We start from the raw sequence: 71,604 nt of genomic DNA, 5'->3' as shown, positions 1-71,604 counted from the left end.
TTTAATGTAAAGAATATGATATCTGAAAACCATAGAGGTTTTTTTCTACTTTCTTTATCATTAGCTGGTATGTTATGGGACCAAGAGAAAAAAAAATGGCTTTTTGTATGAACCCATAACATTTACATTAGTTTCAGTGAAAAACACCAAACAGTCCCTGTTTTGCCCCCCAGAAATATATGTGGGTTTTAGTTATTAATCTTTAAGAGAACACAGAGCTTCCATTTCTAAAGTCATAACTTCAAAGGTGCTAAAGCAGTCATAGGTCAGCGGAGCCGCCAGTCTCAGCAGCCCAGTCTTCTAATAACTACTGAGCAATAATCTCCAATAACAAGGTAAGCAACAACTATCCTACAAAGCAGCAGAGAACTTCAGTGAAGAAATCACTCATCCTCCAGACTTATTTAGGCGATAGTATCAACAAATTGTTGGTCATTTAACATCTACTAGTTTTAAACTTGATAATTCAAGATTTTGGTATGTCCTACCACTATTTGTATGTTATATTTGAATAACATTCACATGAATTTAACAGGTAAATTAAAAAAAATCCTTATTTTCCCTTTATGGATCACAGAAGACTGTTCTGCACAGACACTGCACAGGAAAAAAAATGATAAGCTTTTTCAGGTTTTCTACACAAGTCTAAGGATTTGGTGTAAAGTATAGGAACACAAGTCACCTATCGGACATGAATAAAGAGGCCAAAATCAGCCCTTTGAGAGAAAGGCTGGCTTGCTTACTATAAAAAGCCAAACAAGAAACAGAAGTTAAGTACATTTAAATTAGAAATAAGATGCATGTTTTCCGTAATGAGTATTAACACCCATTGGAAAAAATGTGAAGCGTTGAGTGCTTTCTGCACAGATTTCTTCAAGGTAAGACGAAAGAACATCTGTGGCCTGGGAATAGGCTGCATTTGGAGTTAGAAGTACCTGGCTGATACAACAGTGAGATCCTGAAAGAACATCTCAGAAGGAGGGTTAGGACAAAAAAAATCTCCTAAAAAATTCCAAGACGGAATTTGATTGGTTTAAACTAGTTACCTTAAGAGCAGTAATGTATGTCTGTCCAACTGAGACTATTTGGAAGAATTTTGGTAGCAAGATCAAAAAAGCAGAATTTTGCAAAGCTGTGGAGATCCGCTCTCCTACCAAGCCAAACAGAACAGAGTCCTAGACTCATAGACCAGTGGTATAGTCATGAGACCCACCTTCCTGTACTTAATTATTCTTATTGAAGCTAAATTTGCTAAAGAGCTGAGGTGGTTTCTTATAGAAGGACAGATATAGAAAACTGACTTACTGTGTTCATTACTTCATCTTGTCCTTAAGTAGCATCTCTGTGCCTGCTTTCAGCTATTCCAGCCTGTTTTTTCAGACTGAACCTTAAATGATTTGGTTTGGATGAATGCCTGTGAAAGATATACAAAGTCAACCTTTGTTTACTGGTTCTAGCACTGTTTCTAGTTGCTGCTAGTATCTTCTACCCCACAAAAATAAAAAGTTTTTGACTTCTTGACGGTGGAAAAGCATGATCCCTTGTATGGAAATGCTATTAGTACCCCATGACATACTGACAACCCCCTGTAAATATTGACATTTGTGAGTTAGGTGAGATAGCAAGGAAGCAGTCACTATTTGTAAACAAGCTGAACGTCAAGTATTTCCCTATAGTTTATTTGACATTTATCGAGTGCATAGAGCAAAATCATACTTAGCAACAGTAAAAAGAACATAACTGGAAGATAGTTCAGAAAGATAGTTCAAAAAATGGTGCAAACCCTGTGAACAGGTGAGCAGAGAGGGTGAAGGTGCGAGAGCCACTCGGTCTGTGGGCAGCGAGCTCACTCTTGGCACAGCGGATAACAGCGGAGTACTCATGGCCAGCTGCTGCTTGCGAACCACTGAGCCCTGCGCTGACCCGAACACGTGACCCACACAGCCCAGTGCAAGACGACCAACTCATAAGAAAATTCTACAATAGTTTAATCAATGCAAACATTTCTTATCTCCAACCATGTACAGAATTTATAAAAATTATCTTTTCATGCAAATCAAAGTGTCCTTGGAGTAGTATGTAATTTGCCACCTGACCAACTGCAGTTACTATTATTTGCAGCAGTCTATTCTCACATAGTGTTTATCATGTTTTGATAGCTACTAGAGGATTGGTAGCACAATCCCTCAAGTCAGCGCTCTCATCTAGAAATCTTACATTTCCTCATTGAATGTATCATATAGGATCAACTACTAGTTTTATAATACTTTTACCCCATCCTGTGAAAATCTGATTAAAAACAAATTTTAAAAGTACTCCACAGTCACATAGCATCATTCTCTCTACTCTCCAAATTGAAAGGAATGAGAGATTATTTCATGTTATTGAAGCAGAAGGTGGAAGCACAGTGGGGCAAAGATATTCTGCTGCCAAGCAGGGGATAAATCAACAAACCCAAGCTTTTTAAGAGAGCCTGGTTCTTGAAAGGGTGATAAAAAGTGAGAGTTTTATTTCAGCCTTCTGAGTTTGGGTAAAGCATTTGAGGCAATCTGAATGCAATCTCTGTGGATACAAAGTTCACAGACATTACTGTCTGCAGAAATGTATTACAAGGTCAGTTATATTCGCTTTTGTACACAAATGGAAATGATTCCTGTATGTACTTACTGGGCTCTTTTACAATGTTGTGGAATAGATTTATTCAGTCAGAAGACCATTCAGTGTGGTTCAGTGTATCTTACGCTTTCCTCAGATCCAAATAGATAGATGTTTCTGGATGAAATATCTGAAGATGCAGTGAATTTCTTCAAAGAACCTTACTCAATCACTTCCCGCAGCCCTTGGTGATCCCGTCCTTACTGCAGCTCTGATCACTTCTTGGGCCTGTCAGATAGGCATGGAAGATAAAACTGTGTCAAACCATGGAGTGTGGTTTATTATTTCAGCTGTTGTTCAGACAAAATGAACAGAACTGCCACCAACCTTTGAGCTAAGGAAGACGTGGTTAAACATCCAGATGCATCCACTGAACTTCACATGCTTTGATGCTTAACACAGGACAGCAAAATATCCCTGCAGTTATATTCGCTTTTGTACACAAATGGAAATGATTCCTGTATGTACTTACTGGGCTCTTTTACAATGTTGTGGAATAGATTTATTCAGTCAGAAGACCATTCAGTGTGGTTCAGTGTATCTTACGCTTTCCTCAGATCCAAATAGATAGATGTTTCTGGATGAAATATCTGAAGATGCAGTGAATTTCTTCAAAGAACCTTACTCAATCACTTCCCGCAGCCCTTGGTGATCCCGTCCTTACTGCAGCTCTGATCACTTCTTGGGCCTGTCAGATAGGCATGGAAGATAAAACTGTGTCAAACCATGGAGTGTGGTTTATTATTTCAGCTGTTGTTCAGACAAAATGAACAGAACTGCCACCAACCTTTGAGCTAAGGAAGACGTGGTTAAACATCCAGATGCATCCACTGAACTTCACATGCTTTGATGCTTAACACAGGATAGCAAAATATCCCTGCAGCACTGGAAGGATCAAGTGCTGTTTCAGGTTACTCAGAAAGGTACTTATTTGAAAAAGATATTTACATAGGCAAGGAATTGCACAGCTGGAAAAGCACTGTCTTTTAAGGTTTTGTTTTTGTCATTTTACAAAAAATATGGTCTAATTGGAATTTCCACATTCAGTAATTCTCATGCAAGAGCAACATTAAAAAAATCTTTGACCAAAATTGTATAGAGATAGCTTATCTTGCAATTTGGCTCAAAGTTTCAAATTATAATAATGAGGGTCAAATTGTTCTCTTTGTTGCCATGCACTTTAACAGGATCAGAGAAGTGTAACAGAACAGGATTTGTGCCACTTGCAATAAATTATGGCCAAGTGTCACTTCTTTTAAGCAGGCTTCATTTCAAGTAAGTAATTTGGAAAAAACCCCCAAGCACCCCCAGAAAATCCTGGAGGTTACGCATTGAAGCATTCAGTAAACACATTACCTCCAACACACCAACTGATGACACCAAGCAAACCCAAGAAATTTCTGGATGAAGATTTATCTTCATTTGACCCTTAAAGAGACTTTGTATATAGTTCCCTTCCTCTGCTCAGATCTGATAGCGACTTAGTTACCAAGGTGTTTCTTGAAGTAGGTTCAGCTATTCATGTCAAAGTATTTTAAGAATCTGTCTTTGATTTATTGTTGGAAGAGGCAAGACTGTTGAACGTTAAGGCTTTTGCACATTGTGGGAACACATCAGGCCTTGAAAGCTTTGTCCACAGACCTCACAATAAGTATGACTCATGAAATGCTATTCTTTTCTCAGTATGCAATAAAAAAAAAAATATTTATAGCATCATACAAACTATTACGAAACTGTTTTGCTTTGAAGTTTAGGCACAGTAAGGGAACAATGATTTGGGTAAATTGTAGTATTTACAATTTCTTTGAACTTGGGCCACACATCGTATCTTGGCAAAATATGTGGTTATAATGAAGGATCCCAATTCCCCCAAATAACTTCAACATTCAGAAGTTTGCTGAGGTCTAATATCTGATTGGTTTTGGCTCAGAAGTGACTTGAGCACCAAAGTCATTTTAAGAATATGAATAGTGGAACAGTTTCCTTGCCTTAGGGCTCTCACTCCCAAGCCTCGTGCAGGGTCTTTACATACATCCTTGAATAGGCCCTACAGTTCTCAAAAAATGCTCTGGGTAGGATGTGTTAAGAGCTTTCAGCACAGACTCATCTGTTCCCACTAAAGTTCATGGCAAGAGCTTGGTAAAACTCTTCGCAGCAGAGAGTTGTAACAAGCTGTACATTACATGACTGTTACTGCGGTTATCAGTTGTGCTCCAAGAACTTCAATCGCGCAAGAAATAGCTCATCAGTGCTCATTTTGGCCCAGACTATAGAGATAAAAAAAGTCTTCCCAAAGATGACATTTAAGGCACAATCAGTTGTAACAAAATGTTCTAGAATAGCACTAGGTTTACGACAGATAGTTCTTCTCCGTACAAAATACCCTTTTTCGGAAGCTGATGCAAGGAAGACCAGGAATCATCAACTTACTGAAAATGAGAAGGAATTGGTTGTATCACATGTAGCAATCAGGGGAGAAATGTATGTACAGCTCCAGATAACGTGGCACCTTGCAACTTGGGTGATAATATGGAGCCAAAAATTTATGAGTGTTTAAAGCCAGGCTCAAACTGCTTAGTTTCGAACTCGCTCTATTTAGGCTAAAGTCTGTTTCTCATACCTGCAGCCCAGTAATATTTGCAAGTCTAGTAGGAGTTATGTAACACTCAAATAAGACAAAATCCTCCATATGTGCAAAAAACCCCACCCTGTGTGAACGGGAACATGGTAAAGATCTATTCAGGAGCAGACACCACAAAATAGATGAGAGACATGACAGAATACAAGTGAAGAAGATTGTACACCTGCTTCTTAGCATTGTCTTCATCTCACAGCATCACAGAATGGTAGGGGCTGAAAGGGATCTCTGTGGATCATCTAGTCCAACCCCCCTGCTGAAACAGGGTCACCTACAGCAGGCTGCACAGGACTGTGTCCAGGTGGGTCTTGAATACCTCCAGAAAAAGGAATCCACAAAATCTCTAGGCAACCTGTTCCAGGGCTGTGTCACCCTCAGAATGAAGAAGTTCTTCCTTAGTTCAGACAGAATTGCTATGCTTCAGTTTGTGCCCGTTGTCCCTTGTCCTATCGCTGGGCACCACTGAAAAGAGTCTGGCCCCATCCTCTTGACACCCACCCTTAAGATATCTATAGGCATTTACAAGGTCCCCTCTCATCCTTCTCTTTTTCAGGCTGAACAAGCCCAGCTCACTCAGCCTTTCCTCAAAGGACGGATGCTCCAGTCCTCCTCTGGATTCTCTCCAGTAGCTCCTTGTCTTTCCTGAACTGGGGAGCCCAGAAATGGACACAGTACTCCAGATGGGGCCTCACCAGGGCAGAGTAGAGGGGAAGGGGAACCTCTCTCGACCTACTGGCCACACTCCTCTTAATGCACCCCAGGATCCCATTGGCCTTATTGGCAACCAGGGCACACTGCTGGCTCATTGTCAACTTGTCATCCACCAGCACTCCCAGGTCCCTCTCCACAGAGCTGCTCTCCAGCAGGTCAGCGCCTGGCCTGTACTGGTGCATGGGGTTGTTCCTCCCCAAGCACAGGACCCTGCACTTGCCCTTGTTGAACTTCTTCAGGTTCGTCTCTGCCCAACTCTCCAGCCTGTCCAGGTCTCGCTGAATGGCAGCACAGCCTGCTAGTGTATCCACCACTCCTCCCAGTTTGGTGTCATCAGCAAACTTGCTGAAGGTACATTCTAACTCTTCATCCAGGTCATTGATGAAGAAGTTGAACAAGACTGGGCCAAGTACTGACCCCTGGGGGACACCACTAGTTACAGGCCTCCGGCTCAACTCTGCACCACTGATGACAACCCTCTGAGTTCTGCCATTCAGCCAGTTCTCAATCCACCTCACCGACCACTCATCCAGCCCACACTTCCTGAGCTTCCCTAGGAGGATGTTATGGGAGACTGTGTCAAAAGCCTTGCTGAAGTCGAGGTAGACAACATCCACTGCTCTCCCCTCATCTACCCATCCAGTCATGCCATCGTAGAAAGCTATCAGATTGGTCAGGCATGATTTCCCCTTGGTGAATCCATGTTGACTACTCCTGATAACCTTCTTTTCCTTCACTTGCTTAGACATGACATCCAGAATGAGTTGCTCCATCATCTTTATCAGGATGGAGGTGAGGCTGACCGACCTGTAGTTCCCTGGGTTCTCCTTCTTGCCCTTTTTGAAGACTGGAGTGACATTGGCTTTCCTCCAGTCCTCGGGCACCTCTCCTGTACTCCAGGACCTTTCAGAAATGATGGAGAGTGGCTCAGCAATGACATCTGCCAGCTCCCTCAGTACTTGTGGGTGCTCTTGCAGAGAGCCTAAGAAAAGACGAACCTTCAACAGTAGTCCTGCTATGGAAATAACACTAGCTGTACTCATGGTACAAAAGCAAGAGAACAGTATTCTTCTGCAGCTGTTCATTCTGCAACATAACTTAAAAAAACAGACAGTAAATGAATTTAGATGAAAGATTTTAAAATACAAGGGTCAGTTCATTTTTGTCTTCTCTGCCTTCCTGGCACAGCATCAATCCATACAATATTCATAAACCCTGACAACAGATTACCTTTCCCCTTATAAACAGAACATTGCTGTAAGATTTTGCATTTCCTGTGTTTTTATTCAGAGCAACAATATAGGAATCAAATGCAATAAAAACTTGTTGCTAAAACATACACTGAAACATGACCTGGGCTGAAGGAACAACTGTCGCACTTTGCACACAATTCAAAAGGGCATTTGGGTTCCTGCTGTCACCAGAAGTTGTATTTTAATCACTACAGAACGTGATATGCCCGAGATAAGCATTCAAGAGCTGCACAACAGCCAGTATTTTTCCTTAGGTCATGTCAGTCAAGAAGTACCATAGTTTCTTCTCTCTCTAACTGATTTTATGCCACCATGTACTTGGAAAGCTGTCGTCTGGCCTTTCTGGCCCTGTGATGTATTGCATCAATCTCGCAGTTCCCACAAGTTCATTTTTAAAGAGCTTCTGTTCATATCTGTCTGCCTCGTAAAAGTTCTCCTGTGTTGTTTTTCTCCCCACCCCCTCCAAGATTAATAAGAATTCTGCTAAGAAAAAGCTTTAGCATCAATCAGATTTCGTAACTGATTAGACGGGAGATACTCTGGCTGCATTTGCAATGGGCCTCTTTCAACTGTTTTTGTTTCTAAAATTAGCTTAGCTATTTCCTGAGAGACGTCTCGGGATAGAAGCAGAGACGGCCACAGCGCAGTACGTCCGAGCTGTGTCAGAAAGCACACCGAAAAGCTGGCCAGGCTGCCCAAGAAAGCAGAGAAACTGCTCACCTCCCGGCTGTCAGCAGGGGCCACAGTAGCCCCACGCTGCGAAATCCAACCTGGCGGTCTGTATCGGAAAGTCTGCACCGCTGATGCAACAAGGGAGAGCCAGAAACTGATGTCAAGGACAAACCACTGCTCATTAACTTCATCCCCTATAAAATGAGAGCCCCCTTTAGAATTTGCACCAGGACCCGTTCTCACTCGGCTTGCTGCCGAGCAGCCAGCACAGCACCTCTGCCGACAGCAAGGTCTGCATTTCCCGGCGGTGCCCAATGCGAAACCGCAGCCACCTGAGAGGCAAAGGTAGCCATTCATAAAAGAGTTTTCTGCCCTCATGCATAAAAAGATGCTGTACCAAATTTTTCAGGAATTGTAGAATTCAGCCAATTCACTCAGTTCTGTGAAATTCAGTAGAGTAAATTTTGGAGCAAGGGACAAATGTTCCAATACCCACATTGTAAGTAATGTCTCTAAGTCAGAATCTGTGCAGGCCCTGTTTATACAGGTTTACATCTTTCTGACAGTAGGAAAAAGATTGGCGCCTGATAAAAATAGGTTACAGTTACTTTTGCAAGACATTTACATCTTCTCCCTTTGCTCAGGTTTGCTTTCTCCCACCCGCCAGCCCGTGTTATGAAACACTAGACAAACATTTGTTTCAGGTCACGGTGGGGTGAGTCTCATGCAAGAGATTTAACACAAGACATTCCTTTCAAAACGAGGAACTGACCAAACCATGTCCTGTTACGGACAGCTCTGACAGGGCAGGCCTCTGAGGGCGGAGATTTTTGAGTTAGATGGAGTTTCCAACAATGGCTCATTGGAAGAACAAGACACTGAGTGCATTTAAAATTCTATTCTAGCAGTGCTTAAAAAAAAGTTGTAACAGAATGAGAAGCATGTCTACTGTTAGCATATAGTTTATTTATCGAACATGTACTGTACAAATACAAAAGACCCTCAGTAACTGAACAAAGCCAGCATTTTAAAAAAAAAAACAGACACAGCCTAGGTTTCTAGGGAACCAATACTATAAATCCTGAGCATCCCTCCGAAGTAGGATAACTTGGCAACAATGTGAGCAGCACCTTCAGGTCTTTGGAGAAGGTTTGGGATGAAAGGAAGAGGCACAAGGAGATCTCTTGTTCTTTTGTTTGTTTCTTCTCTCTGACATCTCTATACCATAATTAAATGATTGAGTTTCAAGGTCCAGGATTTTTTTTAAATTGAAAACTAAGAATCGAAGAAGACAAGGGACCATCTCTTCGCAGTTCTGCCACTGTCTCCATGCACCTGAGGTTCAATTCATGCAAACTAACATCAACGTGCAAGCACACGTAACAGTCAAAACTGGTTAAAAAAGAAGCACTCACACCTACATACACACGTAGGAATACGCAATACTCACATTCATGTTACAACTGCTTCTGCTCTTCTTCTGTCTGCGCTTGTTAACCCAAAACAGCAGAGGAGGAAACAAAAACCAACAACAAACACTAAAACATTTTGCCTTCAGGAGCTTCATTAGATTTTATTCCCTCAACTACATAAATCTACGGGAACTTGTGCTGCTGCAAGCTCATTTTGCATCACCAATTGCAGAAGCGATAAGCTAGCCAGTGCCATCCGAGATTCTTGTACCCTATTGCTAACTTTGTTTTGCTTTGTACTGTATCATTTTCACCGTATTATAGAATAACTGGAGCCATTCAGGGGCTCCAGTGCACCATCAACTAGAGTCTAAGGATTCCTTTTGAATGTACCTTTTAAAATAAAGCTTTAAAAAGTATTTGTTTTTTCCAGAGTCTTCTTTTCAGAAAGGGGCTAAGTACTACTTCCAAATTCAAATGTCGTATATATGCATGACTCTGACAAAATTTTTCTGCTCAAATTAAATGAAAAAAAACCCAAACAGAAGTTCTCATAACAGTGTTTTGGTACTGAGGGTTCAGTGAGCAAGAACCTCCACTTCAGCCATGACATCCGTACCTCAGGCTCTCATGGCTAAACTTGGTTTCCTCTCAGCTGACAGCTCTAGGGTACAGGTTAGAGTGATGTCCAGGAATGGCCCATCTCTCCGTCTCCACAGCCAAACTTTGCAAAAGGAACAGTATTTTGCACAAGAAACTATAACAAAATACCCTGGGCACTATGTGTGCCAATACAGGTAGGGTATTGCGCTTGAAATTCCCCTAAACAAAGGCATTACTCTGATCAAAAGAGCTATGAAATAAAGCAACTTCTTCATGTTTGTTGGGCAGACAAGTGCCCCAAACCAGGAGGGAAACTGAGAAACTTAATGCAGTGACTGACAAAGGAGATTGCTAGGAGACTACACACAACTCATTTATTGTTCTTGTTGGGGTTTTTTTGGTCGGGAAAAGAACATTTCATAAGGGATAACATAACAAAATCATGTCATTATGCATGTAGAATTTTGAACTCGAATAGAAGGTTGTTGAGAAAAAAAAAATATTTCATCAAAAAGCTTAGAGATACAGATATTGACAATTTTAGACCAACGTCCTCCTGTCTATGTAAAGACACTAATGTGATTACTTAAGAACACAGAATGCAACATGCCTGCTCATGAAGGTCATAACCAACCCTCCAAATAATTAAAACACAACTATACAAAGAAAATTGCATTAAAAACCCCAAACAAAACCAGAAAGTCACTAGGTGCAAGTCTTGAGGCAAAACGGGATGCTGCTACAGGGGTTTTTTCAGTCCTGTTGACAGTTTACACAGTGTTTTAGCTGTAGGCAAGACCACTTTCTTTAACAATTAGCAACCGCCAAGGACTTCAGGAAAGATAAAGATGCAAACAGAATGGATCTTAAGAGAATCAATGCAACTAAACATAAGCACAAACTTCCTTATTTAATACATTTCCAAAATATAGTGTAACAGTGATTTCAGTGTAATTGAGTTAATATTAACTTCTAAGAGCTTGTGATGAATTTAATGTACACTCCTAGTCAGTTAAGATAAGACATAAGACTTCTCTACCCCAGAAGGACTATTGCCAGCAACTCAGTTATTATGATTTGCTTGAACTGCATTAAAAAGCTAATATTTCTTTGCATGCTTAAAGCCAAATCGTGTTAGACTTGGTAAATTATAACCCAATTATAAACACTGTTCAGCCTCATCTAGCCTACTGAGTCAGACCTGCTGTTAAAGGAGTTGGCATGGAACAGGCAAATCCAGCATGCTACAGCAGTGCTTTATAGTGACTGTGTGTGAAAACACCAAGCCGAGAAGGCAGCAGAGACCGAGCAGCAATTGTCACAGAAACACCTGGGATCCAATTCCATTAAAGAATCTGAGGATTTAAGTTTGTATCTTCTAGTTAGAGGGTCTCTGAATGCCAGAGAAGCGCTGTTCACAACCACAGCACCGAGGGGGAACTTTGACAGTGTCCACCACAGCCAGGAAGATGGAGACTCCTACAAGTGGCCTACAGCAAACACCCAATGCAACGCTGTTGTGAATCCTCGCCCCCCAGCCCCTCCCCTCCCCAGCACGGGACACTAACCCGTGATGAACGCGCCTGATGAACACATCCCCACAGCTCACCTTTCCAAGCAACAGCGTTCACACTTTTCTATTAAAGATGGGCAGAGGAAAAGAGCTATGAGAGTGCTTAGCTGCTCCGTAACCCCCTGGTCGTTAAGGCATTCCCCAAGGAAGGAAGCAGAAATCCTCCCCGCTTCCCACCGCAAGGCCGCTGGCTGTAGCGTAACAGGGGGGGGGCAGACGTACCTCAAGCTAGATCAAGTCAGAAAAGAAGAATACAAACAAAAACTGAGAAACACTGCCCACTCTGTAAGTAGCAGAGAGCTTTCTACAGCAGTCTCTGCTGGCTGCATGGTCTGCATTTTTACTCCAGTTAACCATAATAATTTACAGTCATACTGTAGCCAACTTCAGCTATGTAGGCACAGCCGGAAAACATGAGGACAGCTAGCGAGGATCCCATGCTATCAGCTCCGTTTTCTCAGACTTTAGGACAAAATCTTCCTTGAGGACGGGGTGTTCTGAAAGCCCTTGCAAGCCCTGTGGCCCCACTGCAGAGGGCTGTCCAGACCTGGTGCTCCCCCTGCCTGGCTTGGGCAGAAAGGGGGCTCATCTCTGCAGCCAGCTCGGCCTCCCAAGCTCCCGGCCTATGTTATCTTTGGAAAAAAATATTCCAGCTGACTAGTTCCTCTCCCACCAGTGTCACAAGCCTTTCTGGACCTGTCAGACATCATTAAGCCTGTGATGTAGTCTAAAAGACAAAAAGGATCAGTCAGTAAATCTAGCTGGCATCAATCAACGCTAATTGTAGCTCCCAAAGAAGGGCACGTCCAACCTTGACTTGGTTTTACACATTGTATCCTTGAGACAGGAGAAGAGTTGGACTATTTGGCAAATCCTGCGGTAGTTTTAACAGTAAAGTGCATACAAGTATGAACCTAACTAGTGTTCATGCTTTATTAAGTCAGTATGTACCAACCATGTAGTACACTACACACTTAAAAAAAAATGTGCCTTAATACTTTCAACATTTCCAAAGCCCATTGAGGAAGCTGGACAAAGAGATCAAACCATCAATGAAAAAAGTGACCTTTGTCTCCCACTTCTACGTAGTTGTCAAAGAAATGGGGTTTTCAAGCTTAAAAATCCATTACTGTATGCTTTATCCTCGAGATAAAAATACAAAAGCATACATTAGGACTGGATTCATTAGTACTTCGTGCAAAGCAGACAAGTTCAATATTTTGTAATTTAGAAGTAGCCTTCACATCTATAAATATTACTCAACTTTCTGTTTTTCTTCAACCTCCTTCTATCACAAACTTGTGAAATTGATATATTTTGCTTGACTGTGCTGCAGAAGAAAAAAGGTCAGCAAGGGAATTACCAGAGTAACAAAGAAAAAAGATAAGTTTTGGTAAAAATGAAGAACAGGAACAGCAGGTAGAAGATTTTTTACTTTAATTATTTAATACATGGTTTAACAGAAAGAAATCGTGACCTCAAACACAAAGCATTTACTAAGTTTGTAAATACACGAGAAGAGTAAAGCATAAAACCTCTTCTAAATAATGGACTAAGAACAATATGGACTAAAGCCCAGTCTAAACTAAACATCTCATTTTTAATTCATCGCTCTCTCTGAGCTGTTCTGAACTTAGCTTTACTTGCAATGTGAAGGAAAGTATTGGAGGTATTTCTTATCTGCTGCAGTTAGATACTAGGATCTCATATTTGAAAACTGTTTAGAAATACAGCAAGTAGTTACTCAAAGACAGTGAACTAATCAAGTACATAAATTACATATGCAGGCATGAATCTTCCTATGTGTCTACATATTTTTATTTATGTAAGAAAATCTGACTTTAGTAGGACTCTTCATATGCACATAAATATTTGCAAAGTGGGAATCAGTCAAATGCTGGGAAAAAAAAATTCTTCTTACACTAAGTTTCAAATAGGTTGTGACAACATCTAAAAAAGTTGCGAAGCTCTTAAGCTGCACAGCTGATTATGATATTATCACAAGAAAGAGAAGGATAATTAAAAACTTCCTTATGTGTGCATGAGACCTAAGTCCAAAACGAAGTGAAACGTATAAACCATGACCAACTAACATTGCTCCTCTTTAAAAACCATTAGTCCACATCAGTCTTTCTCACCAGTGGATTGGCTGATGCATCTGGCATACTGTCTGATTTTTCTATTAAATGTTTTTATTTTGGAGGGGGGAAGCAGTAGATGAGTATATGATTTCAGAATGAAGGCTCTTATATGGACAAAGTAAGCATTTATACCAGAATAAAGATCTGGACTTTGGCTTCATCACAGTGAAGACTACATCTTGAGCGCTAGCCTTTGGTCATATAGCAAGGGATTATATTTACCAAGATATTACGACTGTAAATTCAGGCTAAAACAGAACTTGAAGCATACAATGTACACACTGTCTGCTATGAGCTCAGTCATTAAGATTTTACAGCTGTTGAGAGCGATAAACTTTATTTCCTGTACATTGTGTTTGTGTATGCAATAAACCATGTGGTAGACAGAAGTCACTGCATTTAGCTCTGCAGAGAAAGAGAAGCCATCGTCAACAGAAAGGATGCAAGAACAGCTTGGCACACCCGCGTGTATCTCCAGCTGCCAACTACAGTAATGTACGGATACAGACAGAAGAGAAAGTTCAATGACTGTATTGCATAGCAGGAAAGAAGCCACCCAGACCTGCTCCATGAAAAATCATCTTTTCTGAGACATTAGTGGCAGTGAAAATTGGTGTGAGAGTTATAAGAACAATGAACAGTTCTTGTTTCCTTACAACACAAAGAAACAGGGCTCTCCTCTTGCTCTCCCATCACACAATCAAAGCAGGTTTTCAAGTGTTTCTTTCACCTACATGACAAACTTTCCAATCTCTGCCCCAGATTTCTGAGAACAAAAGTCTCAGGACATTTTCTTTGATGGTACCATCCAACTTGCTTATCTTTTGTACCCCTAGTTGTACTCCTTTGTTTCGGAAAGAACTGTGGCAGAAAAAATGATGCAAATACTGCATGAGAATCATACAATACAGGTCCATCTAACATGAAAAACAAGTAGCTCTAGCACTGTAGAAGTTCTTGCCCTTCTCATATTTCTTTTTAAGACCCTTCCACTTCTGCAGAAGCTGCCGAGCAGCTGTCTGTCTGACAGAAAAGGCCACTTTTTTTTCCCGTCTGAGTACTCTTTGTTGGTATTGAGCTCCATTTTTCAACTCTTTGTTTTCAGTTTCCCATGAACTCTCCAAGTAGCTTCAGTTCCAGCGTCATCTCACATATGAGCATTGCCAACTTTTCGTCAAGGACGGAGAGCGTCTGATTCCTGCAGCGCAAAGCCCTGTCAGCTACACCTGGCTTCCTCTTGGGTGCTCGCGACTTTTACCATTTTTGGTATCCTGAGTCTATGTCAAGCTCTCGGCACGCTTAGTCAGGCTCTTGTGCAGTAATCCAGACAATACTCCTAATGGGATTTTGGTGGCTTCAAACCGTTAGCAGATGGCACAGCATGCAGCTCGGAGTGACTCATGAAACACAGAATGGATAACAATCTACTGGAAGCGTCTCATCCCACTTCAAAGCACTGAACCAAAATCCCAGCTGCACAGAATTTGGATACTGCTGCATCATTTCCAGAGAAAATAACAATTTCGCCCCCCCCCCCGCCCCTTCCCTCACACAAACGCTGTTAGGGGCCAAGCCTCCAAAGCCAACCATAGATTATAGTGTCTTATAGTGAATAAATCAAAAAAATATGTCTGAAATGGTCAGTCAAACATTCTCTTCTAGCTTTGACTTTTGTATTTCTATTTTACTGTAAAATTACATGTTTATAAAATATTTTATAAACATCATACAAAACATCATTGGCAGTTCATATGCCATCTGGTAACTGACAAATAAAGAAAAACGTGGAATTAGACCTTCCCACATACTGAAGGGGTTTGAGCAAGTAAAGGAGATACACAAGGAAGGGACATCCATGTAACATACTACTACCATGAAATCATTAGAAATTTGACTTGACTGTTTTGTCATCGGGACAGTTCCTTTCTGAACAATGTTACGAGGATTGCTTTCACATTAAGGGTGTGTTGCTACATCTTGGAGTTGCTAGCTAGGAAGCAGGCAGAACCTAGAAAAAGCAACATCTGCCGTCCAGCGTGAGCACTGACCAGTCTGTCCAGAGTCACCAAATCTGACTGAAGCATGAGAAGTATGGCCCCAAGAGAAGGAAGAGGAGAAAAATCATAATCTAGAGGTACATTAAGCTCCAGAGAGCCGGAATGACTTTTTGATTGCTACAAAAAACAGCTAACAGAAGCAGGAATCAAAAATATTAAGCTCAGAATCAGAAGACAGTGCTGTCAGAAAGCAATCCTAATACAATTATGCATATAAACCCCATAAACACCTGAGGATTCTTTGAGACATTATTTGATAAGCACAGGTTTAGTATTTTTTTTTTTTTTAGAGTTGATGTAAAAACCACCAAGTCCTGGACATAGGTGTGATGCTGATGGCATTTGGCATGTTTTAGTTTGACCCAGGTCAATGCAGCTGGCTGTCGCAGTCCGATCAGCGCTCGGCACAGCGGCAGTCAGGGAGCAGTGAGGGCAGGCTGCTCTGCCAGGGAGGATGAGCTGGGAGCTGGGCTAACAGGGAGACAGGGCAGCGCAGGGCGGGGCAGTGTCCTCATCGACAGCAGCCTTGTTCCACCATACCTGGCCAAGGCGAGAAGAACAGATCCCATGATGTGGGCCAGGCTCAGGCACAGTCCAGCTCTTCAGATGGGACATGAGGAAGGTCCAAGGTCAAGCCAAGAAGCTGAAGCAGCTGGTAAGGGTCAGGGTCACATCTGCAAGCAGGAGCCAGGGTCAGGCACAAGCAGCAATTGCCAGGGAAGTCCACAGCGCTGAGGTAGGTCTGAAGTCAAGCCAGAAAGTCAGGTCTGTGGGTCAGAGCCAGTGTCTGGATCAAGGGGACACACAGCCAGGCACAGGCACGGCTGCAATACAGGGACCCAAAACGTAGCAATAGGATGGGGGAGGAAGGGAGAGGATGCACTCAGGGCTCTGGCAAGGTGTTTCTTCAAGCCCAGTCAGGGGCTTTATTCTGGATCATGCATTAAGGGCAGGAGGTTCAGGAGTCTTCAAAACTTCAAGCATATCATTGAGCAGAAATATGTGGCCGGGGTGGAAAGGTCTTCTTTAGGCATGGAACATAGACACAATATTTTCCCTGGTCATTTCTCACCTTATTTTCCATCTTTGTTGTACAACAACGGCAAGTCAAACGCATTCATTTAATCTATGCAGTGAAATGGTCTCAAAAGCAAAAATATATAACATCCTTCTTAGGTTGAAGTGTCAAGCAAAGACCAAAATTCTACAGCCAAACTTTGTTCCTTTGACTTTTTTTCTTCTCAGTTGTAAGATTCTTTTTTTAAATAGCTTCTGTTACAAAGTTTGCACGTGCATAACATTGCGTATTCAGACTGCTTCCTACAACCATAAAAGATGTGAGAGGGAAAAGGAAGAATTTACCACACTACAAATAAATTGAAATTGTTACACTCCTTATGTCTTTTCTTTTAAACTGCCCTCAGTTATTTGTTTCAGTACTTTTCCTTACTTAATTCATCAGACTTGTAGATGACATTTCTGATATCTTAAGTATTAAATGTTCATTCCGACCAGGAAATTGTAATGGGATTCTTATGGGAATTTTCATGAACACCTTCAGTTAAGCAACTACTGAACAGATTCCCCAGACAGCACCAAATCTCCTGCTTATTTTTATTGGACATCTCTATGCTTTTTGCAATGGGAGGAAGATCATTTTACATTTAATCAATGAGTTATTACGAGTCACAAGACGTGAATCAGGTTTAGTGGAACATGAATCACGTACTACAACATTATCTATTGCTACTTCCTCAGTCTAAATTTCTTGTTGCTTATGGAATTCACTGAAGTTTTTATTGTTGTGTCTGACTCTCACATGTTTCAAACACACTAAGAGGTTTAGATTCTTCATCACCTGACATCATGAACTTTACAGAAAAAATTGCAGCAAATGCCAGCAGAATTGGCTTCCTCAAAAAACCTGCAAGTCATTCACATAACAGCATACTTCAGACAGGGAACTGTTCGATGTAAAACTAAAGAATATATTTTTAAGAGTCAAAGCTAAAGGCCAGGTTCAATGTTCCCTAGACTTGAACCCATGTTATAAGATGCTCAATATTGCGCAAAAATGCAAAATAAAGTACTAAGATGAGGCTGCATATATTGAAAAGCTACTCCAAGAAACAGCGTAGTGGAATGTGTATAGGTCTAACTGCACCCAAAAGACACACTCAGGATTCCTCTACTTTATAAGAAAAAGTGGCATAGCGTCACAGGGATTACCATTTGTAAATATTGTTACAAATAATTTAAATTTATTACACAGATATTCTGTTTACTATGAACAAAAAGATTGTCTAAGCCAAATATTTGCCTCAAAAATATTTCAGGAAATTCAGACACTAGATCTCATATAAGTGAATACGTGTTGAAAGCCTCCATGGTTATTCCAAAGTGCCATGTATTGAACTGAGGGGTCACCTTGGCAGCTCGGAAGAGCAGCAATTCTCCTTCACCCCACAACACCCTACACACAAAAACTTCACTTGCAGCTTTACACTTAGCTGGCCACCTAATTGCTAATCATCTCCTGATCACTGAAGTTGTTTTGGTTTAGCCTGGATAAATGCCAAGTGCCCATCAAAACCTTTCATCCAACTTTTTTCCCTTCTTCTGGGGAAAGAAAACAAAACAAAAAAGAATCAACTACTGATTTCTCTATTCTTTCTTACGCTTTCCCATTATTATTCCCAATTTTTACCACCTTACTCCAAATCTCCCTCCCTCTCCTTTGCCAAAGCCAAGAAATGCTATACAACTTTTTGATGTTTCTTCCTTTTTTTTCAAGGCAAACCCTGAGGCAGAGAGAGAGAGACTTCTCAAGATTCTTTGGCCAAGACACTAAGATACGAAGCTGGAGATAAGATCTATAGGAAGACTACTCCACAGCCTAAGTACGTGTTGGAAGTCTGCCGTACCGGCATTTGGTGTACCAGCTGTTTCCACAAAGGCAAGATAGTTTGAGTGAGAATAATTCAACCTCCAAGAAAGAAGAATTTCTCTGTCTTTATATTGGGGCATCAAAGTCCCATACTCGTCATTGCATGCACACATTCTCATGTATTTTCTCTTAGAACTAATAAGCAACTTCATGTTTCAAGATATGACTATTGAACTTCAAAAAGCCCTTATCACCGAACAGAATCCAAATTGTCTTAAAGGAGACCAAAGTCAGTCCTGTCGTTATTGTAAAATGAGTTCTTACAACGTATGCATATTATAAGCACACAGACAGTTTCAAGATCTTAACAGCAAATACTTGACCCTTCTAGGTGCGCAGATAGTGGGAGAGACCTTTTTTTTAGAATGTAATGAAAACTTGCAAGTGTTTCACAACGTCCTTAGGTAACTGCTCCCTGTCACCTGGAGAACAGCACTACAGAGTTTTAACCCCCTGTCAGCAAGGCCACCCCAGCAAAAGCTGCTGTCTCCTGACCTGTGAACACACAGAGAAGAATTCAGAGAAGTGAAGTCAGTGCATTCAAGTTGTTAGGTTTGTTTGCTTCTATAGGCTTCCTAAACTGGACGACGCATCAGAGAAGAAGTCGCACAGACCTCCTTTCCCCCAGTGTTTTTTTCCACAGCACATGTAATACTGCACAGAGGCGTACGGATGAGGTCTGGATAATGTCTCCGATATCTGGGACAGCATAATCCTATTGTCCTCTCTCCACTTCTCAGCATAGTGTGAAAACTCCCCTAAGACAAGTTCTCTCTTTATCATCTGTCAGGCAGGCAAGAAGTTTTCTCGCCAGTATTTAGACAATGTTAAGTAACAGTCTCTACCAGTTCCTGTTGAGTGGGATGGCAACGTTTGCCTCACTTCCACGTATCAACGTTTGACTCTAATGATGTTTCCTTCCTGTAACCAAGCAGGTAAGGCAGCGAGACCTATAGAAAACTCAGTCCATCCCTCACTCTCCTTTTACTTTTTACCAGAGAGTTGAAAATGAGTTTAATGAGAGGTGGGGGGCAAAGGCAAAGAGAAAACTGATACGTCATCCTAGGCTGGTAACTTCTGACAGCCTAAATGTTCTCCAAACTGAGAAAACAATGGTTTGGAGGAAGACAGCAGTCACTGCAAAGATACCACTTCTTCCCACACCACAGCTTGAAGTTAAAAAGTTTGATCTATGAACACAAATATTTCCATCATCCCAGGGCTACTGTAACAGCCTACATTTCTCTTTCCCCTCCGTTACTAGAGCATTTCCAGGAATAAGGTCACCGCCTGTTTGGCTAGTTACGCCTCCTTGATAAAATAAATATCGCTCATGGACTTACATAATTCCTGAAAACACATACCCCATGCTTCACCAGTCCAGACAGCAAGCCCCTGCTCTCATTATATGAGTGGAGATATGGAGCTGGAGGTCAGGATGACATATAAAAGATGGAACAGCGGAAAAGTAAATGAATGCAGCTGAAGATGCTTCACTTTTAAATCTCTTCTTTTTCCCCTTAAAACCAAACTGCATTTTCAATAGTAGCCTAGGAATCTGTAGTCATGTTTAGATCACCTCTTAGCACTACCACGTTTAGACTTCAAAGTAAACATTGAGCACAAAACTTCCTGAGATGCTCTGTAGATTTCTAAGTGATTGAGAAATAACCAAAGCATTACTGGAAAAATGAAAAAATGGAATGAGAAAGACGCGGTACAAGTAAAAAAGCTCATAATATTTTCTTCCACTCTTGGAAAACAATTTTTCTATTAACAAATAGAATTTGTAAGCCATGATGCTGTTTTAGATTTTGAGGCACACCACATAGTAACCACCATGAGTCAAGCCAAATGCGTCTGGACTGTTCAGGTTACTTTAAATACCACCAGCAGAATTCTGTATGTCTTTCATTTCCTCAAGACTCACTCTCTGCTTTTCCATCAACTGTGAAAGCACAATAGCTTAGTAATTTTTTAATAGACTTAACAGGGAACACTGAACCACAAACTCTTTGGTCTTATATAGTATAACATTGTCCATCAAGGACTAGGAAACCTGACTTGCTACTATAAAAAACATTTTTTTGGCATTTGCTGTGAAGGAATGGTAATTCACATACACCCTTCTGTGCACACGTGCAGAAAGTGTTTCAAATAAGAGACGTTACTGGATGTTCAAGTCAGAAATTATTTTTAGGAGAAATATCTTATAGTTATTTCAGGTTTTCTTATTTAAATAGGGATACAGCAACTATCCTGGTACCACACTGCCATCAATAACATTAGCAGAAATTCATAAAAATATTTGCTTAAAAGCACACTTCATTTTTCATTCACTGAAACGTAAATATCGGCTACTGATAAAAGTTGCAGATGATTGCTTAGCTACTGTCTGAGACATAATCCTAGCAATTAGCAACGTGTAGAGTTAAAAAAAAGAAGTCAAATATTACCATAATCTCTAATTGATGTAACTAAAGCAAAAGCAAACTGTACAAAATATGGAAAATACTTATCATAATCATACCAAAACTTTTAACTAGACTTGCAAAGTGCCTTCAACATAACAAACTCTGTTAGATCTGTTTGCAGAGGGAAGCGAGATTATCCCAATCAGACGGAAAGGCTCCATGGCTACACTGGTTCTGGCAACACTTGCAGCTACTACACGCAACAAGAGAAACCTACCTCAGTATCACTTCACCTTGTAACCGTAACTCTGTGGGAACAACTCTGCATAATCATCACTGCCACTAAACACAAAAGATTTTCTTGAACACAAAAGATTGAGAATGCTAGCAGAACTTCCTATGGGCTATTTTTGATAAAAAACCATTAAGTTAAAAAACCCCAATACTACATATAGATGACTGATTTAAATATCCCTATCAGGTGTTCACCCTAAACAACAACAACAACAAATGACTATAACATAAACATAACTATTTCCTCCATAGTGTTTCCCTAAGGATGCATATTTTTTTTGTATTTTATTCCACAAGAATGCTCAGGGAACTGAGAAAATCCATATTTTATACTCCCGCACAGTTGCCACTTAGAAATGCATAACTTTAAGAGAAAGAAGTTTCACTAGCAAGGCACAAAGTGATCAAGCCCATGCATCCTTAAGAACCTAATTTTGACTGACTTTTCTTAATATAAATAACTTTTTTGCTCCTCCTTACAAAAACTGTCATATTTCCACTATTAATAAAGCTTTTGTTGTTATAGTTATCCAAGGTTTTCCGAGCACTCTGAAAGGATTTACATTGGACAAAGGCTCTTAGAGTAAGAAATCACATTAAAATGCTTTTGCGTTAAAACCAGCAAAAATGTTTACAAAGATGTTTAGCGAACACAGGCTACAAACTTGCCACTTCTTCACTGAACCCCTTTCCTGGTACCTTTTGCGGGTGAGAACAAAGAAGTTGATCAAGGTTCCTACAAGTATTCTTTGGTGGGCACATTTGTTTTAAGGAGTAACCGCACTAGCAGTTTGATGCAGCTTAGTCATCCTACTTACACCCACTAATTTTGAAGGGAGTTCTTCATATATGAGATTCAAAGTCTGACAGCATAGACTTCAGCGTCAACTCTAATTCTTCCAGAGATCTCCTTGCCTTCAAGCTACTCAGGCTGATTAAGCAAGACCTGTTGTCACAGGGTAATGGAATGATGAGTTTCAGCTTTCTCAAGAAGTACTTCCAGCTCTGAAGATGACCAAAACATTCTGTGTTTAAAGTTCATCAGAAGCCAGAATGTTCCATGTGGCTGCCTTACAAATTCAGTAAGGTTGGTTGCTACCACTGCCATACCAAAACATGCTTCAACTTACGGAGAGGTTAATCAGCCACTTATCAGAAATATACAACATGACTGCGTTTAAGATGAAACGTTGCTACAGGAAAGGTTTAGCACCTACCTGGTTAGGTAAGTACTATGTAAGGCTTTGGAAATGTCTAGAACATAGAATTGTTTCCCTTCAAAACCAGTAGGCAAGCCAACTTTTAAAGAAGCCACAGGATAATAGCTGAAAATATGTCAGCCATCACAGTAGTTTGAGGGATGGGTACAAATTATTTCATTTCTTTACATTCATCAGGTCTAATCACAGAAACCACATAAGAGTTAACATCAAACTTTGATATACTGATATGGTGTTGGGATCAAGGACATAAAGAACTCAGCCCACGCTGTAAGCTTGCACCTGATGTCTGACAAACGTGACATGCACACTAATACACGCCCCGTCTTGTTATACTGTTATTCACCACACCAGAAAGTCCTACATCACTGGCGAAAGAGACAGGATTTTTGTTTTCTGGCAAGTGAGCATAGCCTGAAGCGACAGGTGATTGGGTATTTTGAAGTTTTTGTGCCCATTTTATTACGTGGTCAGGGAACAAGAGAGGGTATCTCAAAGTTCACAACCAGTGCTGCTGAGAACTGCTGTTCCTCAGCCACTCATCTAGCAGTAAATACTGGCCTGCAGTTTCTCTGAATGCGCTACACAAACCATGGCAAATGCTTTTAAAGCTCAGGTTCATAGTCATAACTATTATGAATAATGTGAGCTAATATTTATTTATGTGTATATTCCTCAGCCTGTACCAAATGCAAGGTAACACAATTTTACATCTTTTCTTAACCATGACAAATGCAATTTGCTTGAAGATGTCATTACTGGCTGCAGGTAAAACACCGACTTGAATGTCTCGTCACATTGTCAGTTGTACAAGACTTCTGACAAGGTAAGGCTATAATTTCAAACAGCTCCTTCACTCGCTGATCATCATCCATTTTATATAGTGCTATGACAAGACTACCAAAGCCAACGGCAGATATGATGAGGAAAATACTTTTACCAATCTTAGGGATAAAAAAATCACTTGGCTTAGTCCCACATGGTTGAAATAAATACACATTATCTGTTCACTCTTTCTTCAGTATTCCTCTGCTTTTAGTCTCCATTTACGTAGCCTTCATAACCTCACCGCCAAAATATTTGAAATATACACCACTACTGCAACCAAAATACATTAAAAACTTGTCTGCTGCTCATTCCCTCTTAAGAGTACACCAACACTGCAGATTTAACTAAGTCACTAGGACCAAAAGTCTTGCAAAGCTAAGGGCTACCAGCACTCCAATCCTGGAAACCTCAAGATTAAACCCACTGTTAACTCGTCAACGGCCTTCAATATTACCCTGCGAGGTTGTAAGGTAACACGCACACAGCATAACTCATGGGAGGGAAAGGAGGACAGCTTCCTACAGGAACAGCTTGGAGGAAGAATAGAGAGGATTTACGATTGTTATCTTAAAACGTAGCTTAAAAATCAGAATTTGTCAGTGAAACTATATATTCAAATATCATTAAAAATTTGTTGAAATTTTCCAAGTTAAATTCAATTTCAGAAAGCACTCTAGAAAAGACATTCCATTAAAATAAGTCAACACGATATATAATGCCTTTTCCATCTCCAAGTGATTTTTTTTTTTTTTTACAGTTCTTTCTGTATTTGTATATGTCAGGGAGGGCGGGGGGAATCATTCTCCTCTATCTTTTCACAGATAAATAAAAACCTCTCTGTTATAACAGTTGACTTCAATCGTGTTTCTCTTTCATCTCTAAGAGATGGAAGTCATTAAGCACTCACTTTCTGGGGTGACCCTGTTTTTATTGATTACATTCAGATAAAATGTACAAAAGTACCCACAGACTTCATATCCTACATTTTCTGCTTTTATAGGATCATGAGAATAAACAGATCTATTTGATCTGACATTTGAGAAGCTGATATGCATATGTACAGATAGCACGACCATTTTCCCCACAATAACCATTTATTAAAAGGGATGTCATGAACTTCAAAGAAAACCCAGATAAGCTCATTCGCACTACTAAATGAAGCAGTTAGTAAAGAATTCTTGCTGTAGAAGTTTTGGATGTTGGAATTCAGATGAAGAACTGCCAGTATCTGGTCATTTTCATGAATGGATATAAACACTAAAAACACTAGCCTTGTAGATGCCCGCTGATTTTTATTTTTCGAAGTCTCCCTGCCTGCTTTCACAGAGCAAGAGACTGTGTCATCAGTACCACAACCATTTGGACCCAGTCTTTCCTCTAATACTTTGCTCTGCTCAGGGGTAACAAGCTTTTCTGGTGCAAGTTCATTCTATTGGACTTTTCTGTGAACAAAATAAGTTTTGTTTAGAGTAATACATTGAGGGGGGAAGCAGTATTTTTCTCTGAAGCACTGTGTGAGTCTAGTGCTATGTCTTACTTCTTTCTTGCTGCCCTCTTAGTCAAAAAACAGACTACTGCATCTTCACGTGTCTTTGGGCAGCTATTCACTCATAGATCAAAACTCTGCTGAACGTGCAAATTTGTACTCTAAGTTTGTATCTGTATACCAAATCTGTATTATAAAGTAACTCATGTACAAAATATAAAATGTTACCCCGTGAAGGAAGAAGTCAGGCTACAGCATGATTCTTGATTTTTTATGTACTATGGTAAGACTGGCAGCCAGAGAGCAACACTGAGCTCACACTGAAACTTTACAGTGGGATTTTACGTTAAACTCTTCGCAAGTGGGAGACACACTGATCTCTTTCAGGCAACAGGAAACAGCACCTGTATGGCAGAGTTCTTCACAGAAACTGAATTTGTTTTTTATTCTCATCATAGCCAAATTCCAGTTCTGACTGCTACACCACACCATATATTTATACCAAGAGAAAGCTGTAGCCCTTCAAATAAATCAGAACGCAAACCTTTCACCACCCTATATACAGCAAAACACAGTACCTTAAAACTGTAAGATAGATTAAGGCCCAAATCTCTTATTTTGCTTTTTTTGGCACCTTTAATTTGGTAATTTATCAGCTTCAAATACAGATATACATTCATGTGACACTGTCCTAAAAGTAGGCAAAATACAAACAATTGCCTTTTAAAACAAGATACACGTTATGAAAAATGGTTTTACAAACTTGGTGAAAATTCTCAAAAATTAGCATATAGGTTTTGATCAGGAAAAAAAAAAATCTATAATATAACAAAGTACACTAGTTTTGAGTTGTCCTACTTCTGCATTACATACCTTTTAAAAAAAAAAATTTCACTCACACTGGACTAATAAATTTTGTTCAAATTTGGTATTTACATCCATTCTCTTTTTTTCATTCCACAAATCCAGAAAGCTTGTTGCAATATACTTTATTCTAAATTCTAAAAAAAAAAAAAACCCCACTATTAAAATTTGTTGACAACTGCAAAAATAATTTGCTGCTTTAGCAAAATTCCTTTTCCTCTTGTACATGCTCCAGTATTCAAATAAAAGGAGAATGGAATGATTTCAATAGAATTTAAGTTTACATCTCTGATGGAATAGCAAAATTTTATTGTAGACACTATCAACATTCTCCAAGAATATCAGAGGGCAGCAGGAATTATCAGGCTACCACTTCAAAAGATCGACAAATCTTTTCAACAGGTTGAAATGGAGTTTATACTATAATTTTAAGATCAGAAATGCCTCAGAAAGAAACAGTGTTTCTCTTCTCCTAAACTGTATCACTGCAATTAATTACTAGTTTATGCTCTCATCAATCTGATCACTTTTGTACAAAACACAGACATGGATCTCCTGTTCTTTTCTGAAACAGACCTTACCCTTCGAGCCACAGCAATGACTCAAGTGGATCCTTTCAGCAGCAGGAGGGCACAGCAGATGTTCCGCTTCTGCCCAAATTTTATCATGTCGACATATATGAAGCACCAACAGATGACGGAATTTGTTTCATATTGGGGTGTCAAAAATTCTCTAAAACCAGTACATTCTCACCATAGAAACCTGTAAGACCAAAGGACCTCACAGTTTAACTAAGCACGCCTATAAGCAAAGTAAGTGAAACAAACATCTTTTACTGGTTTTAAATGTCTTCCAAACAATCCAAGTTCTTTAGCTTGTTTTTCTTTATGATTTTTGTCTGAGTCTTTTAGGAAGAAACTGGAAGTGTTCTAAATGAATTTCTATGCACTATACACTAACAGTGTTGCAGTAATTCAAATATTATGTATTGTTACAATGGCCTGTTACTATCCGTACCAAAGCAATTTGCCTATTCATAGTTCACATATGAGCAGCACTAAGAAGGAAGGAGACCATGAGAGCTTCCAGACGTTCCCTTTGGTCCACAGAAGACAGTTCAAGCATCTTGAATTACAACGCTGTCAGCAACAAGAATCTTCCATACATGTTTTTTATTATACTAAATTACCTCCCAAGGTCAATTAAAAAGTGCTGTTTTAAAGACTTGCATTTAACATACTCTAGAACAGTACTACCTTATATCCAAGAATATAACTCCCCAAAAGAATAGCATGCCTTCTATCTAACCCAAATTTAGAATGCAAATACTCGACGTCACAAGGCTGATGACCTCCAATACATATCCTAAGGATCTTATCCAATAATAAAATACCACAGAAGAAAGTTTGCCAAAATAAAAATGGGAATATTTATTATCTTTTCTACTAAAGCAATGCAGATCTTCTGAGATTATACATTGGTCTTTGCAAAGGTTTCTACAGCTAAATTCATACTTTTGAATTTTGTAAAAAAATTAGACACATACTTCATAAAAACAAAGACACAGGGTATGTCACTGAACAACTGGATAGTATTATAATTGTTAGTAGGGATGAGCAAAGAAAGCTCATGCTTATACTTCAACTCTGGCATTGGTATCGTTATCACATATTCAAGTGGGACAAAATGGGTACATTCTCCTCGTGCATTTTTAGGTACACTTCCCAAGCTCTCAGAAGTCAGACTTAAATACTGAATTGACCAAGAGAACCTAAATATTGCTTAGCAGTACTACATGCACAAGATGCAGAGGAAGGAAGAAAATTAGACCCGTGCATACAGTACAAGACAAACTAATACAATTGTCAAACGTGCGCTGGACAAAATTAAAAGTTTATGAAAAGTTTTATTTGTTGTCATGAAAATAGTTTCAGAAGCACATAATTGGATGTATTTTGCAAAGTCATCTTCACTTGGCCTCCTGAACTTTCTTGGCATTCTGTTTTTCTTTTGCCTAGAAAACAAAGGGAGATGATAATAAGCTCTCACAAGACAAAGACCTTCTTTTTGGAGCTGTGAATGACTACTCATTACATTTTTGAACATTCAGCAACATATGCCGTAGAAAGAGACATTTTAAACGTAAATTTAGACCCTTCAGAAGTATCCCATTGCTATTTTACTAGGTTCATATATAAAGCCTCTTAAGAATACGTACAGGTTTAAATACATAATATGATAGAAACTATAAGATTAGGTAACCTCCATAGGGGAAAAAGAAAAGTGAAAAAAGCACTACTTTTAAAACATAATTTAACCTTCATTTTTCACACCTCCACGCTGATTTCATTTAACATAAAATATTTTCTTTATGAAAAGTTATTTCTATGTCACAAGAAAATGCTGCATTCGGATATACTGATTACCACAAATTAAACTCTGAAGCTACCAAGACCTTTGTTTTTTAGATCTTTCAAAAGAGCAGAGTGGAAAAAATTCCACAACAGTTCCTACCAAAATATCTTCAAACAGATCCTCTTACAACTTGTATCGATTGTCAGATTGTTCAAATTGACAGGGAACTAGCATTTTCTTCCTTATGAATTCAGTGAAAAAGGTTAGGCAAGAAGAGGGGACAGTTCAGATGCAATACTAGCCACCTTTCTGTCAAAACATTTGTTCATTCTGAATCAGACACCTGCTTGTTACCACTCATTATTGAGCAGAACTGCATCTACATTCAGTGATTTAGAATTAAGATCTGTTATCACCTGCTGCTCAGGTCCACTGGAAATTTACTTGTAAAAGAAGCTTGATGGTGTTATAAATAACTTCTAAATATGAAACTGGATTAAAACTCCACAAGTTACCCAAAGAAGGAAAAGATTAAGAACTGAATCCAAAAGCTACTGTCTTGCAAACTATTGGCCTGCAAACATACTCTCCTAAGTAAATTCAGCTAAAGAATGTACTCATTAAGTAATATTTAGCTCTTATGAAACTGGATGAAAACTCCACAAGTTAGCCAAAGTAGGAAAAGATTAAAAATTGAATCCAAAAGTTACTGTCCAACAAACTATTGACTTGCAAACATACTTTCCTAAGTAAATACAGCTAAAGAATGTACTCATTAAATAATATTTAGCTCTTTCTTTATTATAATAATATAGAGATCCTTTTTCAGTGAGAGTTCAGAATTAGGGATCATGTCTATGGCACATGAGTAGATATGCAAGCCAGCACTGATCGTATTACAATTCAAGTACTTGGACCTTATTACAATTCAATTACTTGACTAGCCATACAGTTTAAATAACCTTGCCAAAGTGACAGACATGCTTTAATAAACAAGCCTTAATATAAGCCTTAATAGTAAATCAAAGTTAATAGCTAGACACCTTAAAAAGGGGAAAACAATGAGCCAGTAAATCACTGTAAGAACTGAGAGAGTGAAGAGAACAAATTTCAAGCTACCTAAATTACCAGAACCTCTGTGCAAAGGTTGCCATCTAGTGTTGACAGAATAAATCAACAAAATTGAGTTAATATTAAGAGTCCAGGTTGGCAAAAGGGATCAATCTTGTACATACACATCTGTGTATGTATACATTTAAATAATCTTCAGTTCAAAAAGGGATATCAAGATAGCACGGGGAACTCTACCACATACTAACTGGAGCTACACATCACAATTTTAATAGGACTTTTAATTTCCTGTGTAGCAAAGCCCAAATCCTGTGACTCTTGTATTATAGCATCTTATGCCCTGTAATGTGTTCGTTTTGTTGATACTGAATTACCTTCTCTTATATCAACATTAGAAAAATTTGTTTAGATTATCAAAGGGGAGATACAGTTTGCCTTTGCATAACAGTGCAAAGCTGGTTGGTTCCACAATCTCCAGTCTCTGCTGGACCTGTGCCTCTTGAGAGCTGCAAGGGACTATCAGGTAAACTCACAATCTAGCTGAATGTGGCGGCTTAAATAAACTGACCCATGCCATTTATGCTTCCAAGACATTTGACTGCATTTTTAATTTTAATTTGAAAGTATGAAGATGCAATTAATTAGAAAGTATGAAGATGCAATACTAGCATCTTGTATGAAGAATTATAGTAATATACTGTTTCTTAAAAGTCAGCTAGGAAATACTCACTTTTTCTACTAACGGTATTAACTGTTGGTGCTCTGCTAGAGTCTTTAACAGTTCCATGATGAAAGGCAGGTAGTTATGTTTTCTTCTAATATTTTCAATCTAAAAATAAATTAAAAGCATTAACAGAATTACTATATAGCTAAATGGGGATTTTTCCACATCCTCAGGGTTGCCCTTCCCCTCCACCCCCCAAGAGCTGGAGTTCTCTTTTAAATTTCAGCCAGCTAAAAATAGTCGAAGCAATAAAATTCTGAGCACGTGGTGAGAAAGTACATGCCAGATGAATTAAGGCATAAATTTTCCTTACAGTCTTTTGTCACAACAGCTGAAAACCCCTCAATGATTAAGTAGGTTATATGGTTTAGACACTGTTAACACGTCAACAAGTACTGTTACCTCAACTATTCACTTCCCCCCTCCCCCCCCCCAACTTAAATTGCAGTTTGACCTTACATAGTTGTGGCCTCAGCCTAGACTGAAGACTTAAACATTCTTGTAATGCAAAAGCCTAACTGTTTGTTATACTGAACACTTCACAGTTTCTACAATGGATCAGTCCTTCAGAAAGGTAGGAGACTGTTTGGTTTCCTAACTGAGCGCAATGACCTCCATAGACCCAAAGTAGGTACCCTAACATAAAACAAAAATGTGGACCTTTAAGCGTTTTCCACAATATTTCAACATACAGTTATGAATTTTAAGGTGTTTTGCCCCCCCAACTTCATTTGTTTGCTTACTCTCACACTTGGTAATGCACATGCTTTGTTTTGTATTATTTTGGGTATAGTTTCTTGAACTGCATCCTGATGCTGTGGAACAGAATGTAGTGACATTGTTTTAGGGACAGATAACTAACACTTTGCAACTTAACTCATGTACTGTAGAAATATATTTGAATTTATCATTAGAATTATTGAAGTCTTGGTCTGTAGCTTCTAGAAACTAGTGAAAAAATCTCTTTCATTTTCAGTGAAAAAACACAAAATCTAATGAAAATATTTCTTTTATTTCTTTATCCCTTGATATATACAACTTCTATTTTAAAACTTATTTTTAATCTAATCACTTTCTGTACCTCCGAAAAAGTAGGTTGAGTGATTAAAAAAACAAAAAATAAAACAACCAACCATTTGGTTACCCTGCTTGTTTCCCCTCAAAACATTCCTTTAAGAGTATTAGGGAATTACCAAAAAAAAGTTGCAAGTGATGGTCTCAGAGAAACTTTCCCATACTGCATTTTCATAAACACCACATGTCATAAAGAATGGTATGCTTCCAGGGCACAGACATGAAGTACTTATTTAGGAAAATGCAGAACATGCCTGCTTCCCACACAGGAAAAGACAGCAGGTAAACTATAACAAAGGAACAATTCAAGTCCCCTAAGCGTTTCTTTACTAAAAGCTATGCAAGTACCTATGAGTCAAATTAGAAGATGTATGTGCAAACACAGAATAAATCTATACATGAAGTTCACAGAATCTCCTGATTAGTCTTCATTATCAACTGATGCATAAACATTCTTCGTAACTGATAATAAGAGCTGGAAGAGCTTATATGAATACTTGGTAGAAAAAGTTATGACTAACACATCAAAGTCCTTCTAGTAAAAACAAACAAAAAAATCCTAGTCAGTAAGAGGCCACTGTTACATATAGTAGCGTAATGAGCAACTCCAGCAAGAAAATGCTGATCAGCCTCCTGGGGCACACAGCGCAATTTCTTTGCAGGAGTTCTAGAATTCACTGTGCTTAAAAAAAATATTTTGAAGTGAGAAAAATACAAAGTGGCAAAACCAATGGAGCTACAGATACCATTACAAACTGATGTGTAAGCCTTGTGCTAAAAGGAAGCAAACCGATAATTAACCTGTCATTTGGGAATAGAACATGAATTTACATAGCACTGGGCTTCTAGTACCCATCCAATTCCTTCTCATTAATTGCAACTGCCTCCCATATACATGTAAAAGCTGGCTTTTTCTTTCATTTTTTTCAGTCTCATCAGAAAAGCAAAGGTTACGTACCTTGTATCTTTTTAATTTTTGGTTCTCCTCTTCAATTAACATCTGGTATTTTGCAACTTCTGACTGTATAGAGCTTAACATATTACTACTTTGATCTGTATCCATAGGCTCCTCCTTCCATAAAACAGAAAATGTTAAATGGATGACATTACTGCACTTCACTTCTTAATATTTTTTTCAAATTAAAGTAAGTCTTGTCTTCCTATCACAGTAAGATTCAGTTTTGCTTACAGTTAAGGAACATTCAAGGAATTTCTGCAGTTAGTTCTAAGCAGATTAGATCAGGAACTAGGAAAAGAACAGCTCCATTACCACAGCAAATTAGTCCAGACAGAGTCGTAACGTACAAAGCGCTCGAATTGGTAACATACAAAGTGCTCAAAATAGCTCACTCGGAACTAATCAGAGCTGCATGAGTGCACCCACACAGCACTGTGCTGGACATATGCAATAATCCTTCCCTGTTCTTTGTAGTGAAACTCCATTTGGAGCAAAGGAAGGAAGAGGTGAATAACAAGGCAAAGACACAACTATTATCAGAGAACTACTCCACTAACTTAAAAACCATGGCCTACCTCTGCAAGTTGCTGCTGTAATTCTGCAATCCTCTGCTCATATATCATCTTTCTGTCAGATACAATAGCCATCAAGTTAAACCTTATCTCACCTTCACTGTATCTAAATGAGGAAAAATAACAACAAAAAAACCTTTAAAAATTGGTATTTAACATGACAACTGACAATCTTCCTCCACGGTTTCCTTCATTATAAGGGAATACATTTTATGAGGGGGGAAAAAAACCCTAAACAGATCTACTAAACTCAGTTGTGCTACAGATCCAATACTGCCATGAAATAAAATCAGACCTCAGATAAGCACTATCCAACATGTAACTCTTAATAACATGGTCTCCCAAGATATTCCTGTCTATGGTCACAAGCAATAGGTATTTGAAACTGTCCAAAAAAGAAAACAAAACATGATATAGATGACAGAACTTGCACAAGACTGTTGCACGCACTAGTTTTTACTTTCTCATTACTGTTACTCCTTAAAAAGTATTGGAGACTTCCTCACATACTGTGAAAAGTACATTCAGCAATTAGACTTGCAGATCTTTCAGAGTTTAAATTCTCCAAATGGAATTTGGCAGTAATGCTTCACTTATCAAAAAAAGTCTTCAAGTAAAACATTTTGAAAATTATTTTCTAAAAATGGCAGAAAATCAACTTTGCTTCCAACGCATTTGGGGTTGCAGCTTGGGGTCAGAGCTGAGAAGCAGAAAAACTTCTATACTACATTTTTCTAGCTTAAATTTCTAAAACAAGCCACATCTTAGGAAAACTTGTTTTCTGTAAACACCAGCTGTATGGATATAGTTATTATCTGGTCTTTTTAATGATAAGTACACACCCAAACATATCCATGGTAATGGCACTCAGTTTTCACTCGTAAAGACCCACAGTTGTCTTAACAGAGTTAATCTTGGTCTTCCTTTTTCAGAGTACTAGCAGGATCTCTCTTCACTGCACAGATATCTACTTTGATTAATCATACAGGAACACAGCGTATTTGATACTTATCTATCATCACATTTGGCTCATGTTTGGCAATTTGTTCTGAAGTCACACGCAATATGCACATAAAAACTATGCATAAGGGTCATTCCTCAGAAATTCAGTTTAAAGCCTTTAATTGAAGGAAATTAAGAATAAGGAATTTTTTACACATATATAAGGTGTTATATTTTAAAAGCATCATGGCCATTTACTTTTGTATACGTTTCTCTATGACAGGCCGTACAGCACTTATCCAGTCATCTTGACTGCATGCACCTAGAAAAAACACAAAGAAGGAAATAAAATGAATCATCTTTGCAAAATTTATTGCAAATTCAAGACTTGCATAATTCAGGCTTATGAACCAACTTCAGAGTAGGTAACAAGTAGGTTTTCCTTGGCAACTGCAGTCTCAGATTACTCAGGAGGTGGAAGACTTCTTTTCAATAACAATATTTAAATAATGTACTGGCCAAAGCAATGGACCAAACACAGATTCTAAGGGCATAAACATCTAACATTTATTTTGTTGATAACAAAGAAATGGGGGGGGGGGGGGGGAAGTATGTTATGTAAGATTTTCATTACACAAGGAATTAGTTGGTATGACAACATAAAAGTAGACAGCAAAAGAAAAAAGTATGGATAGCTACAGCTGCTCCATTTAGACAAAATAAAGAGTTAACACTATGTAGATGCAATACAATATAAGAAGTCAGACACAGGAAAGAATATAAAATGATATATGATAGATAACTTGATTTTAAATAAACAAGAGAATAACTAAAGGTAATTTCGTAAGTTGATAATGCCTCTTCAACAATTTCAAGACCTTAAAGCAAATGAAAAGACTCATGATCTTGTGACCATAAAAGTTATGTTACTGGTAGGTCTGCAGACTGTAAAGTCTCTCTAGGTAGATTAAAGATGAGATTTAGCAACAAGCCATTACTCAGCCTAAAAATAAATACAACTATCAAGAAAACTGGGAAAACACTTTGGAACGGAAGCATGCAACATTCTGAGATTATACCAGACTCAAAAGACAGTGCAGACACATGGAAAGCACTATAGAGCTTTTCAATACACAAGCTGGTACATGCACTGCAAGTTAAAGATTAGAAGACACAAAGCAGGAACCAGTCTTACAGAGACTAAAAGTGTGCTTAAAGTAGCTACTCCTTTTGAAACCATTGGGAAAATATTTGCTATTTTAGAAAAAGGGCACTGTCTAAATGTCAGCCACATAATGTATCAAAAGTGTATAGAGCCAGCTGTAAACATGCTCCCACAGAAGAAACAAACAACAAAATAACGGGATAGTTTATAATCAACTCAGAAAAAATAGATTTGAAAGCACGACATGGGAATCATCTTGGCTGACAATACCACAAAGGAAAACTTGGGGGAAAATATTAGCAAAAGGAATTGCACGCATTTGGTAAGGAAAGTCAAAAAGATTACATAGGTTTACCAGGTTTCTTTAGAGACAGCTCAGAACAACAACATATTCCACAAAGGAAAGAGCACAAACATCCACAAGAAGTGGGTGATGTAAATGTCTCTCTTGTAACAAAACTATTAAGGTATTACAAGCCCACTGGACTGGATGGCCTGGTCATTTGATTACTGAATGAAAGGAGAGATCATGAGAAAACTGTAGAAGCAGGAAGAAAACAGCATTTTTAAGACCAACAAAAACATAACACTATAAATAACTGCAAAGAAGTATTAACCTGTATAGCATATTAAGAAAACCTTAAAGATATACTTTATTAAAATAAGTAACTGATTCTATAACACACAACCAATCCATTGCAATAAGCTATTGTTAAAATGAAGTACATTAATAAAAAATACAAAATACTACCTAAATCAATTGGTCCTTCCCTTAAGCCATCTAGTTCATATAGCCGTCCATTAACAGGAACATAGCTTACAAAGTGAAATGCATCTTCCTCTTTTGCTGAAGACTTTGCATCAAATTCAAACATCTGTTGTCTGCAAAGAAAGTTTTAAACAAAATCTGAGATGAAAGAGAATTTGCCTAAATTTTGCCTGGATTTAAAACACGCATTACCTGGCAAAACTGTTGTGAACTTGCCGAATCACTTCCGAGTTGCTTAGTGCCAAACCTTTCATCTGAAAGTAAATAACAAAATTAAACTGCAAGCCAGTGGAGATACAACACTAGAATACTTAAAATACCGAAAATAGTAGGCACTTACCGCAGCATCAAAACTTTGTGAAAAATCTTTAAATTCTGACAATGTCTCTCCTAGATGGATATCTTGATGAGCACAATTTAATAGCACACTTACTATGGCTTGAGTAGCACAAGCATTATTTATTACCTAGAAAAAAATGCAAGTGTTGAGAATTTGCTCAGTACTGCCTCACCACCTCCCTAAAGCAATTAATAAAGGACATAAAAGAAATACAGGAACTCTGTAATCTTAGTGGAAAGACAAATAAAGTACTGTTCAAAGCAAGCTACCTAAATTACATTATTATATCTCTCTTTCTAAAAAAAGAAAAAAAAAAAAAAGAAAGAAGTCAACTCTCGTAAAGAGTATGTCCTTCAAATAACCAGAATTCCTACCACGAGCAGGTGCTAAAACAATAATTTGATGAAATAAAGCACATTATGGAACCTAGAATTTTTATTTAAAGGTTGTGCTGGACAAAGCATTTCAAGTATCCTAGGGATAAACTAATAAAACTCGTAAGTGTTCCAAGATGTAAAGATTTTTTAAAAACAGTTTGCTGAATAATAAGCCATATAAAATCTTAAAATTTTCACTTGTTTCTTAATTTACAGTATACTTATCCTTTTCAGCCTAACATTTAAGTTATTAGCTTGTGTGACACCATTCCTTAGACTTAAGTGTTAAATAGTCCATCTGTAGAAAATATAAACACAACCCTTCACATTACAGCCATGTCTTTAATGTTGCTTAGTAATATCTAAAATACAGTATTTAAAGAGAGAAAGACACTACAAAGATTATTACACATAATCTGAGATTGAATTAAAAGCACAGTAATCAAATGGTATAAGGCCGTAATACAAGAAAGACTTCATATTAGCATTTTTTTCTCAATGAACTTTAGGCAACAAAAAATAATGTATCTTCAGTCCATGAGACTATTTTGCAATTGAAAATACTACTTAAACCTTAGAATGGGAGAGAGGATGTTGATCTCGTATTAAAATGAAAATTAGTTCATGGCTGTGAACGCGAAACCACTTCCAACAAGGGGGGGGGGGGGGGGGGGGGGGGGGGGAACAAAAAAAACAACCAACCTGTTCTACAACCAAAGCTAGTCCCTAACAAAGGAAATCCTACTACGTTAATACCACATGCCACATCAGATACTCATTTTCTATACTTCTGGGTGTTCTCAGTTCAGATTATGTCTGCATAGTGCAAATGATAAAGGAGTAACAATCTAGTTGACTTCAATGGCAATCAAGGGAGTCACCTACACACACAGAACAGATTACAGCAATCGAAACTCAAACAAACTGCAGGTATGCAAGCTAAAGGCTAGAGTTTACACAATTACAAAATAAAGGACATGGAAGGAAAATCCTTCAAAGGTAGTGAAGTAATGAACAGCAGCAGAAAAATTAAAACCCACAGACTACTACAATGACATAATTCGAGAGAATTAATACTGTAACATAGATGAAAGGAACCAAGAACTAAAGATTCTCTGAGATGTGACTAGGGAATGGTATTAGAGACAGTTGTAAAAGTAGTACTAGGATGAAAGCAGGAAGATCCTCAGTGGATTACAGCATGCTAACCTGAAGCAGTGGTTGCAAACACTGTAATTAAGGTGATAGAGAAAGGAGAAAGAAGGTAGAGATCCTTGCAGTGAAGAACTACTAGAAAGGTGCTACTAAAGTGAAGATAGGGATGCTATAGCAAACTGCACTTGTTGAATGATAACTAATACAGGACATCATAGGGAAAGACAGCACTAAGTGGTAACTATTCTTACTGAAAAATCAAGATGGAAAAATCAGTTGCTCTGGCAGACTGCTAACCTGATAGTGGCTTCAAAAAAGGGAAGGTAAATTAAAATAGAGAGGGTTTGAACCTAGAGGCAAGATCAACACAGAAACTGTGTTGCACCAGCTAGATAACAGCAAAAATAGAAGGAAAAATTAAACTTGGGAGAGAATTTGTGGTCTCATCAAATATTTGCCTTTCAGCATGAATATATTTTTGTATTCCAACTACAACACAAGACGAGTCTGTTTAAGGACATAAGTATCAAGCTAAACTATCTTCTCTTACTGCTAGAAAACAATATGCAACAGAAGCAAATCTTGGGCCAGTGGCCCCCAGCTGTTGAAATGGAAATACATTATAGAACTATAAAAACTCTTCAGAAAGTGAAAGGCAGTAGGTAAGGAAAAGGCAGTAAGAATAGCCCTGTAGCAGAGGAACAGAAGGAAGTGCTGGTGATAGGCATAGAAACAGTGTGTTCCTGCATCCAGATGATGTGAGAGAAGTATGAAGATGGAAGAAGGAGGTACATAGCTAGTGGCAGTTCATGGGCTGGGTGAAAGGCACAGAGTGAGGAGGTGGTGACTGCAGCACCAAATGTAGACAAGTGCAAGGTTTATTTATCACACGGGCACAGCGTTCTATCAATGCACACAGCCAGTCCAGCACTGCTATACACACAAGCTAATGAGCCATTCTAGAAAGAAACTGGTCAGGATACCCATCTGTCCTAATTTCCAATGCATCTCTGTTACTTAAGGTGTCTTAGCCTTGGAAGAAAACATTTTCTGCATTTAGACAGCATGACAATATATGCAGGTGTCTTAGAGTAATTTTTTTTTTAGATTTATGTTTTAACTTGAGGAAACGCAAGAGGGTTTTCTGTATTTGTCCAGAAATCCCAACATTTGCTTCTATATTTCTGTCCAGGAGGCCCTGGTAAGATATTTCACTGATCAATATTCAGGACTCCAACTTAAAGTAGATACACATACTTCAAAGCTTTTGCTAGCGAATCTACAAGGTGCATTTAATAATATTTGAAAGCAAGCAATAGCACATTAGTGAGATGATCTGAAACAAAAGAGAAAATTGCCCTATCACCAAGTGAAGCTTAGCTTAAAACAAAAGAACCATGTGAATAGGCTACTCTGTCCTACTCTTCAATTAAGATGCATAACTTCATCAGCATACACCTTTCCCTAAGGATCCAATCCAAGTTTCCAGATCACCTTAGGGCTGAAGCATTTTAAGTCCTTGACTCACATGCTCCATCTAATGGATTATGTATTTTGTTTTTCAGAAAGCTGTGGACAACCCTGAGTGTAACTGGTAGTATAACCAGCAAATCTCTGGGGTTCACTTGCTAAGCATCCCGATGTCACAAAACAATTGGCATTACAAAGCTCAATGTGAAAAATTCAGCATTAGAACAAAGTTCTGAAACTTCCTGTTTCAAAATCCTATAGAAATCATTTATTTTTATGTCTTTGGAATAAAGATATAATCTTCCCATAGTTTCAGGAAAAGTTCTTTCTAACTTTGATTAGTTGTGTTGCAAGTTCATGTTACTTTCATGGAGTTATCATCCTAAGTTTAGCTTTAACATGGATATCTGGTCTACCCTAACGTTACCAAACCTGAAAATGTCAAAAGTTTCGAGTTTGAAATCAACTGAAGTATCGGAAATCTTAAAAAAAACCCCTATATAATATGTTCTCATTAGTGGCATACACAACTAAAGACCAATGTTTTGTTATTAACAGCTTCATTTAAAAGATCCTCCTTCTGAAGGTATATAGATTTTATTCCCAGTTAATGAAGTTAATGTTTTATTATCACAACTGTAATGTTCTATCATCACAATGCAACATAAAATAAATACATGGCACAAAACAAAGGCAATGATACCAATACTGCAGTAATAAAATCTGAAGAGGTTATTAAACTAAAAACTTTCAGTACATAAGTCTGCAACAATGGCATTCTTTTTTGTCAAGAGACACTTCCACTTCTGTAGTGATCAGCACAGAATACAGCTATTCAAAACAGTGCTGAAGATAGCCGAATACATTGAGTGGTACAATTGTGTAGCCACTGTGTCTAAAAAATAAGAACAAGGGCCTACTTAAGCAACACAGAAATCAGGAAATTCAGAGTTAAGGCTGAAATTGTATCCTTAACTCACCTCATTGTGCCTAGGTATCCTAGCTCAAAGGGTATGTAAGATCATCCAGAGTTGTGTGGCCTCAAATAGAGGACCAAATCATACCTAGGCATAACAGGGAGGCCAAATATAACATGAGTGCACATAGAAGTGACCATTAAAAAAAAAAATTCCTTTAAAATGCATGCATAGTAGACAGAATTTAAAATTCAACCCCCCCACCGTACTCGTGATTTACCTTTCAACAAGACCTACATGTCATTTGGAATTCAACTATAACATTGTTATGAAAGTGGGTATAAGCAAAATGTGAGCACACACAAGTTTCTTACCAAAATCATGTGTTTCCTAATGCAATTTTAAAGATGTTTTGCTAGACACAGTTTGAGAGCTGTAGCCTTTTACATCTAACTAAAGGTCCCCCCCAAAATGAAACAATTTTTAAGATGGAACATTTAATTAAATTCCAACAGAAACTGAGAGACGTTGTAATAACATTTATTTTCCATGCTAAATTGTTACACATTAATGGTTAGTCTTGCTCATACAGGATTCAAAATGACATTTTTAAAACTTCTCTGTAGTAAAAAGGATTGTATCATATCTCTTTAGATGGTAACATTTAAAAGAAGAAAATGTATGGGAAGGGAAAGAGTCAAGACTTCTTGAGATGTTTAGGGCTCCAGTGTCATGTCAGTTTTGAAGATACAGATCAACAGACCAATAATCTTGAATGTCATAAAAATTTTCCTAACCCGGAAAACAAATCTATTTGTTCTGGGGTTCCAGCCTGCAAATGAACACATGGTTGGTTACCTTACTCATCACCTTGTAATTAAAAAAAAAAAGTCTTGATAGCTGAAAAAATTATTGAAAGATAACAAAACTGCATCCTCAAAGTCACCATAAAAATGGACTTCAAACATGCACAGAACTAAACAAAAAAAGGCACGAGCCCAGCTGCACGATAGCTGGGAGGAGTTGGTATTTTACAAAAGAAATATTTAGTATTAATGCTTGTCTTCCCTTGTGCTCCTGGGTGACTCAGGATTCACAGACTGTGGTTTCAAAAAATGCAGTAACATCAGTATAACAAAACTCCTGTTCTCTCTCACTTACCTTTTAACAGCTTTGGCCCACACAGACTCACTGGACAAATACATATCATAATGTGGCAGGAGACCAGCCCAGAAAACATGCACAGAGAATCTATAGAAAACTGCTGGCTGATGAGCTGCACTGGCTCATGGAAGTTCAGCGAGCAGCTGAGCCATTGCAAGAGAGATACAGAACCATGAAGTCAAAACAAGACAGGTTGGGAGGACCAAGACATCTGGCTTTCATCATCAGCATTTGCTTGAAAAAACACTAGCAGTCCTCAAAATGTAGCTTGTCAAGTTGGATCTCTATGGCTAACTTCCTCCAGTGTGAAAGTCACAATAGCTAAACTGGTATTACAAATTCCCCCAAACTACCAAAACTAATTCCCTTCATCTTTCTGTTGACTTTTAATTTTAATTTCTTTGTGACTATTTTACTAGTTGTTCAGTCACAATACCTCAGTCCAGGAAAAACTGAACTGACATGAAACACAAGCACACATGTGTCTACACGCCATCAAGTGGTGTAACTAGGTACTGCTATCTTAAAACGGTGAACATTTCTAGAAACTGCTCTCCATGCTAAAATCAATTCATTCTCAGAGTCACCCCAGCACACCCTCCTTAAAGGTAGCAGGTGAAGGAGGGGGAAGATTAGAAAGTTCCTACACCTGCACAAAGAGGTTTTAGGCTCAAGAAAATTGTAAAACATGAATGCTTCAAAGAAAGCTACAAAAAAGAAGACTATTCGTTGTTAGCTTTTAATTTTCTGATGGTTTTGTTAGTAGGTGGAACATTATCCAAATTTTCTGAGGTACATTCTGCAATCCCAACAAACCTCAACAAAGCTCCTCTTAGCTACTTTATTTTAAACAGTATCATGCTTCAAAAAGGGAAGTGGAGGGGGGTGGAGGAGGAAGCAAAAGTGGAGCAAGCAGACAAATGCTTTGAAACTTTCCAGCGTCCACAAGAGCAGCAGTTCTGGGAGAATCTCAACTACTGACAGAAAACAAGAAAGATTAAATCCCTTGAATGAGGGAAAATCTGTCTTCATCTTAAAAAAAATCTCTCTAGATTCACATCAGAGTAATTTCCTCCTTCCAAGTAACTACCTTTTGAGAGTTATGTCAAGGATTTTCCATGAGGTTGTTTGCATCAAGGCTACTCTGTAGCCACAGCCTACTGATCACTAACAGTGTGTTTAGTTAGGTAGAAATTACACCCTAAGCCAGTACATATCGGACCTATCAACCTATAAAGGCATTTGGCAAACTACTGCCGCTCTCTACAACTACCTGAAAGGAGGCTGTAGCGAGGTAGGTGTCAGTCTCTTCTCCCAAGTAACAGGGAATAGGACAAGGGGAAATGGCCCAAAGTTGCACCAGTAAAGCACTGGAACAGGCTGCCCAGGGAACCGGCTGAGGCACCATCCCTGGAGGTATTTAAAAGACGTATAGATGAGAAGCTTAGGGACATGTTTTAGTGGTGGAACTTACAGTGTTAGGTTAATGATTGGACTCGATCTTGAAGGTTTCCTCCAACCTATTCTATGACTCTATGATAAGAATGGTGGACACTGTTTGGCAGGACTCAAGAGCTGCAGCATGAAGAATGAAGAAACAGTAATAAAGATGAATGAATAAAATCATCCATGATAGCATGAAACAGTAAGGTGATTATAAAAGAAACAAATCAAAGACTACTATCTGCACAACAGAAGCACACATATGGAATAGCCAGTAGAGCTATAGATACACCTTATGTTTCCATTATTTTTCATATTTCTATACTTTCAGCTAGAAGTCTGTAGAGACTTCTTTATATCCTGAAATTTACATACAAAACACTTCTGTGTTTGTGGGGAAAACCTCCCCCCCCAGACCCTCTCACACCATGAAACAAAAAAACCCAAAACAACCACCAGAGTCTTCATAGAAAGCCTAATATTTGCCCTTTGATATGAATGCTTTGAAATTAGTATATGTAGGGTTACACTTCTTGTTTGGACTGTTACATTTATCACTGTTTGAGAAGCAGGTCTTTAAAAAGAGTTAAAAACATGTATTAAATATTCCTACTTTCATTCTGGTTACTTTCTGTTGCTTTTCTTGCTTGTGAACAATACACAAGGCAGCCTGTCAAAGCTAACACAGAATTTCAGTGCTACTCAGTATTTAACAAGACACGATGGATTACACTAGAAATCACAGGAAAAAGCCATTTTGCTAATTTAAACTCATCTTTCTGATTTAAATACTTAAAACTTCCATGCCAAAATGGTCTGCAAACTCTTAAAGTATTATCCTAGAGTTACACTCTGCCCTGGCTGCAGAGCACTTGAGAAACACAAGAAATAAAAACTGCACCAAAATAAACGTTTCTTCCCAGAATTTGTTGAAAGTGGTTTCAAAAAAATAATTTGCTCATTCTGCTAAGAACATTTATCAAGTAATTCTTTATTGCACAGAAGAGTTACTTACTCTTCTAGGAGAGGGCTGACAAATAAATAAGAGCTTTACTCTTCCATACCTGATGATATTTTTGACTGACTTAACAGATTAATCTGATTTGCTTTGTTAACCATCTTTTAATACACAGTTCCTATTCTCACAGAATTTGTTAAAATTATTTCACCTTGGAAAAGTTTATTTTTTGTGTACATATTAACAAAAAGCCAGTTCATCTTTCAGTGTTAAAAGCTATGTTTCATGACATATCAAAGAAAAATACTGAACTTGCCTTACCTGTTTAGCAAAAAATATTGTATCCAGTCTGGAATCCTGAACAACCGAACCCGCTGGTTCCTCTCCAGGCTGCCACTTGAAAAGGAAAATCAGCCCATGTACTGGCCTAAAAAATAAAATTGATTGGGGGGGGGGAAGAAGCCACCCATACTGATAAAAAACATCAAAGCCAAAAACCCCTACTATAATTTAACTGTATGCTGGTACAGTAACTCTGTTAATTAATCAGTTAATTCTGTTGTAGTTTCACCCAGCAGTCGGCAGCTAAGCACTAGACAGCCACTCATCCACCTCTCCCCTTCCTCCCCAGTGAAATAAGGAGAAGATATGGACAAAAAGTAAAACTAATGGGTTGAGAGGAAGACAGTTTAATATGACAACAAAGGAAAAATACTACTACTAATAACAACAATGACAATAATGAATATGCAAACCAAAGTATATACAATACAATTTTTCTTACCACCTGACGACCAACTCGTGGCCAGCCCCCAAGCAGCGACTGCACAACCCCGAAATCCTGAATTTCCAAAAAAGTTTGAACTCCCAGACTGGAGAGGATTTGAACTCACAGAAAATGAGAAGAACAGATTCCTGCCTCCCAGCCAATCCCTATTTCTAAACTGAGCAGGACATTTATGGTATGGAATATTTCCCTTGGCCAGCCTGGCTGTCTGTGCTCCCTCCCAGTTCCTGCACACCTGCTCATTAGCTGAATAGGAGAAACCGGAAAAAGTCCCTTGATTTCACAGCAACTACTAAAAACATTGGTGTTATCAACATTACTCTCCTACTAAACCCAAAACACAGCAGCTACTGGGAGGAAAATTAACTCTATCCCAGCTGACACCAGGGCAACTTCTAGACAGAGGGAACCCGCACTGAAAATTTCAGATGTGGTCTTTCAGTTAGGCAGAACATCCTTCAGGCTTATTCCCATATATGCTAAACAATCCTAATCTGACTTACAAAATTACTGACTAAATGCTAAGTCAGGACCAGTTTTCCTGGTTACTGTAACTACTGCTGTTGCACAACACTCTTGAATTTGTTAGTGATAAACAGCCATCAAAGCATTTGTCAATCACATACAAGAACTGGAACTAAAGTTTTGGTGATCCTCTTAGGCATAAATGAAATATTCAAAGATAACAAGCTCTTGTGAAACTTCATCCTTTGAGTTACCTCTCTGAGAAGAGAAATTCAGTTTTCTCTTCTACTGAAATTGTGTCTTGCTCTTCACACTGCATGTCTTGCACAGTAAACAGCTTTTACTGCATATTGCACTGTATTTAATATTCCCATAAACCAAAAATTTATTAGTAGAGGAAAGAATTTTTACAAAATCTACAGCTACATTTAAGCAAAAACTTACTCATCGTATCAACCTGAATTTAAGGTCATCATCACAAAGATGCCACAAAAGGTTTATCTACAAAAGGTACACACTACTGTACTGCATGAGAAACCTTTCCCTAAGCTCTGATCAGAAGTCCGAGACATCTTTTTAAACAGTGGGTCCACTGAGGGAATCTGAAAAATGCTACATGTTTTATATTCTTTAAACTCTTAGTGATTATGTTAAAATGAGGCAGGAAGGAAGCTGGCCATCACTGAAGACTAGAAAGATACACATCTGACAGTACAAGCAAGTAAAGCTGTTACTTTGTGAACAAAACAGGTAATGTTGTGATGAAGTATCACATGAAGTACATAGTGCAGGCAGTACATAAACCACTTCTCAAGTAACATCTCTGCCATTCACGTGTCACTTGTCAGGTATCTTCAGTCAGAAAAAATTCTAAAACTACAACATCTGTACTAATTGCTATATCTTCTGAAAGATTAATTATAGAAGCTTAGGATATCCATGCAGGAATAGAGAATAGTCTGGGTTAGGTGACATATTCCTCTTAAAATCTTGTATGTGAACACAGATAACAATTAACACATCATGGAAAAAATGGTAAAAGAATTGACATTGCCTAATGAGGGCAGAACTGTTGCATATGACATCAGTCATATCATTGTCAGTTATAACAAGACTACGTGCTTTCACATACATATGGTAGTGGTTATGCAGGAAAAACGAGATACAAAAGTACAGTAAATTAAGGCAACAGATGCAATATCATATTATGTGAGGAAGAAGGGAGATAAAGCAAGGAATAGATATTTGTCAAATAATTTCTCAAAGGATGTAGCGCAAGCCAATGACAAAATCACTAGAAATCTATTTTCACGTTCTAGTTGCTACTAGCATCTCTTTCCAAAAGGAGAAAAGCTATACCAAGTACCAAGGCATTAATAAAAAGTAATTTAATTGCCAGGTATTCAATTAAATCAAAATCCTAATGAACTTCTGCAGAAAGTGAAGAAAAAACAATGCCAAAAAAAACCAAACAAAAAAAACACCACCAAAAAAAACACCTGAGTTTAGTACACATTCTTTCAGCAACTTCACGCAAATGTGAATAAAATCCATGCGGACTGGAAAAGTGCCTTACTTCAATTTTTCAAAGTTCTCTGGTTCCAAACTCCATATTTCTTCAACTTGTGCTCCTCTACAACCTGAAACAAGGGAAGATACAGGTTTCTTCAACCACCCCACTTAAAAGGGATGCAGCCAGTAAAGACAGACACGTGAAAGAATTCTGGTAACACTTACAACTTGCATGTCCCGGTTATGGAAAAGTCTATTTACAGGCTTTAACGCATCTTCATTAACAACAAACAAACAAGACAGCTCAAGAGAAGTTATTTCAGTAATTTCTCCTGTGTATGGTGGTGTTATCTTTACAATACAGCTATGTTTACAAAGAAGGAAGCAGAAGGAAATTAACATATCTTTGGTCACCTCACGTCCTTTGCTCAGCTGAAAATAATACTGTTTTTAAAGACACTGTCAGCTAGTCCAAAGAACTTAAAACGTGAGAAAGACCCATGGTAGCAGACTGAAAATACTGTAAACAATACACTCAGGCAAGCCATTTTTATAAGACAGGGACCCAAATGTTCGAATACTTGGTATGTGAAAAATTAATCTATCAGTCAAATAGAAACACAAAAGGAGACGCACGCCTAGACTCCACTTGTGACAAAAAGACGTGACAGAAGTTACAAATCAAGTAAGCTACCACAAAATCGTTCTCCTTCTTTGGCCAAAATCCTGCGTACGCTTACCTGCTGTTAAAACCATGGAGTCACAGTACTGCCAAAGACATTAAACGAAATGCAACACAAAATGTAATATTGTAACAGCCAAAGCAGTCCCTGCAGGCTACCGCCAAGCACGGCAGCCCAGCCCGGTCACCTCCGCCACCAGGCCCGCCGGCACACAACCCGGACTCGTACCCGCGCGCCGCAGGTATTCCCCGCAACGCCGCTCCCCAGCAGAAGCGTCCACCGGCCCCGGGCGGTCGGACGGGCTCCGCTGCAGCCGGGAGCGCCGGGGCCGCCCCCTCACAGCTGCCCCAGCCGGGGGCCGCCCGCCGTGAACGCGTCCGCGGCCTGCGGGGAGGCACGGCGCTGCGACGCGGGAAGCGCTGGGCGCTGCGAGCGCGGCCCCGGGCCGGGGCAGCCGGGCAGAGGTCACAGGAGACGCGTTCCCTTCCCGCCCGGCCCACCGCGCCCCTCGCCGGGGAACCGGGCAGCATCCCGCTGGAGGCGGCGGGCAGGCCGGCCTTGCGCCCGCGCGGGAAGAGCCGCGGCCACCGGCGGGGCCTGCCCAGCAGCGCGACCCCAGCCCCCGGCCCCGCTCCCCCCTCACCGAAGCCCTTGATGAGCTCCGTGAAGACGCCCGGGTCGCTCTCCATGAGGCACCACTCGCCGGCGCTGCTCCCTGCCGACATGGCGGCGGCCCGCGCGCTCCCTAAGGCAGGCTCGGCGCCGCCGCCGGCCGGTCAAGCTGCGAGGCCGCGGCACGCCGCTCCCTTCCCGGCAGGCTCCGCAGCCCACGCCGCGCCTGTCATCTCTATGGTGAGGCGGGGCGGGAGCAGGAAGCGGCGGTGGGGAACTGGATCCGGGGCAGCCGCCGGCGGTGGCACCGCCCCGGCCGCGGAGGGGCCGCGCCTGTGCCCTTCGGCTCCGCTCCGGGGGCGGCGGAGGGGAGGCGGGCGGAGGAAACCCCCGCGCCGCGGCGGGGAGCGGTTCCGGCTCGGCCGCGCGGCTCCATCCGGGCACCGGGGCGCGGGGGCGGTGGGCGCGGCCCCATCCGGGTCCCGGGCATGCTGTCGGGGCGCCGGCGGGGCGGGGCCGCGGGAGACGCGGAGCCACCGGCGGCCGGAACGGGACCCTCGCTGCCTGCCCCCCCCCGCGCCCGGAGCCGGCTCCGCCACTGCCTGCCGTCCCTCCCCATCGCCCGGCGGCCGCCGCAGCTTCCCTGGGGCCGCGCCCGCCTGGGCAGGCCCTGCCCCGCGGCCCCTCCCAGGCCGCGGCCTCGCAGGCAAGTGGCGCCGCGGAGGGGAGCGGGCGGGCCGCGGCCTCGCCGGCGGGGTTGACGTCGGTGCCTGGGCGTCGGGAGCCCCGTGAGGGGATTGAGGGGTGCGGCCGTTGGCGGTACCGCTCTGCAGGGTTTCAGACGCTTTTTCCTCATAATTTTGTTTCATGTCGGCTGAGCTCTCTTTTCCCTGCAGTCAATAAATTGGGAGGCTTTTCAGCAAACTCTGCGGTAGAATTATTTTGAGCGGGTACGTGGTTCGCGTGGTCCCGTGTCTCCCGTGCCATAGCGGTGGCCGTGCCGTTGGTGGGCTGGGGGTGTCCTCCTGGCAGGCCTGTTCACGCCGAGAGGTTTGTGTTCTGGAGCGTGGGTGCTTCGGCTGCTGCCGGAGCGCTGCTGTAGCGCAAGTGTGCTCTGTTACAGCCATGGCTCAGTGGGATAGTTGTGGGTTCTCTGCTCAGTAAACTAAGAGACGTTAATTATAATCTTCAGTTTAATGCTTATACAAAATTTTGAGAGCGGAGTGGGCGAATGCACTTGCTTATAGAATGAAGTGTATATTGCTTTGAAGTATTTGAAGACAATCCAAATTTGACCCTGCTTCGGCAGGGGGGTTGGACTAGATGACCCACAGAGGTCCCTTCCAACCCCGAACACCCTGTGATTCTGTGAAATGTTGTCTTTAAAATGTCAATGCATTTTTTTCATAAGAGGTCTGACTTGGTCAAAGTTTAATTACGTATGTTTTCACTACAAAGTTTGATTCATCATTGTTAATGTAGCAGTTAAATTTAGGACCTTAAGTTAGAACCCATAGTTCTGTTAAAGCTTTGTGCTATTTATGTATTTTTTCATATGTGCCTGAAACTTCTAAGACATTTTATTTGTTAGGAAAACTAGAGGTGCATTGTAAAAGTCATACAAAATAACAGAGGTTAACTTACAAAGCTCAGTCGTTATGGTACAGCAACATCCTTGTCTCTCAATTGGAGCAATCCGGATTTGATGGGTGAACTGTTTGATGGATGGGGAATTGGTTGGACGGTCGCATCCAGAGGGTGGTGGTTGATGTCTCAATGTCCAGGTGGAGATTGGTGACAAGTGGTATCCCTCAGGCGACCCTATTGGGACCAGTACGGTTTAATATCTTCATCAATGACATAGACAGTGGGATTGAGTGCACCCTCAGCAAGTTTGCGGATGACACCAAGCTGAGCGGTGCAGTCGACACACCTGAGGGACGGGATGCCATCCAGAGGGACCTGGACAAGCTGGAGAAGTGGGCCCATGTGGACCTCATGAGGTTCAACAAGGCCAAGTGCAAAGTCCTGCACCTGGATTGGGGCAGCCCCCAGTATCATTACAGGCTGGGGGAGCGAGGGATTGAGAGCAGCCCTGCTGAGAAGGACTTAGGGGGTACTGGTGGAGGAAAAGCTGGACATGAGCCATCAATGTGCTCTCGCAGCCCAGAACGCCAATCTTATCCTGGGCTGCATCCCCAGCAGTGTGGCCAGGAGGGCAAGGGAGGGGATTCTGGCCCTCTGCTCCGCTCTGCTGAGACCCCACCGGCAGTCCTGCAGCCAGCTCTGGAGCCCTCGGCGCAGGACAGACCTCGTCCTGCTGGAGCGGGGCCAGAGGAGGGCCACAAAGATGACGGGAGGGCTGGAATCTCTCTCCTATGAGGAAAGGCTGAGAGACTTGGGGTTGTTCAGCCTAGAGAAGAGAAGGCTCCAGGGAGACCTTTCAGTACTTAAAGGGGGCCTGTAGGAAAGGTGGGGACAGGCTGTTGACAAGGGCGTGTAGTGACAGGACAGGGGGTAGTGGGTTCAAACTGAAAGAGGGTAGATTTAGACTAGATATAAGGAAGATATTTTTTACAATGGGGGTGGTAAAACACTGGAATGGGTTGCCCGGAGAGGTGGTCAATGCCCCCATCCCTGAAAACATTCAAGGCCAGGTTGAACAGGGCTCTGAGCAACCTGATTGAGTTGAAGATGTCCTTGCTCACTGCAGGGGGGCTGGGCTAGATGACCTTTAAACCCTTCCAACCCAAAGCATTCTATGATATTACAAACATAAAGATACTGACTTACCAATCAAGATGCAAGTGCTGTATAGGCTGTTTCAGACCAGTCAAAGCCATATTTTACTTAAAGATTAATGTATTTGGTGTTTGTAATATAAAAAAAAACCCTTAGTGTTTTTTCTCTTGACTAATAATTGTGAGCAACCATGAATTTTAGTTCAGCTGTTTTTGTTATGAAGAGTCTAATCTGTGACTTTCAAGGATTTTCACATTGCTGTTGGCATTCAAGTAGCTCAGAAATTGGAAATGCCTGTGGAGCCAGAATATATCACTGGTAAATCCTTCGTGTTTGAAATTTAAGTTCACTGCTGCAGCTCAGCAGATGAAGAGTAGGGTTATGGTAGAGCATGCCAGAAGCTAAGTGTGTATTTGCATTTATCCGTCTGTGAGGGTGCAAGTTGTCTGTGTTGTACAGGTGTCAAAGGAGAAAATAAGCTTGAGGTCTGAGCAAAGGAGAGGGACTGGTTAGAAGGAGGGAATGGCTTTGGGAACTTGTGAGGTTGAAATATAAAACAGGAGTTGGAAATGGCCAGCGTGATTTAAATAGTTCAACACTGAATAAGTGCTTTTCCAGTAGATCCTGGCAAAGTTTTAATTTGATACTTCTAGTGTGGCTGTTCAGTAGTGAAATTACTGGTTTGCATCAGCTATTGCAGGTTTCAAAGGTAATTTTTAAAATACAAATTTATTTTAAAGAATATACAATTCATATTAGGATCCAAAAGATTATGTTGGTTTGAAGCTCTTTTTAAATCCCCGAGGCAGCATCAGCTGTTGGAGAGAAGTCTGGTTTGTATCCTAGATTGCTTATCAGCAGGCATTAATAACTTTATTAAAGGTTTCAGAGGACTTGTAGGCATTTTTAATGGGATAAGTACTGCAGGTTATTCATTCCGTTGTGAAATGCTGTCTTCTGTCTGAGAAGATGACTTTGAAGGCGGAGTGAAAATGAAGCTTTAGAAAAGGTCGAAAATGTTACGGCATCTGTTTTTGTAGCTCCTAGTATATTCCTAAGGCAAATTAAAGAGCTAAGCTTCAGAAAAACTAGAAGCAGCTTCACAAAAACTAGAAGCATACATTTGCATATCTTTTTAAAATATGGATTTGTGTGAGAAGCCTATGGATGCTACCATCTTCTAAAATACAGATGTTTGTGTTGGAAGCCTATGGGTGCCAGCACATACCTCTTTTCAGTGCTGTGAGTCTGTACAAAAGCCAAGTCTGTACAAAAGTAAACATAAAAATTATTCATCACTAATGCGTGTAAGTTAGGTTTGTTATATGGTGTAATACAGAAGTGCCACAGCAGAATTTTTTTTCTCTGATGATTAGCTCTAAACTTATTTAATACAATACAATTAGCGTCACACTGCATAGTCACATGTAACAATGGAGTAGTGAACTGTTTGTCTTTCAGGATGATACCTTTGATGGAAATACTGATCTTGTGTTGCGGTATTTTATAAATAAATCCAGATTTCAAACCAGATAAATCTTATTTGTAATTTTAGAAATGTTACCATTATTTTGTTTAGGTTTTGTTCCCATTCTCAGGGTGGTGATGACAATGGTAGCTCATTTGTGTTAGTGACTGTAAAACTAAGCGTGTGAGGACAAGTGAGGCTCTCCAAGTGGGAATTAAAATAAAATGGATGTATCAGATGGAACCTGTGCAAATGGAAAAATGTAGGAAAATATTTTAAAATATTCAGACTAGTGCTGGTATTTCTTAATATGATCAGCAAAGTGAGATCATAAATGTTTTATTTAACCAAAGGCATGGTCCTTCCAGTTCAGTTTAAGTCTTGGTAATCCATAGGTGACTGAAAAGATTTTTCCCATTAGTCTTACTTTAATGTGGTAATATTTATTATAGTAGGGGTATGAAAGATGCAACAAGAAATTATTCTCAATATTTCATATATATATGGAGATCTCGTTACTCATACATGATCGTTTCTGCTTCCCATTCTTATTTTTGCTTCAAGATAATGGGGTTTTTCAGTATCTTTCCACATACCATTTTTTTCTGATAAATAAACTAATGGATGCTGACTGTGATTTCTGGATTTTTTTGTTTGGGTTTTGTATGTTTATTATGAAACATTACCTACTGTTTAATGAAACCAGCTAATTGAAATGTATTGAAATAAAACGTCCTGCTATGGTATTCATGCACTGCGAATACCACCCTTGTTATTTTCGGTGTATTTGCATGCTTCAGATGTCAGTGAAAGTCGGCTCAGCCATCATGTGTATTTAAATTGGTTTGGCAGGAGACATGGTTAGAATATTTAAGCACTAAGAAGAATAGCTGAGCACTGGTGTTCTGAATAATACAATGAAAGATGCTTCTTAGTTAAAAATTAACTGAAACCTGCATTTTTAAACCAAGTATCAGCATATGGCTTCCATTTTTATGATTTTAGCAGCATATGGAATATAATGGGAGCACTGATAAGTATTTGTTACTGAACTCTGGATGTAGACAGCACATCACTGCAGATGGGCAAGCATGGAGGATGGGTACACTCCTGGTAACTTGCACAGAAAGGAAAATTCTGTATCAAAGAGAAAGTAGGGAAGTTGTAAATCAGTATGTTACTTTAATGGGGGGGTGGGGAGGAATCTGTGTGTACATTGGTGACATTTATTTGTGCTAACTTATCCTGGGAAATGAAGCAAAATGACTATTTTCTTCAGTATCCAAACAAGCATGTCAAAAGTAGAGAGCGTACAATACTTAAAAATGGTTATGTGACTTTCTTTGAAATGTCATTTGTGTCTGCTCTGACTGTAGTGTGTGCGTATTTTAAGATCTATATGCAGTTTGATGGAGTGGATTATTGGTGCTTTTTTTTTTAAGTAGGACCTCTTGGTGCTATTTAGTGTCTTTTTATTGTTTGGTGAGAACTGAGAAAACTGAATTTATTATTGTCATATTAGTGGTTTGGAGATAATGATGATGCATTTTCTTCCCCTTACCCTACTGATTTCAGTTCACCTGCGTTTATTTCAGTTTAAATATTACGGCTTGAATTTTACAATGCTAGACACTCTCCAAGTAAGAGCAGTGTTGCTGCCTGCAAATTTTACAGCTGAACTCTCTTGCAGCTCAAGAGTGTATAAAGACCTGAATGATTGTGAATTTTTGTGCTTTTTTTTACTACTTAAGCTCAAATGTAAAGCAGTACAGAATTTGTTGTTATGTCTGTGTGTTTTATTGGATCTCACTTGATACAGCAGACTATTTGACCCTGTAATAAAGATATTTTTTCTAGAGCTACTGTCAATTGTTAAAAAGCTGTTGTCTAAGCCTCACTGAACCCTACCATATTGAAACTTTCACAGTCTTCTGACTAAACAGTTTTTCAGTATTTTAGTTCTTTATTTTAGCATCATGTTTCTTCAGTTAGTCAGTATTACCAATTCTTCAGCGAAGCAGAGTAGGGCAAGATCTGAGTTTTGAGCAATTTAGTATGCAATCCAAAAATCTGCCTAAGTGGTGTAATATTTTAGGGGCCAAACGGCATAAGACCAGCCATGTTTTCTGTGTGCCACTTACTGGGGTTAAGTAGTTTCTCAGTTGGTGTTAAGGAAATAAATTTGTCACCATTGTAACGTAGAGATTTTTCTCTTTCTTTTCCCCTAACTGGTATGTATTGCTGCACACTTAGGGTATGCTCTTACGGAATTTATGAAGGAAAAATTACAAGAGTATAGAGAAGATACATTTACTTTGCTGAGAAGTGATGAAAGAGTAGAGTCATCAGGTTTTCACAGTAGTTCTTAATAAACTTTATTATTCTTTCAACAGACCTCTTGGAAGTGTAAACAATGGAGGACAAGGAAAACCAAATGCAACTCCTGAATGAAAAGCAGGTGCCGAACTCTGAAAGTGATTATGTGTGGCATGTCACCGATACGAATCGACTGCAGCGTTTCTTGTGTTTTGGTTCAGAAGGTGGTACTTATTACATCAAGGAGCAGAAGCTGGGCTTTGAAAATGCACAAGCTTTAATAAGACTGATTGAAGAGGGTAGAGGTTGTGAAGTTGTCCAAGAAATAAAGACGTTTAGTCAAGAAGGCAGAGCAGCAAAACAGGAGCCCCTGCTTTTTGCTCTTGCGATTTGCTCACAGTGTTCTGATGCAAAAACGAAACAAGCGGCATTTAAAGCTGTTCCTGAGGTGTGTTGCATACCAACCCATCTGTTTACTTTCATCCAATTTAAAAAAGATCTGAAGGAGGGCATGAAATGTGGCATGTGGGGCCGTGCACTGAGGAAAGCTGTTGCAGATTGGTACAATGGAAAGAATGGCATGGCTGTTGCTTTAGCAGTTACAAAATATAAACAAAGAAGTGGTTGGTCTCATAAAGATCTTCTGAGGTTGTCCCACCTAAAACCTGCCAGTGAAGGTAATACATTTTTATTTACCTGAAAATACTCTGTTTTAAACCTTTTATATTTACTGTGGAACTAAGTACCATTGTAGACTGATGACTTCTTAGTGATGGTATCCTGTAAATTGCCCCTTAAAAACATGAGTCCTTATATCAGAAATTGACCTGTTTATCTTCAAGATGAACAGGGTTGTTCCTTCTTTTTCTTCCTCATGTCAAGAGAAGATAGAATAATACAATTCCCTCAGTTTGTTCCTATTTGCTTACAGGTGATGAAATAACACTACTTTGTTATTTGGGAAGATCTGTTGGTTTCAAATACATTAGACTCCTTACTTCTACGGAGAATAATACAGTAATTAAAACTACTGCTCTGAGTTGTGTGTGGCTGACTTTTTTTATAGCTGGTTGGCAGGTCTGAGAATGAAACCTGCTAACGGATTTGCTTGCTAGAATGATAAATGCTGGTATAAAGATGGTAATCCTGCTTGGAAAATATTTTTCTTTCCAATAGGAATTGCTGTAGTCACTAAATATATTACCAAAGGGTGGAAAGATGTCCAAGAGGCTTATAAAGACAAAGCAGTTTCTGCTGAGACTGAAAAACTCTTGAAGTATCTGGAGGCTGTAGAGAAAGTAAAACGCACAAAAGATGAATTGGAAGTTACTCACTTAATAGAGGAATATGGTCTAGTTAGAGAGCATCTCCTGACAAACCACCTGAAATCTAAAGAGGTAGGTAAACTTCATTAGCTTTGTATTCTCTTTAGAATAATGCTTTTCAGAGTCTTAAGTCTAGATTTCCATTAAAAAATAGCCCTTATGCTGTTTTTCAAGTTGTTTACCCAAGTAGTTAATTTAAAATAATGAAGATCTTCATAAAACTTGTACGTTTATTTTAAAATACACTTATTTAATATACAGATGTCAGCTCCTGTAGTTTGGGAATCTCATCTCTTTTTTTCCCTTCTTTTGCTTTGGTCATAGATTTGGAAGGCATTGCTGAAGGACATGTCCATTTCTGTATTGTTGAGAAATTTAGGAAAGCTGACAGCAAATTCACTGCTTGAACCACGAGGTTCAGAAGTGGCAATAGTATGTGAAAGACTGAGAAATGAGACACTGCTAAAAAAGGTATGAACTTCATAATCAGTGCCAGCCTTTGTAGTTTTTAATCTCTTCCTAAACTGCATTTCTTCAGGCAGCCTCTTTACAAAATAAAAGGGATGTTCTTTAGAGGAAATGTGTAGTTTATTCTTTTAAAAAACTGCAGTGGAATACCTGTACTGTTATTTTAAAACTTGTATTTATCATTTCTCATTTGATCCTGCTCCCTTATTTCTGAAACCTTTCTACAAGTTAAGTATATTGACAGCTAGGATCTTTGCTTAAATTAGGGCTGTGGCAAGCTTTGCCTGTTGGGTTCATCCATTGCTTCTGAGCCTTGTAATTTAAAATCAGCAATACAAGCTTAAAAAGTGAGTGGAAGTCACTTTTGTAGGGTGCTAGGAAGTGAATGCACAAACTAGCATAGCAGCTGAGAGGAAAAAAAAAGGTGGAACAAGGAGGCTTCCTCCTTTCAGATTGCCTTACTGTCCATCAAAGAGGTAAGAGAATAAGAGGGAAAAGAGGGTTCCCCAAAGGGAGAACAAAATTTTCAGGAAATTAATGGGAGATAGAGAAGACAAGTTTTGTGAGTTGGAGAGGTTAAAATCAGGACATGTAACTTCTTCAAGACCATAGCTGAAACAAGAACAACAACAGTGGGTCCTTTTATTTCCCCATCCCACTGCTCTTCCCCTTCTCTGGTTTCTTCTTTAACACGCGTACTTACTGAGGCACTGGAGAAGGGAGCAGAACACCTTGATGGAAGACAGACAATGGACAGGCATTCAGATTTGCTAAGATATGCTGCTAGTAGTGATTAATGACTGAAGCTCCCCTTGAGGAAAAAGATAACAAAATGTTGATAAATCAGTAAAGCAAAGATGCGGTTTAGAATATTTAGCATGTGGCAGCCACTGATTTGATTTATGTAGGGAAAGCAGGGGAAAAAAGGGAAATGTCTGGACTGTCCTCTTACAGTAAGAGGAAATGAATGCTCTATTCTGAAAATAGGGGTTGTTTTTTGTCCAGTTTTACTATATCTGATACAAAACTAGTTTTAAGTTTGTTCTTTTCCTAGCTGAACTCCTTTCCCCTCAGCAGGGTAGAGACTTTCTCTTACTGTAAGTCTGTGATAGAAAATAGCACTGGACAATCTTAGAGCTGTGAAATTTCGCCAAAATTCTGGTGACAGCATAAAATAAAATTTGAAATTAATTGGAGGATTCTGGAAAGGGCTGAGGTCCATTTACCAGTAACTGACAGGTATCAGTTCATACAATAGCTCTGTAAAGACTGCATGAACTCTTCAAATTTAACAAATGTAAAATAACAATATACTAAAACATATTTTCGTAGTAGGATCTTATTTTCAGGTTTAGTTTGTTACCTTTTTTTTTTTAAGGAGTTCAGATTTTCAAAAACTTACTGTTGATTTCCTTTTGCCCATAGGGTAGAATACATCCATTCCATATTTTGGTTGCATTAGAAACCTATAAAACTGGACATGGAAGCAGAGGGAAGCTTTGGTGGCGTCCTGATGAAGACATTTTAGAAGCTTTAGATGCCTCATTTTACAAAACTTTCAAGGTAATGTAGTTCTTCAGTTTGTTAAGCTTTTTAAGATTCCTCTGTTTTCCAAAAGCTTATGAAATCCAGAAAAGTTTGTTGGGTGGATAACAATTTTGACACTTTATAGCAAACATCTTAGGAATTGGGATTTTATTAAACAAAGAATCAAAACTTCATGATATATTCAGCTTTTGGCAACATTACTGTCCTAACATTGCCCCAGAAAGAATTTTAAAAAGGCCCACTTCTAGGGTTGAAGGCAGCAGAAGAAATTAATATATTAATTATTTGTACCTATTTTCTTTTTTTTTTCTTTTTTAGACAGTTGAACCAACAGGAAAACGCTTCTTACTTGCAGTTGATGTCAGTGCATCAATGACACAAAAAGTTTTGGGCAGCGTGCTCAATGCTAGCACAGTTGCAGCAGCAATGTGTATGGTGAGGCATTAAACTTCTTTTCTTTATAACTCTTTGCAGCCTGAGCTCCTCTTTTGATACACAGGTGCTGTAAAACTGGTTAGAAATCAGAAGGAAACTTACGTATAATATGTTCTGGATACAGAAGATGTGACCTTGCACTTCACTGGTAGACCAGATGCTTAAAGATACTGGTAACCAAATTCAGAAACATCAATTTGAGGAAGTTGGTTTCCAGTGTAAATCGAAGTGGTCAAGGCTGCTTGTTCACTTATCTTAGCTGAAAATACGTTTTAATTTTTTTCAGAAGCTTTCATAGAATAATCCAGACTGGATTAAGAAATTTTGGAGTAATTCTTGGGTGCATGTGAGTTATCAGTATGGCCTTGTATCACAATCGTGTTCCCCTCAATTTGATATTCTAAAGCTTCTTGTGTATATATATTATAAAGGAGTTGAACTTTTATTGGTGTTTAAAAATGTTTAGTGTTTTATGTCAGAGGGGAGAGAAGAAATACAGAAGTATGTTAAGTTACAGTAATTAGAGCAGTTCTTTAGCTCAGATTTTTGCAACGTTTATTGGCAGTAGTATTAGAGAATACTTCAAGTGTCGAGTGAAGCATTAGTGCACGTGAGGAGCCATGGTGACTGAAATACAAAAGGATATGTCATGTTGTGTGTTTGGTAGGGAATGCCTTGATTCAGACATTAAAAATTCGGAATAATATAACTAATTTTTTTTTTTCTTTCTCAGGTTGTAGCACGTACTGAGAAGGATTCCCATATTGTTGCCTTTTCACATGAAATGGTCCCTTGCCCAGTGACGGCTGATATGACGTTACCTCAAGTATTAGTGAAAATGTATGAAGTATGTAAAAAACAAACAAAAATTTAGGAAATAGCTGTTGCTGAAATCAGAGTTTAGAAGTCTCAGTAATTACACTGTATTTTCTTTGTAATCAATTCTAGTACTGTGTTCAGTTTTTATCTGTATAGTAAAACACTGGATTTTTTTTTTTCTCCTGTTTATTTAGAGAAAGTCCAGCAGATGTCATTATTGCAACTGCTGGATATTAAACATTGCCATTTAGAATGGCAGTGTTAACATCACAATGAGTTAGTTTGAAAACAGTATTAAAGAAATTCAAGCAAAAAAAACCTGTACAAAACTGAAATGAAATTAATAAGTGAACTGTTGTTTAACAAAGAAGCCTCTGTGTGTAATAATACATGAAACTTACATAAAAAGTAATTTTCCATGGTTTTCTGTATTAGTGTGTTCCGTGTATTTTTTTTTCTTTTAAGATTCCAATGGGTACTACTGATTGTTCCCTTCCAATGATATGGGCTCAAAAAACTCAGACAGCTGCTGATGTCTTCATTGTATTCACTGATAACGAGACCTTTGCTGGAAATACTCATCCTGCAACAGCTCTTAGAGAGTACAGAGAGGTAAATATGCTTCTGATTGTTTATAATTGATCAATGCAGTACACCATAAATAGCAGTTCTAAAAATGTTTTAGAGACTGAACTAGTTTTGGCTTTTTCAGTAAATTATATGTTGTTAAAAAGTGATATATTCTGCAGTTGTGCAATATGTGCACTAATTCTGCCTTAACTGTGCGTATTTAAAACCAATGAATTGCTAAAAGGGTCTATAATTATCCTAACCTGCTTGGAGAACTGCACTACAGATGGAAATTTGATATTTAGGGAATGTATGAATTTCTGCTTTCTATATATAATTGATTGAATAAGTTTTTTGTGGTTCTTGGAGAATGAAATTTGACTCACAGAATTAAATTTAACTTTGATATCTGCGATAGGTACCACAAAGTTTAAATGAAGTAATGAAGATAAGCCTGTAGGGAAGGTGTCAGTCAGATGGGGTGATGGTATATTATGAAGAAAGCTCATTATGTTTTAAAGGGGCTGCTCTAAGCTGTGCAGCTTCATAATTTTAAATTAGAACTAAAAAAAATGCCTTCTCCAAGCACATTGCTATTAGAAACTCTTATTTATTCAGCAAACAATCTTTTATGCTTTAAAGGAACTATTTTTTTTAAGCTATAAAGAAATACTTTTTGGCAAGCATGTGTGTATGGACATTAATCTTCGTATCGTGTCCACCCCATGGAAATGAATACCAAAAATTTTTAACTTCCCCACTGTGTTCTACTCTTCTTAGTTGAGATGAGCTCCAATTCCTAAATTTATTCTTTCAACAAAGAGTTCCTGTTCTCTGGCCTTCATGCCACTTGCATTGCTTTACTTTACAGGTTACTAACGGGTAAATTCAGCTCATTTAGGAGAATTGTCCAGGCCACAGTTGTTGTATTTGTTCAACCAACCTCTCCTATGAGGACAGGCTGAGAGAGTTGGGCTTGTTCAGCCTGGAGAAGAGAAGGCTGCGGGGAGACCTGATTGCAGCCTTTCAGTACTTAAAGGGAGCCTATAGGAAAGATGGGGACAATCTTTTTAGTAGAGACAGCAGTGATAGGACGAGGGGTAATGGTTTTAAACTAAAACAGGGTAGGTTTAGGCCGGATATAAGGAAGAAATTTTTTACAATGAGGGTTGTGAAACACTGGAGCGGGTTGCCCAGAGAGGTAGTGGAGGCCCCAATCCTGGAAACATTCAAGACCAGGTTGGACAGGGCTCTGAGCAACCTGATCTAGTTAGCGGTGTCCCTGCTCGCTGCGGGGGGGTTGGACTAGATGACCTCTAGGGGTCCCTTCCGACCCAAAACTTTCTATGATTCTATGATTTGGAAATCCTTGCCTTGAACAAAAATACACTCTTTGACTCCTGTTAGATGATTTGATAATTATTATTGAAAGTTTTCTCTCAGAATGAGCTGCAGAATAGCAAATAAACATTTGCATTTGAAATAAGCTATGATTATTTGGCCCTCTGGTGGGTTTAAGTTACTCTATATGTGTATTCTGATTTTTCTTTTTTTTTTTTGTCCTTTGTCTAGAAAATGGGTATTCCTGCTAAATTGATTGTTTGTGGAATGACCTCAAATGGGTTTACAATCGCAGATCCAGATGACAGAGGCATGTTGGACATATGTGGCTTTGATACAGGAGCTTTGGATGTTATTCGAAACTTCACTTTGGATTTGATTTAATTCTCTAGGCATCTGCTCTTCCCAGTGGGTCCAGTGCTGGCAACAGACTTCGCCCTGGGAACTCCCAGCCAAATATACTTTATTAGAATATGGCACATTATATACATATCAGAATGTTACCTTTTTGTGAAGGGAAGACAAGAAAAGCAGATGAGAAATCTCTGTTCTCTTTTTTTCCTGTTGCACACAATTTAAAATAATAGTGGGAAGTTTGCTAGAAGTAGCTACAGGGTTACACAATAATTTAATTTCATTTATAATAGATTATAAATACAGAGAGATTTTTAATTTCCCCCCCGCCCTGTTGCTGTGGAATGCTTGTTTGCAAGAGTAAATTGATGAATTACTCTTAGGATGGGGCAGGAAAAAAAAGTGGGTTTAATATTTTTAATAATGTCAGTTTAACAGCAACTTCGCTGAGAGGGATTTTTCTTTGGGCTTTTTTTTCAAATCTTTGTAGTTTAAACAAATTACTAAGGTTCAACATATTCCATTGCTACACTTCAAACCTACAAAAGAAGTATTTTCTGGCACGAATGAGACCGCATGACTGTGATGCAGCATGAAAGTTACCCAGTGAAATTTTACACTGATAAAACTGAAAGTGGAAGAGCTCCTGCTAATCTTTTTCTGTCTAGATTATTGTCTGGGTTTTCAGGAGTAAAGTGTAATTCTCTTTAGATAAATTGAAGGGCAGTTTCTGTACAGTGCAGTTTCAGAAGCACAATTTTAGAATTAATACACTTCACAGGAAATTCTGAAAACTGTTTTCAGTAGAAAAAGACCTTGGAAACGGCTGGGAAGCCACATTCAGTCCACGTTACAACTTCAGGAAGCATCAGCAACGCTTTCAGTGAGGGAGATCAACAAGTGCACATGTCTTGGTCTGCTCTTGAAAGCCGAGTGGTAACAACCAGAAACAAAAAGCTGCATTTTCTTCAAAAGAATGTATTCAATGATACAGAAACAATCTTCCTAACAGGAGAGTACTTCATTTTTAAAAATCTTTTTGTAGATTAATGTTACTTCTGATTTCGTACATTAATTCAAGCTAACTTTTTTCAAAACTACCTCCAGTTTATAGTGACCAATTCTTAAAAACTTTTATGAAATGTACAGTTGCGTCCTTCATGTTCTCAAAATCTTGTCTAGGAAGTGATCGGAACTGGATTTTTTTTTTTTAGTCTGATAGTACAAGTGTGAGTAAATAGGAAGAAAGCTAGTGAATGACTTATCACTTTGGAACAGGAATAGATAGCAGTTCATGTGTGTATATATTTAATGCTGTGTGTGTGTTTATATATGTGTGTATGGGGGGAAGTTAAAAGATCGCTTTAGTAGCAGTCTTCACAGTCCTAAAAGATGAGAATGGTTTGTTTTTTTTAGTGATGCTTTTACAACTTACCCTAAGACATATATATGTCAGCCTCTTTTATGCTAATTCTGGCTGTTTTAAACAGTGAATTTGATCTTAATTTGAAAATAATTATAATTTATAAAAATAACCCAGTTGTGGTAAATGACGTGTAAGATCATATTTTTCTGCCTACAACCCAAGCTGTTAAATGTAAAATTCACTTTCGTATTATACTTTTGATACTTATAACACTTTTCATTATGCCTCACGCAGATTGATTATAAATTCAAAACTTTCATTCTATAGGATGGATCTCTCTTTTGGTGCTAAAATGTACGGTTACGTGTTACTGAAGGTATTCTGCTACATACTTAACACTCTACCTTAATGAATCAGAGTGGTCTGATATTAAAACCATGGGAGGAAGAACTGATGGTGGGAATTCTACCTTTCAGTGGACAGAAATGTAGTTACTTCTGAATGATCACTGCTCTAACGATACAGCTCTGGTAGAATGCTTGAAGAATCCCGGACTGCCACCAGCTTGTCGGGTGACATCTGGAAAAAACAAGTGTTCCTACAAAAGCTGAGAATTCGCACTTTGAGTTTCATAAAGAAAACTAGCCATTTCTTATGAAAAATTCCTTCCCACGTTTAGTCTCCTTTCTAAATAAACACCATGAATATGGGGAGTAAACTCATTTGCTCAATATATGTTAATAATTATTTCGAGTAAATGCACTGATGTTTTGGGGTTGGTTTTGGTAGTAATGTGTTTTAAATTACACAATAGTCAGACATCTGATCAGATGTTTCCTTCTAAGCTAGAGATGTTGAAAATAACTGATACGTATCTTTTGCAAGTACTTTTTCTTATTTGGAGTAGTATTTGTGAAGTAATAGGAAATATTTTGGACTAAATATAAAATGAAAACTTAAACAGGTATTTCAAGTAACTTTGTGCAGTTAATTGCATAAATGTACTGCAAGTAAAAGACTAGTTACTAACAGATTGAATGAACGGTTATAGTAGTGTTGCAACTTTGAGAGCAGTCCAGTTTAAAATACAATTCCTTGAACTAGTGTGTAAGTGAAGATGAACTTTTCAGTTAGAACTTAATAGAAAATGTAGCTCCCTGTATCTACTGACACTGGATAGCTATGGACCATGTTAAAGATAGTCATCCATGCTGGAGTACGTAATATGCTCTTAAATATTTACTGTATCTCTGTACTGAAAAATGTTCTTATAATGGAATATTCAAAGTGGTTTGGTTATCTGGTGTAAAACTAGCACCAATGGGAGCATGTTGTCATCTGCGCCTCCTTTAAGATTTTCACAGAGAGGGGAAACTGAAGTGAATGCTGACAGCTGAAACTTTATAGTGTGTTGACCTTTGTTTCTGCCATTTTCTGTCTGGTTTTGTTATTCTCTTACAGTAAGGGGCATAGAAGAGTGATGCTGTGTGTTCCTTTTCCATAGACTGGATCTTTTTTATCTGCCCGTATACTGAATTTTAGGGGACAGTATGACTCATTTGTCATAACATAAATTTGTCTGGATTTTAGTCTTTAGTTAATTAAATTAATAATTTCCAAAATTATATCTGCACATGTGAAGAGGCAATAATGACTGTAATGTTTTTAAAAAAATAAATAAGCGAGCTAAGACAATTGCTAAGCTTCAGCATTGGTTCAGTATACAATAAATAAGCTGCCCTTTCGCCAGAGAGGAGACATGGACTCTTTCAAGTCAGTAGGGTTGTTTGCATTGGAGGAACACTTTGACTAACAAAACAAAAATAGGGCTGTAATTGTGCACTGCAGTTTACTAGTAAAAATTGAACAGGGACAAGTTTAAAGCTAGTTAATTTTATTCAAAACATTAATTAAAAAAAAGGTCTGAAGGCAGAGTGCAACTGCAGACTGGGTGAATGCAGGTTTCCCGATATCTAACGCTATTAATAGGCTTTCAGTGTGACTGCCATTTCACTGTGACCCCCTGAACATTCGTAAGTATTGCGAGTACTGTGTCAAAGACTGTAACGTTCGGGCACTTTAGCTTTAAGAACAAAGGAGAGGATGTAATTGTTGGAAGCACAACAGAGATAAAATATTCTTTTGTAATGAATGAACATCAAAGGTCAGGTTTCTTCATGGAAGGGATACAATGAAGAATGTGGAGAGGGCAGAGTCACTGAAGATTTCTTAAAAATCATGCAGTGCGTACATCGGCATTGTGTAATAAATTGAATACAGTGATCGTTTTGCCAAGAAATAGAATTTTGTGTCAGGAATTTTAGACCTGTAGCAAGGAGAAGGAGAATTTGGGATGCTTGTAGAATTACATTACAGGCAAAATACATGGTCTTTACGTACAATCCGATGTGTTTAAAAAAGAGAAGTCTTTAAGTAGGTGTAGATCCGCAGTCAGCAGGATATTTTAGGGCCAGTTATTGGTGGCCCTCACAAAGCGGGTACTTCGACTGGCCCTAAAATATCCTGCTGCTTAAACCCACTGTTCAACCTGTTTGTTAAATGTAAATCGTTAGGGGGGTTGCGTTGTTCTTTTTCATTGTTGTTTAAATTGGGGCCCATAAATGGGTATGGCTATAAAAGGCTATTCAACAAAGTATATATTCTTGGCTTAAAAAATACACCAGCGGTTTTGGAAATGTGTTTTAATAATGGTTCTGTAAAAACAGTAGGAAAATATTTTTCTCCGTTGCAAAATGCTGTGCTGCTTAATCACGCACCGAACTCACGGCCACCATCCCAGAAGCATTAGTATTGGTTCGATTTATTTTGTTTCTTGTGTTAGCTTTCCGCTTTGCCCTTCCTTTGCTCTGTTCATGTTGGTGTTTTTCTCCTTTCCCATCTCCTTGGCACCTCAAGCACACACCTGAACCTCTTTTCGTGTACAAGCTCTTGTCCATTCCTTTTTTTTTTTTTTTTTGCCTCTGTTCTTCTGCCTTCTTGCTGTCACTGAGCGCACTAGCTTAGCGAAATAACTTATACCAGAACTGATGTCATAGTATTTACCTTAATTTAAAAAAAAGGATACATTTTTTTCTTTCCTTTGATTATATAAACCTCTTATGAAATATTTAATTTGCTGTATCTATCAGATTTTTGGTAAAACTGTGTACCAGTCAGTGACAAAAGTGTGCTTTGTTTATTTACAAAAATCCAACATCTGCCTGTGAATGGCTTTATTTTTATGAAGAAACCACTTAAAATTGGCTTTTCAAATTTACAGCTTTTTTTGAGAATTAGTTCAGTGGGTTGGAGCTTTCCATTCTGATAAGTATTATCAAGCTGCTGTTATATGCAGAATTAGGGAAACATGTGAGTTAGTTCTGGATAAATGGGCAGCTGCTTTGCAGTATTGGTTAATCTTCAAAGAATAGGATGTAGAAGTAAACCTCAGCAACGAATCATTTGTCTTCATAGGTTTATTTGGCTATTTGCAGTGGTTTACAGTGGACAAACGGGCTGTAAGCAAGCTGTTCGAATGACTTTACTGCTGGGATGGTGGAGATTCCACCTTCCCATGATACAGTATAGTGTACAGCATTGCTGCGTAGGAGCTATGGGGGAAAGGTAAAAAACTAGGACAGCGCATCACAGGTGTGCTGCTCCACCAGCTAAGATCTGAGATAAGCTAATTTCAGCAGAAGTTATGGTGTCTCTAAATATGTGTGCTTACATTTGGATTTATAATTTTGATACTATAAAGCGTAGTTTCTTTAGGTATTTCTTCATTCTGAATTTAAGTTTATATATATGGTGAGAACTTTTACAAATTTTTCATTAACAAATAATGAAAATAGCTGTTTTCCTGATGTTACCAGCTGCTTAGAGTTAAGAACAACTAGTTACAAATAAAACGTCTTTTCTATTACATTCTGCTATAAAAGCGTAGTTCTACTCTTTAAAAACAATTCCATATAAAGAAGCAACAGATGGGCGCATTCACAGTGACTTGGTGTTTGTTTCCAGCTTCTCGCGCTTCTTAGTATGGATGAGCAGGTAGTACAGAATCTTTTAGTGGGTAACTTTTAACATCCAGATCCCAGAGCAAGCATTATTTTAAGATGAAGACCTTTGTCCTGGAGGTAATGCCAAGCAAAAAATATGGAAATTGTTAATGACAAATATTTTTGAGTCCCTCCCTTTTTCTCTAGAGTAGAACCACACTTTAACTGCTGTATCGTGTTCAAATAACTTAAACATAACGCGGCTTTGTGCCATCCAATAACGAAGGCACTGTCTTGCTGCTACTTTCTATGAAATGATACAAAATAAATGAGAAGCTGTTTGGATGGGGAGCCTTAATATGGTTAAAAAGAAACACAATTAACCCTTTGAGTGCCTTAACACACATCATCTTTAATAAACGGGTACTCACTTGGATCTGCAGGCATACAGCATGATTTCTCAACAGCTGGAATAGAATGTTGCCTTAAGTGACAATGCCCTGGGATTTCTGAAACTTAAAACTCAAAGGGTTATTTTAGACTACTGTTTGGGGATTTTCTTTTTTTTTTAAAAAAAAAGGGAACAAAATGAAAAGGTCTTTGAAAAATTCCTTTGTGTACTATTATTATTATTTTTACATGATGGATTTACCCGCTTTCAGGTGCAAAATTATTGTTAATCTTATCAAAAAACGTAACTGACTTAAGAATTCTGCACAGAATACTTAGTTACCGCTGTATGTGTAAAATAAAATGCTTTATTAATATAATGTGTTTGCCTTGGTATGTCCTTGTAAACAATTTTAATAAGGAAGTGATGAAACTAGCAAAATACGGTAAACTGCAATAATAAAAATATAATGAGGTCAGTGTGTTAAACTATCTTATTACACATTAAAGATGCGCAGTGCAGGCAACTGTATACTAATGACTTTCTACAAATGATGCAGTTTAAACTGACTTCGAACCTGCATCACAAAAATGAAGCCGTCTATTTAAATGACTCTTGCGGTCCTAGTCATCTGGAGTTGAAGATAAATGTGATGCTTTTTTCTCTTGAGGAGGAAGAACGTAGTTTAGGTGCATGCAGTGCTGACAGCAATGGAAATAACAGGAGTCTTATCCACAAGGAGTAAAAATTCATTGACTAATGTTTTTATTCTAAACTGTGCACCTTTAGTAGTGTAATAATCCCTTTTACTGAAGAATGGGATATAATTTTCTACTTACTTATGAACTTTCTTGAAATAACCAAGAGTCTTGGCATTGCCTGTTCTGGCTTTGGATGTACACTGTACTAAACTATTGAATTTTAGACATTTCTTTTAGACATTTAACTGCAAGCTAAAATCGCTAGTAAACTGCATTCTGACTGTAGAATTTAAGTACTAAATAAACTCTATGCATATTAGACCCATTTTACTTGGTCTCATGATAGTGTTGGATTGATCATTACATAGTTTGTACCCACACAGTTCAGCGACAGCGAGCTGTCTGGCTCCCCTGGGAGGATATTCCTGAAGGACACTGCGTAGACTGATACTTCCTAGTGCAGAGTAAGATCAAAGCAATTACCTGCCCCCCTAAAGCCTCAAGAATCTTTATTCCCTTTTCCGTAACAACTGGACATACAACTTAGTAGCGAGGTGATCAGATGCTGAAATATGAGGGAGGAAGACACGCCTACAGCAGTATCACAACAAACTTGTCTTGCTTCGTACTTTCTTCATTATTACAGTTTGACATTGAGATATGAATTAAATTTAAAGGAACCATTAAATTAAACTGTCCATTTGTTGTAATTGTTGGAAGGAACAAAGCTAGAAAGCAAACTACTTGGCAGAAAAAAAGCCAGGATTCTTCGTGTACAGTCCATACTTCTGTGAAGCATAGTATCAAGGTGTACTAGCAGTAAAATGACATCTGTGTCTCATGCTTAGAGCCCTGAGAGTTACACGATGGTTTTTATCACCATTTTGGTTGTGGTAAAGCTGAATCAAGGACACCACGTAATTTGCCAAGTCCATGAAGTCTGTGTCAGAGAATAATTTATGATTCGGAAATCTATGGCGTGAAGTTGTCGAGGCCAGCTGGTGCAGTGCACCTTTGTGATCTTCGAACTTGTCTGAAATGCTGTTTATACATGGAAGACTCAGCTAAGCTAGATGTCTGTTTGGGATTTTCTTTTCATTTGACATTGATTAATTAATGGAAGCAGTTTGCCTTCCTCATGAAGCCGCTGAGTATCAGTAGCACCTCCAACAAAAGTCCCATTGACAAACACTCTTGGGACCTATCAAGAAAATTAGAATTGCAGTAGTTACTTGGAAAAAAGATAAAAACCTAAGCAGGCCCATATGGACTCTGTTATACAGACAATAGTTCTGTTCCTGTAGACACATATTTAATACTACTGTACAACTCATAATTTTCCTTAATATTTACAGAGATGGGAAACTTTGTTCATGTGCCCCTCAGAAGTGAGATAAAGTCACTGTATAGGAGGTTGTAATAAATTGAGTCAAGAGAGATTATGTAAAATAAAGAAGTTACAAAATAAGTGTTAAACACAGGGGAGTAAATAGGAAATATACAAATGAAAACTGACTTTGCTACTTCAATTATCTTGGTGGCACTTCGGAAAAGATCACCTCAGAGGGACAGCCAGAGGGTCTCAAGAGGAAGAGACGGTACAGAACCCTTCTGCAGTACTTTGTCTTTCATTTAAGAGCTTGTATCCCGAGTTGACTTGTCTCACAAAAATGAAGAACTTGATGCGGTCATGACCCATGAGGAACAGTGTAGTGTAAGTTCTTACTTTGCTTGTTACATGTAAGAAAATATACTTACTGTTCTGCCACCAGTCATCTGTTCGAGAATGTCTTGGAACTGACTGCCGTTTGTATTCATGTCCAGTTCTACAGCTGTGTAATTGACATTCAGACTCTCAAAAAGTTTTTTTGCCATTTTGCAGTAGACGCATGTTGTTTTAGAGAAAATCACCACACAGTTGTCTGAAATGATCTCCTGTATGTTCAAAAGAATGTTCAAGTCAGCATGCTTTGTCAGTGTATTTTAACAGTATCGAACCGTCATGAAAACAAATACATAAGTTAAAAATCTGCTATTATGGTAACAAATACAGGAAAACTACTCTGTAAAAGGCGTTCTGAGGTATTTTTAACTGGGACAGCTGAGGAGTTCCCAGTTATGCTACAGCGATGGCTGGCTACTTCTGAAGAATCTTCCAAACCACTTTATTTGCAGTTTTCTAAGGTGAAGTGAAAAGCTAGTTTAGCTTCTAAATTTTCCCTACTTCTTATCTAAAGCCACAAGAATCTTAAGACAAGGAATGAACTACTTTTCTTTAAAAACAAGGAGCTAACAGTGACTTCTATCAAGGCATCTGTCAAGAAGATACCTTTACCTGTATGATAGGTGCAAAATTTATCTACCCCATGTTTGTTCTGGAGACCTCTGTGGTGGCCTAGCTCCTCCTGGGATGCATCCTATACTTTCACATCAGAATAAAAATTGCTTCCCACCTGACTACCAAGAAAGTCAGGGGGCTCTTGACCTCAAAAAGTGCAGCTGCACTTGGCCCGATCCCACCGAGCGTCTACGCACAAGTGCAGTACGCAGAGAGGTGCACTTTCAGCAGTTAGCAGAACTACATGGAAAAGAAAGTGACTCCTCCAGCTCCAGTTAAGCTTTTCAGTAAAAGGTGGGCTCTATTGTTTGAGTAGAATACCTGGACTCCATTAAAACTTCGCAGTATGTAGCTTTCAGGAATGCTATGATCATCTTCTTGTAGGAGCAGAGAAATCAAGGGGAGTTGGCAGTAACAATCTCTACCAGAAGCACTGCTGGCACCTACGAAGCCGTGTATGAGCTGCACTTGACTCCGAAACTGAGCAGAGGGATTGTGGAGCACGTGGTACAAGTGCCGGGCAACGGCGCCAACCCTGAACCCCCTTTTGCTCTGCAGTCACAGACCTCCTACGGTCTGCCAGTCAAGCTGCATCTCCTTAAATTACTGAGTACAGCTTTCCCTGTCCGTAAGGCAAACAGGACAGGCCGGTGGCAAGCAGAGTGACACAAAGGGTTCCGAGTGGAGAAAGCGATACCCCCGTTACTTTACTGTAAATTCAAGGTGATTTCAGGCTGTCATTTAGTACCAGTAAATTTACTTTAAAAATCAACATATTCTTTAAATATTTACTTTACTTAACATCAGTCATTTTACAAGGTTTAATCCCCAATACTGATAGCAGTACTGAACTTCAGCATAGGTCTGACAAAAAGTGTAAAATGGATGCAGCCTCGGAAGAGCAGGTCCCAGGGCTGAGGATAAACAATGCTGCTGGCATTACTTAACAAACATAAGAATCAGGTTCAACATGCAGAATTATTTACAGGATTTTAGAAGAGCTTTTAAGTAACTATGGCTTTTAGAAACGTTGAAAATAAGTAAGAACTGCATAAATAACGTTACCTGTATTTGATTTGCAGCAGCAGCATCAGACAATCCTACAGAAGCGGACAGACTATTCCCCATTCTAAAACTAAAAAGAAATTAAAAGTCAGATACAGCCTTCAAACAAACGATGCATTTTACAGTTCACAAATTAAAGGATGGCTTCACGCTGTTTTGTTTAAATATTTAATGTGATTTCTCCACTGCATGTAAGTGTACGTCAGCTGCAACACCTGCAGGAAGGCGACAGTAGAGAGATGTGCGTTGCAGACTGTAAGAATAACCAGCACGGCTGCCTCTACCAGAGAAAGACTTTTTTTCCCCCCAACTCTAATACAGATGCAGGCGTCAGATCTGACACCGGGCTGTATCCAACGCCACAACCCGCCTCCAACAGCGGCGACCACGCTCGTTTGCATCCAAGGAGCGGTGAGGCCGCCACGTCCCGAGTCCAGCCGGGACCCCTCCAGCCCCGGCCCTGGGGGGCCGCTCCTCCGAGCCGTGCGTTCTAAGGGCACGGTGACAGAGAGCGGCCTCGGCCCCTCGGTCCCCCCGGTCCCCCCGGTGCCCCAGCCCCGGCCCGCACCGCCACAGCCCCACCGCCGCCCGCCGCAGCGCCCCCTGCACTGCCATGGCCGCCAAGGGGAAGGGGCGGGGCTTCCCCGCAGTCCTCCCGGCGGTCTGGACACGCTGGTAGGCCCCCGCACCGCCTCCCGGGGGAGCGTGCGGCTGCCCGCCGCGCTGCCGGCGGCGCCGAGCGGCAGCCGCGGGGACAGGAGCGGCACCGAGCGGCGAAGAAAGCGGGGCGGGGGTGGCTCTAGGGGCGGTGGGCCGGGGCGAGAGGCACCCGGGCTGCGGGGACGAGGCCCGGCGGGGCGGGGACGCAGGCGGCGACGGGCCGTTTGCCTGAGGAAAAAGCGCTCCGGAGCTGCGGCCGGGGGGGAGCGAGGACGGCCCGAAGCGCTTCGTCAGCCGGGCGGCCGGCGGGAGGGGGCGGAGGCGGAGGGGCTTCCCTGCGGGCGCCGGGGAAGGGGGGTGTCCCGCCGCGTGGGGTTGGCCCGCAGGTGCGGGGGTTTCGGCGGTGCCTTTGCTT

At 39.4% G+C, this 71,604-nt stretch overlaps 3 protein-coding genes across 6 annotated transcripts; 1 reads left to right on the top strand and 2 right to left on the bottom strand.

Moving 5' to 3' along the window:
* Positions 1-25,515: 25,515 nt before the first annotated feature.
* UCHL5 (ubiquitin C-terminal hydrolase L5) lies at positions 25,516-47,696 on the bottom strand. Of its 2 annotated transcripts, XM_075422348.1 has the most exons (12): positions 47,313-47,696; positions 46,051-46,114; positions 43,544-43,649; positions 35,739-35,864; positions 35,591-35,652; positions 35,381-35,511; positions 33,723-33,786; positions 32,526-32,628; positions 31,951-32,064; positions 30,662-30,733; positions 29,925-30,023; positions 25,516-27,782 (listed from the first exon to the last, which is right to left on the bottom strand). In XM_075422348.1, the coding sequence occupies exons 1-12, from the start codon at positions 47,392-47,394 to the stop codon at positions 27,738-27,740; spliced, it is 1,068 nt and encodes a 355-aa protein (XP_075278463.1). In that variant the 5' UTR covers positions 47,395-47,696; the 3' UTR covers positions 25,516-27,737. The 2 variants fall into 2 exon arrangements, with proteins under 2 accessions (XP_075278463.1, XP_075278464.1); XM_075422349.1 differs by lacking the exon at positions 30,662-30,733 and having other exon boundaries at positions 47,313-47,693.
* On the top strand, positions 47,590-66,804 carry RO60 (Ro60, Y RNA binding protein). Of its 3 annotated transcripts, XM_075422345.1 has the most exons (10): positions 47,590-47,987; positions 53,885-54,484; positions 54,984-55,204; positions 55,457-55,603; positions 57,026-57,163; positions 57,467-57,583; positions 58,317-58,430; positions 58,868-59,014; positions 60,545-60,623; positions 60,706-66,804. In XM_075422345.1, the coding sequence occupies exons 2-10, from the start codon at positions 53,905-53,907 to the stop codon at positions 60,825-60,827; spliced, it is 1,665 nt and encodes a 554-aa protein (XP_075278460.1). In that variant the 5' UTR covers positions 47,590-47,987; positions 53,885-53,904; the 3' UTR covers positions 60,828-66,804. The 3 variants fall into 3 exon arrangements, with proteins under 3 accessions (XP_075278460.1, XP_075278458.1, XP_075278459.1); XM_075422343.1 differs by having other exon boundaries at positions 60,545-60,832; XM_075422344.1 differs by lacking the exons at positions 60,545-60,623; positions 60,706-66,804 and having other exon boundaries at positions 58,317-58,423; positions 58,868-58,978.
* A 363-nt stretch (positions 66,805-67,167) lies between these two features.
* Positions 67,168-71,155, bottom strand: GLRX2 (glutaredoxin 2). The gene is made up of 4 exons (XM_075422351.1): positions 71,098-71,155; positions 70,530-70,599; positions 68,885-69,061; positions 67,168-68,327 (listed from the first exon to the last, which is right to left on the bottom strand). Exons 1-4 carry the CDS (start codon positions 71,142-71,144, stop codon positions 68,196-68,198), a joined length of 426 nt encoding a protein of 141 aa, XP_075278466.1. The 5' UTR covers positions 71,145-71,155; the 3' UTR covers positions 67,168-68,195.
* Between the last annotated feature and the right edge of the window lie 449 nt (positions 71,156-71,604).

Source organism: Opisthocomus hoazin, chromosome 6 (genome assembly GCF_030867145.1).
Source record: "Opisthocomus hoazin isolate bOpiHoa1 chromosome 6, bOpiHoa1.hap1, whole genome shotgun sequence".
In the NCBI taxonomy this organism is placed as follows: Eukaryota; Metazoa; Chordata; class Aves; order Opisthocomiformes; family Opisthocomidae; genus Opisthocomus; species Opisthocomus hoazin.
The sequence above is the reverse complement of the archived record's forward strand: the minus strand, read 5'-3'. Positions and strand labels throughout refer to the sequence as shown.

Excerpts from the sequence above, each read along its gene's own strand:
- UCHL5 (XM_075422348.1), bottom strand. The coding sequence starts at position 47,394 with ATGTCGGCAGGGAGCAGCGCCGGCGAGTGGTGCCTCATGGAGAGCGAC. Across the intron at positions 32,629-33,722 it reads ATAGAGAAACGTATACAAAA|ATACAGTGAAGGTGAGATAA; the intron begins GTAAATGGCCAT and ends TTCCTCATTTAG. Across the intron at positions 32,065-32,525 it reads TACAGCAGCAACTTGCAGAG|GAGGAGCCTATGGATACAGA; the intron begins GTAGGCCATGGT and ends GTTTTATGGAAG.
- RO60 (XM_075422345.1), top strand. The coding sequence starts at position 53,905 with ATGGAGGACAAGGAAAACCAAATGCAACTCCTGAATGAAAAGCAGGTG. Across the intron at positions 54,485-54,983 it reads CCTAAAACCTGCCAGTGAAG|GAATTGCTGTAGTCACTAAA; the intron begins GTAATACATTTT and ends TCTTTCCAATAG. Across the intron at positions 60,624-60,705 it reads CGCAGATCCAGATGACAGAG|GCATCTGCTCTTCCCAGTGG; the intron begins GCATGTTGGACA and ends TTAATTCTCTAG.
- GLRX2 (XM_075422351.1), bottom strand. The coding sequence starts at position 71,144 with ATGGCAGTGCAGGGGGCGCTGCGGCGGGCGGCGGTGGGGCTGTGGCG. Across the intron at positions 69,062-70,529 it reads CTGCTGCAAATCAAATACAG|GAGATCATTTCAGACAACTG; the intron begins GTAACGTTATTT and ends TTGAACATACAG. Across the intron at positions 68,328-68,884 it reads AGATGACTGGTGGCAGAACA|GTCCCAAGAGTGTTTGTCAA; the intron begins GTAAGTATATTT and ends TTTTCTTGATAG.